The following is a 60948-nucleotide window of genomic DNA, read 5'->3' as shown; positions in this document are numbered from 1 at the left end:
CACCAGCAATGTTTGTATCTGGTCAAGGCTGTCATGGAGACAGAGCCCTGTGGGGATGTGGGGTAGAAATAATCAGTAACTACTTCACAACTCTGATTGCCTTCTTTAGCAGCAAGGTAATTATATCCCAGCTGGGTTCCTCCTCTGGACTACAGTAGTGTCTCTGAAATGTCACATCTTAAAGAGTGAGGAAGTGATCACACACCAGACTGAAGGTAGTGGCTCACTCTCTAGCTAGCTCCTGGAACTGTGAGCATGGCTGGTAGCAAGAGAACGCGTTCTCAACAGCAAAGCCTCATGGGGCCGTGCCATCTTACCAGCCCAGACAAATGGCTGCTGCTGCTGCATGACCTCACAGTCACAGAGTGAATGGACAACACCAGTTTTCTCTTTTGGTAGCATGATGAATTTAATGCAACAGCCACAACAGGGACAAGGAAAGAGAAAGGCAGCCGGGGCTAGCCTGCATCGCTGAGCAAGGACTGCGGAGGCTTCTATGTGCAGAGTTAAGCGGGGGAGGCACTTAAAAGCTTTGGGATGAAAATCCATCCAGGAGAAGCCTGGGCCTACGTCTACTTTGATTATTACCGTCATTTCTATCAACAGTAACATACTTCTCATGAAGAAACATGCAGCAGAAACATTAGAGACAAAAAAGCCTAAGACTGTTCTGAAAATGAAATGACACAGAATGTCCAGAATGTCACATCTCAATTATAAAAGTCAATGTTTTTACACCGTCTCACTTCTTTAGCAGTAGTAGCTAGTGGAAAAGTTTTTAATTACAAAATTATTGGCAATGATATAAAGCCCTGGCTGGTACAGATATTACTGTACTGGCACCCATTTGGTAAGGAAAATATCACCATCCAGCTATCTTAAATATCCTTTATCATCCAAATATCTTAAACCAATGCTCTTATATTGTTATTCAAAGATACTTCTGTCTTTCCCCCATTACTCCATAATCAATATTCCTCTTAGAAATGATAACATTCACATATATAAAATAAAATATAACGCTTTAAAAATCTCAAAATGTAGTGTTAGTAGTTCTAGTTATCCGAACTCAGTTTTCATGGAGTGGCTTTGAATTTTTATTGCCTAGATGGCTTAAAAATAAAATCTTAACTGTCATGTGGCAGTGGTCCTAACACACCTGTAAACACAATGCCACTGAAAACATTTTTATTGGCAGGAAATACTACACTCAAGAATTGTGTGAAATCCTGAAACTTTAAAGCCTCTTAACATAATCATGTATATCTATGTACAGAACATACATAAATTTCACTTTATGTAAAACATATGAAAGAGGTAATCTCAAAATCACACTAAACATAATAAATATAGAACTTGCTTTGTTAAAAATCTACAGTATACATTCAAGTAAAGGCTAAACTTCCAATGCCAACCATATCTGGGACAAAAATTTAATGTTTACAATAATCAGTCCCCTAAAAGTGCTATTTTCAATACCTGGGAGGGAAATCCATTCTAGTGCTTCTATTTCATCCAAACATCATACATTCCTCTGTTCACAGAGCCAGCTGCTCCTGCTACTAACACACACCCAAAGCTTTTGTATCCTTTAAAATTGCTTAGCATTGCAGCTCTTTGGGGGAAGACCGGGAAGTCCAGACAAACAACCCAGACCATCTTAAATTAGATGACTGACTTTATGATACACCCTGTTTAACTCAGATTTTAGTGAGAACACTGTAGTCTATGCATCTAAGGTAAGTCGTCTCTTTCCACGTGAGAATTTGTGTAGGTCGAGGAGCATCCACTGTAGCAACCTTCCCGTGAGCCAGGTCTTGACACCACACTCCATTTCTGATTTGTACATTCTCGTCCAACCTCACTTGCTTTAGTTTCTTCAGGAGTTATATTCAGCACATTGATTGAACTCCTGGAAAAAGTAAGGTAAATCTTAATAACTAACTGTCTGCTCCTTGATTACGGTTTAGAGCAGATGTTCCTGAACACATCGAGTCTGACTGCCCCGTGTCTGTGCTAACAATACATTTTGGGAAACCATTTAAGAAAGTAAGAGGGACACACAGAAGTGGTGCTATTTGAGACTTCCATTTACCACAGTAGGTACAGACTCTGAGCGGCAAGATCACTACAGTGCACATCAATGTCCTCTCCTATAATTAATCTGCTGGTTTTGTGTACTCCAAATAAACACGGGCTCTCATCTCAACCTCAACAGAGCCTTCTGACCGGCTCGCCCAGCTACAGTACTGACTCCATAATCTGCTCCCATAGAGAAGAGAGGAGTACTATTTTTTTTAAAGCTCCTGTTTTTCTTCCCCCTCCTCTTAATAGTTGCTCTGTAGCTCTTAGAAGATTACTGACCTAAAAATACAGACTAAATTATTTTATAAAATGACACATATGGGTTTCCTAAGGGTAGAGAATAAACTGCATTAATACTCTCACTTTGGCATGAATCTCCTTTATCACCCATGAGGAAATGGCTTTTCTTGGCTCTCTGCCTTTAATACCAGTGTGATGGTCATACCAAAGAAACTTAAACTATGAACTCTGAAAAACCAGCAAAATGGCATCCTTCAATGTAAATAAAGTATTGAGATTTTTGAGTGACTCCTGAAATGAGTCATCCCTGTCTCTCTTTTAAGGCAGGGTCTCACTATGCAGCCCCGACTGACTCCGAACCTTCCCTGTGTTGAACATTCACTACGTACACCAAGCTTGCCTCCGACTTGGAGAGACTCACTTGCCTCTGTCTCCTGAGTGCTGGCAGGGAAGCTGTGTACCATCATGGCTGGTCCATGAGTCTATACTTTAAATGTAAAATAAGCCACATCCTCCCTTGTTCGCCACTAGACTTCTATACTGAGCACAAAGCTTCACACACTGGGAATCTCTGTGTAACCAGAATCTAACTTCTCCCCAAAGCCTCTACTGTCACAAATGCTATATATAACAACTTCTCCTAAGCAATGCAATGTTAACCTCTTTAGAAGTATGTGAAAACGTCATTTCAAAACAAATACCTGTGTTCAGACACACCAGAGTGTGTCTGGCAAATGTCTGAAGTAGAAGGTGAAGCAGGCAGAGATTTAGTCAGTTTTGATGAGCAAGCTGGGGCCCCATTAGCCACACTGTGTGGCTTCTTTTGTCGTGGCCGGGAGTGCACTATAAGATTGTCTGGATCAGAACCTGTTTTTCAGAAGCAAGGGAAAGAGTGGGGCACATGGTAAAACATCAAACATAATGAAGACAGTCAACCAGGAGTAATCACTGCAATTTGGAGTGGGATTTGAGAAAGAACGTATTAACTGCCTTCTCTGTCACATACTCTGCAAATAGAAGGATCTAGCTTTAAAAAGGTCAATACCTAAAATAATTAATCTTCAAAAACATGGCATTATTATACACTCACAAAAACACTTTTTATATGCAAGGTTCTCCTCTGGGCTCTACTGTGACTTCAGTAAATAAACCAGTAAGTTGATTTTGGGCCGGGGGCACTGTTCCTTGTTGAGTTGGAGCCTATTATGGGTTGAGTTCTGGGGTTTGCTTGCCAGCACCTGAGCACACAGGTGAGCAGAGATCAAAAGCAGGAAATGCTTCACAAAGACGAAGTCTTAGCTCCATACACAGATCATCCTGTGCACTGTGAGGCTGCACGCTCGCTTCTGTGCTTGACGTGCGCGCATCAGAGGACACAGCCTGTGAGCACTTACTTCCTGAGAAGGCACTGAACAGTTTCACATTTTCTGAGCTCTGGTGGTCAAAGGTCGTCATGTTTAAGAACTGCTGCTTCAACCAGCTGGCTCTTTCTTCTTCAAATGCCTTCCTCTAGGGGAACAACAACCAAAGAGTTGGCAATTACTTCACTGTCATTTCCTGGAACTTCTCCAACTCTTTCCTCTCGGGGCCCTGTATAGATCTTGTATGAAATAGTTGCCTAGAAACTAAAAGATGCTCGAGAAAATTATATTTAAAAAAATGGGGGCTGAAAAGATGGGGCAATGGTTAAGAGCACTTGTTGCTCTTACAGAGGACCTGGATTCGATTCCAAGCACCCACATGGTGGCTCACAACCATCAGTAACACCAGTTCCAGGGAATGCGATACCCTCTTCTGGCCTCTAAAGACACCAGGCACACATGTTGCACAGACACATGCATTCAGGTAAAACACCCTCAGACATAAATAGTAACTTTCAAATAATTTAAATAATACTACATCAGAGATTTCACTTACTACTCCAACAATTGCCGGGGTTCCCATGAACAGAGTATTAGCAGAATTTTTGAACACAAAGAACACTCGACCATAAAACTGATATCAGAACAATATCCTGCTTCATGAGTCAGTCACCTGGGAACAGCCTTCTGACTCATCAGGCATTTCTTCTGTCCTCTAGCCATCTGCCATGGTCACTGCTACTGAGCCACAAGAGGGCAGGCACAGGTTACACCAAGCACCTCCTCATCAGCAGAGGATGCCTAAACTACACCTTCCCTCATCTCCGTCTGATCGGTCACTCTCACCTGTGTCTACAACGGACATGTTCTCAGACAGCTGGAAAGACACATGACCAGCTGCGGCTTAAAGGAAGGATTTTACAATTGTGGAGGGAATTGGTGTTAGCCCTTAAATGACCGGCACCGAATCTGTCACTCATAAATGGGAGTATGAAACCAAGTGTCACCAGACAGCAAGAAAACCAACCACAGAAGTGGAAAAAAGGCCAAGACAATAAACTGACCGCAGATTACAATGTTTCAAGAGTTCTGAAAATACTGTCACACATATTACAAGATTCATAAATGCATGCAAAACAATAATAGTGTACAAAGAAAAGGGAAATTACAAATTCTGAAGTAAATAATAAAGCCAATCCTGAAGACAGTTTGGTGACCCAAAGACTAAAACAAGAGAATATGCAGAACGTAGAGCCCATCGTCAGCCACAGACACACTTAACAACATGGACAAGTCAAACACAGGGAAACAGGCAGAAGAAAAAGTCATTAGCCTCTTCCAGATGAAGAACCTAGGAACTACGAAAACCCCGTAACCCTCCATAGGAGGTATGTGGGCGGGTGCCCCACAAAATTACCACAAAGTAACATAGACTATGTTGTCATCCAGCCCCCAACTACAACACAAATGAAAATAAATGAATAGTTCTTCTAATTTTGAGGTGAAAGCTACAAGTTCAAATTAAACAGCCAGCTGATGCAATCTAACATCATTTTAGAATTTCCAGTACTCAGAACGGTTGTCACCATGCCATGTTTCTTTTTAAAAGGTGACAAGACGGTGACACAGATTAGAAAAGGACTAACAGTGGCAGGAACAGTCGCAGTCTGACTCGACAGATCACAACATAAACACTAGAGGGCGATACAGCCTCCCTGGCAGGCAGAGTCTGACTGTATTTTAGGGCCGAGACTAGCTCGGAGGCAGGAGGATTGCCTTGCATGTATGAGGCCCTGGATGGACCCCCATCATTTACATGTTCAAATGTATGATTTGTTTATAGAATGAATAATGTCACATAATCATATTATCAACATCATTTTCTGGCTTTCCATTTCTAGGCCCCAACTTCAGACAAATCACCGTATTTATAGACATTTTATAGTAGAGGGCAGAAGGTCTATGTGGTAGCACCTGGACAATGAAAACAATCTCGTAAGACTGCAAAGTGGAGGGGCAAGCAAGGGAGGTAGGGAACAGCTAACACAAGGATTTCTACTTGACACGGTGGCACATGCCTTTAATTCCCACACTCAGGAGGCAGATCTCTGTGAGTTCAAGGCCAGTCCTGGACAGCAAGTTCTAGACCAGCGTACACAGAGACTTCCAAAATAATAAAAATAAAACAAAAATGTCTACTGGTTATTTTCTGAGAATTTTAACTTTTATAGTATTTAAACCGTTTTTAAAGATTGGATTTTTATTTTATGTGTATGGATGCCTGAATGTACGTGCACCACATCTGCCTGGTGCCCATGGAGGTCAAAGAAGGCCTCCTCCCCTGGAATTGGAGTTACAGATGGTTGTGAGTGCTGGGAACCCAGTCAGGGCCCTCTGTAAAAGCAGCAAGTACCCTCTCCAGCTCTGAAGGGATTAAAAGTTTGTGCCGCCACACTCGGCTTCAAATAGACATTTTTCTAAGTCAGTGGTTATTTCTAGGGGATGAAATTGGAGATTAAGAGGACACTGTCTCACTCCACAATATTTTGTATAGGTTGAGTTTTAAAACCATATCGAAACACCGTGTCTTTAATTTTTGAAAGGGCACTATGGAGGCAATGTATTGCTGATAGACTGCAACCTGTGGACATACATGATGAAAAGTCCAAACTGCTAACTTGTGTACATTCCTCTATGAGGACTGGGAAACAATCTTTTCCTGTGCTTTCTTTTCTAGTCAACAAGGATGCTGCTGGACTGACTACCTTCTGCATCACATGTATTGACAGTACATAAGTGGCAGATGCCCAAAAGGAACTGAAGATCTAACAGAAGACATCCATATGCTCAGCCCCTTCAATTTCCAGTTACCTGTAATGGAACAGGCCCCAGGCCTTAGCACAGCTGACTCCATGATGGAAGAGCCACTCAGACCATGAAACTCAGCAGGTAGACAGCACCACTAGCCAAAACTGAAGGAAAGACCCAATCCATCAAGGTCCACAGTTCTTGGAAAGTCTCTAAATGTACTAACCTTGCTTTCTGGCTTCTGTAGTTCTGCTTCTGGCTAACTGTTCTTGTTAACTGAAGTATGTCAACTCAAGATTTGGTTTTTGTGCTTAAAGGCTCAGCCTGAGGAAGGCTGGGATCCCAAACACACAATGTAGTCACTGGCCGGATAATAAAGACTTTCCATTGGCTTAAACCTGTGTCTGAGCAGTATTCTTGGGTAGAGACCACACAACAGTGAGATGGTCAGGTGACACTTCAGGTCAAATGGACAGCAGAGACAGGTGGGATCCGGAAGTGTTCCCCCACACACCCGTGCCCAATGCAGCAGCCCTGCACAGCTCACCTCCAGCCCCAAGCGGATTGCGGCTTCTGTAAAGCTTCGTCTTTCTCTCTCAAAATTCTTTTTTTGCTCTTTAAAGAGGGACCACTCTTCTTTGAGGCGTTCCTTTTCTTCCAGCAAGTAACAGTCTCGCAACAGTGAGGTGGTGTCATCGTCACACGCAGTGGCCAGCTGCTGCTATTAAATTTTAAAACACGCTAAGTCAGAAAGCCCATCCAGCTCACGCACAGTCAAGTGAAAGTCAGGAAGATGGGTCAAAGCTTGGCTGAGGACATACACTATGAAGAATCAGCAAGCCAATGAGAACCTGCTTCCCTCAGCAAAGCAGGACCATGTGAAGAGGGGATGCAGCTTATTAACTGCTGGTGCAGACCTCAACTGTGGTGGGAAACGTCACCTCTACCGACCCGGGGACAGAGGAGCAAAGGTCTAGCAGGTTCAGTAGCATCCTGCGCCACTCCCGTCTACCTGCAAGAGCTGCTGCTGGGCTCGGATCATCTCTTTACACTGCTGGATCTCCAACTCCAGCTTCTCGGTCTCCTGTTCGTGGTCTTGTCGGGAGATGACGTCCTCATCACTGAGGCCTTCTAAGTGGACCTTTGAAACTGACAGAACCCCAGTGTGCTGGTTAGGTTGTTGTCACCTTGACACAAGCTAGGGCCATCTCAGGAGAGGGCACCTCAACTGAGAAGTGCTCCATCAGACTGCTCTGTGAGCAAGCCTGTGAGGCATCTTCTTCACTAATGAGTATTTGTTTTTGGAGACAGGGTTTCTCTGTGTAGCCCTGGCTGTCCTGGAACTGGCTCTGTAGACCAGGCTGGCCTTGTGGGAAGGTTCAGCTCATATGGTGGGGCCGCCACTGTGAAGGTGGTCTTGGGCTGTATAAGAAAGCAGGTTAAGGAAGCCAGAGGAGCAAGCCAGTAAGCAGCACTCCTCTGTGGCCTCTGCTTCCGTTCCTGCCCTGACTTCCCTTCACGATGGTCTGTGAGCTATAAGGTAAAATAAACCCTTTCCTCCCAAGCTGCTTCTAGTCATGGTGTTTATTCAAACAACAGAAACCCTGACTAGAACAGCCAGAACTAGGCACAGGTTTTAAAGCCATCGTCCGCTCACGTTGCTCTTGAACAGACATTTAAAAATAAAAGACTCTCAACTTTTCCCTTTCTGGGCTTCTCACAGGTTTTGTAAAAGGAAGTTATTTTCTTTAACATTTTATATTTTCCTAAGTTATAACAAAATTAAATTTTTTTTTTTTTTTTTTTTGGTTTTTTGAGTTCTGTGTAGCTTTGCGCCTTTCCTGGAACTCACTTTGTAGACCAGGCTGGCCTCGAACTCACAGAGATCCACCTGGCTCTGCCTCCCGAGTGCTGGGATTAAAGGCGTGTACCACCACCGCCCGGCTCAAAATTAAATGTTTTAAAGCGAAACAAATCTAAGTTCTAACTATACAGTTATATTACTTTAGGGCTAAACAGATTTACAAATAAGCATTGTTGCCAACATTTAACTTATAAACCACATTTATTCAAGACTATCATGAGAAGACTAATAATACACCTCACTGTGCCTCTGGTTCTTGATAGCTAGCTAAGTCTTCAGGAGGAACTGGCTCAGCCACAGAAGAATGCTAACAAACCCACAAATGTACGAACTGTTTCTGATGGTGACTGACAGAGTGGTACAGTACTACCACCTGTGTACTCTCACCTTAAATCCTACAAAACTGGCGTCCAGGCATGCTTCTTAATGAGCAGCAATGATGAAGTGAGTTCAGTTCATGCAAATTAATGGAGAACTACAAGAACTGTGCGTTTGCCTTTTACAACTTACAGCATTAGTACTAAAACTGATAATTTCAATAAATTTTAAGTAGACTTCATTTACTAACTAGAGATTTTCGTGTCGAAGAAAGGCTGAGGTTAAAAGTGTACTCTGCTCCTGTAGAGGTCCCAGGTTCGGTTTCCAGCACCCATGCAGGGGGCTTACAACTGCACGGGACTTCAGCTCTAGGGAAGCCAACACCTCTGGCCTCCACAGGAACCTCCGTTCATGGGATGTACCCATTTGCAGACACACAAACACAATTAAAATGATCAAAATAAATCTTAAAAATACAATATTTAACTTTCCTGACTTGAAAGCATGCAGACTTCAATACATATAAAAGGGCTCACCTTCATACTCTTGAGTTACACGTTACTGAGTTCATTACTGAGCTGCATGGGGACACAGCATCAGAACCTGAGGGGCACTGCTCTCTAAGGTTGGTTCTGAAGCCAGGTGCATCTCTCTCAGTGAATGCATAGCCAGGGGCAAACCAGACGGAACTGGACACTCAAGAGCAGCAGGCTGAGCTGTGGGCAGCAACTCTGAGGCCATAGTACTGATGTCTGAGCAAGTGGGCAGCAGCAGTTTACACCACAGCCTACTCTGCATGCACTGGAGCAGTAGTTACCTTGGTTATCAAGTTTTTCTACATGGCTTTTCAAAATCCTCCACTGTTTTCTGATGCTGTTTGTAAGCTGCTCTCTCACGGTATCACAAGAAAGGCCCCACACACTCTCTCTGCTCAGCTCCCCAGCATCATCTTCAATATCAGAGATAACCTATAGCACAGGGAAAACAAAAGGAAAGACCAGCATCTTACAGGGGTTTACACCCAGGCGGCCACACCAGACTGAGACAGTCTCTCTGATATTACCCAGTATCTTGTAACAACGTAATTAACACTGAAGACAGAGACTCCCCAAATCAGATCTCTTTCCGTTTGACTCTGACAGAGCTGTCTGAGGAGAGGCAGCTGCTGTCTGTGAATGCTGTGTGGGATGCTGCCCCACATTTCCTCCTCAAACTGTAAAAAGTAAACTCAGGCTTAGAGGCAGCCTTGGTGCCAAAGCCAACAGACAGGCAGGACTGAGATGGTCAGCTTGTCTCTAAGTAAGATTGCTGCAACAAATAACCCTTTTGAAATTATCTACAGAGTCACATAATCAACCCTAATTCTCCTATCATTTTATGGTTGACATGTTTTTCTTTTTTTGTACCAAGACATGAAATTATAAGAAAATGTATCAGTTAAGTTACTACAGAGAAACAATACTAAATGTGCAAACCAAACATGCATCCACATAAAATAGTCCTTATTTGTTATTAACTTCAGAAAGGTCGAAATACATGACTATGAAAAATACCCCTCAGGAGAAAGACGGCAAAAGATTTAAAAAAAAAAAAAAAAAAAAAAAGAGTCATTAGACCCTCAATCATAGGCAAATGCAGCAGGAATGAAGAGCTGGCTAGATGCTCTGACATCAGCACTGGAGTAACAGGGATCTGCTCTAAGCAGAGCGGTGACTCAGGCTGGGCAGATGGCTCAGTGACAGCTCTTGCCATCATCGGTCTCCAGGAGCTGTGACCCATTTCAAAGCCTCTTAAGCTACAGACAAAGCATCCCTCACCAGAGGGGCCTGAGCACTTGGGAGTTAAAACACTCTGGGATTTTACAGTATCTCTCGCCTCTGTCTGTCTGTCTCCGTGTGTGTGTGTGTGTGTGTGTGTGTGTGTGTGTGTCTGTCTGTCTGTCAGGGACATGATGCCTAAACACCAACTCTATTTAAAATGTACCTTGTATGCACAATTTGAAAGTAACTTTATGTTATATTTTTGTGTGGCTCGAGTCTTATCACTGAGCTGTCTTGGGAGATCAAATTTGCAATTTTCCAACTGCAGCATCATGTTACACTCGAAGCTGCAGCTTGTGGAGCAGGATGGATTTCTATTTTTCAGATCATGGTGCTACACCCTGATTATAAACCTGCTGTTAACTCTTACCAGGCCCGTGAGATGGCTCAGCAGGTAAGGGCACCTGCCACCAAACTGGGCGACCTGAATTCGATACCTGGGACCCAGATGGTGCATTGGTGGAAAAAGAGAAATGACTCACACAAGTTGTCCTCTGATCTCCATACTGCCCCCAATAAAGTAAATTTGAAAAATTCCAAATAGGTAGGTTTGATTGCACACGCCTGAAATCCCAGCACTAGGAGGGTGAAAGCAGAGAGATTTTTAAGTTCTGGGCTAGCCGAGACTATGTAGCAAGATCCAGTCTCAAAACAACAAACCAACAAAACCAAAATTACTACTTGTTTCCCAGATTGGGTAAAAATCTACAATCACAAGATTTATAAAAACAAAAAACAAGCCGGAGAATAGAGGCACACGCCTTTAATTCCAGCATTTGGGAGGCAGAGGCAGGTGCATCTCTGAATTCAAGGCTAGCCTGGTCTACAGAGTGAGTTCCAGGATAGCCAGGCCGACACAGAGAAACTCCATCTTGAAAAACCAAACCCACCTAACTTTAATTTGGGCTTCATATTTTGGCTACTGTGCAGGCTAAACATAAGTGAAATCCAAAAGGTACCTAGCACCCAAGGGTCTAATTATTCTTGCTCTTCTGTCCTAAAACCTTCACTGAAGAGAATGGTAAAATTACGTAAGTTTTAAGAGAAAAGGAAGTAGAGAAAGAACTCTTTAATAGGAAAACCACCTCTGCCTTCCTTTAGCTCTGAATTGTGAGGAACCACTGGGGACATCACCACTGCCTGACGACGGGGAAGGCACTCCTGATTTCCTCCCCACTTCTACTGACTATTATTAAAGTACCAGCCAACCCTGAACACACCTCATAAGGGATGTGACCTATGTTGGTCAAGTTCACAACCAGCTGAAAGTGACAGACTCAAAACCTAAGTTTAAAGCAGGTATTAAGTCAGAAGTTGTAAAAGAACACAGTGGCACCCTTGTTCTAAAGTCGCATTTCGAGGAGGAAGAGCATACGTTAACATCCATCACCATATATTATTATAATGTTAGTTACTGACATTAATCTTATTGTCCCAGGTTTAGAGATCAGATGTTCTCATAGGTATATACAGGGAAATCAGGACACATAAGGGTTTGTTTTGGTACTATCTATAGTTCCAGGCATCCACTTTGGGACACACACAAAAGGATTGTGTCCCGTGCATTAATATTAAAAAAAAAAAAAAAAAAAAAAAAAGGCAAGGAGGTGAGATGGGCTTCTCAGCTGGCCAATTTAAGAGCCCACAAAATAAAGACTCCTTGAAGATGGCTTACAAAATGTACTTCGGTGGCTTGGCTAGCAGACAGACCTGATATCAAACTGTTATCCTCAGATTTTAACCACTGTGACCTTCAGTTCAAGGCCAGAACTTGGGTTCTCATGGCAGATGCTTGAGTCAAGCAGGCTTTCCACCTTGAGAGCATCTACTTGTTTTGGAAGAAAACACTCCACAGTTGCTCTCTTTGTGATGTCTTCTTTGACTGAGCAGCGATGTGGTAACTGTTTCTCTACATGTCTATCCCTTCCCAAAGAGCTTCTTGAAGGAATTGTCAAAACCTTAGCTCTGTCTTTTCGGGACTTAGAACACAGTGAGCTTCTATAATGGTGTGGACTGAATGTTTCTTTAGCTCCAAAGAGACAACGTGGTATTTGTTGTATGATATTTGTGTGTGCTCTAACAAACAAAGCTTGCCTGGAGATCAGAGGACAGAGCTAGCCACTAGTTAGCCATAGAGGCCAGGCAGTGGTGGCACACACCTTTAATCCCAGCACTTGGGAGAAGGAAGCAGGAAGATTAGTTCAAGACCACCCTGGGCTACACGAGATTGAACCAGTCTAAAAGAGAAACAGAGCCAGGTGGTGATGGCTCTGCCTGTGATCCCAGCACATGGGAGGTGGAGACAGGATCACCACATTCAGTCTGAATTCTCTAGTGGCTGCTGCTCTGCTTCTGTGATCTTTCAGCCTCTATATCTGACTCCAGGTTTTTATTATTAAGACTAATTACGATCACGCTTCAGGTACTGAAGACCGTCACACATAGCACTGAGGGTGAAGGCAGATGCAAATCAATCTTACTTCTGCTCTGCATGCTGTGCTAGTAACTACTGTGCCTCAGTTTGCTCACATCTAAGATGGGTATAATTAAAGTCTAGTCAAATTATTATAACATTTTAAGAATTATAATGCTGGAAATCATTTCCAGGAGAAATATTACTGAGATGATACTCATGAAGTACCAGATAACCATCTCCAGATGATTTCTGGGATGTGCTTGGAAACACCCAGGGGCAATTTTCAGTTGTCACAGTGACTACAAGGGGCAGAGCACTGACTGTACTGTGCAAAATCCTCCTGGTGCCCTCACTGCGCTACCTAGCTGGGGTGTGAACTGTGTGGGTTAGCAGCCTAGGCTGGTGTCAGAGGCACTTACAACAGTGCCTGTGGTGTCATCCGCCCTTTCCCTGGGTTTCTTCTTCTGGGGAGAGAGAAGAGAAATCATCTCCTTCTTCATCTGCTGGAGGACCTTCTTCAGCTCCGCATTCTCCATTAGGATCTGCTTCTGGCGGTACTCATAATCATTCAGCAGAATTCTGTACATTTCGTCTTCATTCCTGGGGACAAACCACGGTGTGAGAACACACAGTGACAGCAATCCCTGCTCACACTGTCAGGTGACACGGCTGTACCTGGCCTCTGTTTTATCAGTCCTCCACGAGCCTCGTTTTCCATCAGCTCGACCCACATAATTTAAGACGTCCATGGCTACAAATGTAAGCACAAAACATAATCAATCTCTACCATGTGCTTAAAACCCTACCACACTGGAGACATACGAGGGACTGAAGCTGACCTAGGACATAGGCCAGGACCCTTCAAATACCCTGGGGCTCGGCAAATTCTTCAAATGCTAAGGAGAGAAACACCCTCCGGTTCCTAAGGATAAGGGATATACTCAATGGAGGGGGCACAGTGTCTGGCACACGATGTTACTCTTCACTGTTAACTCCATTATCAGGGGATGACAACGCACAGACTGCAGGTCCACTGCCTACTCCTGACCACCAAGCTTCCGAGAACTCAGCCACAGCCTCCTGTTTACACACTGCAACGGCAGAGGAAGCACTCACGCTGAACTCACTCACTGCTTGGGCTTTACAGAGGCGGCCTGTCCTGCCCTATTAACCACATCACTGTTGTCATCTTCAGAGGAGAAGAAGCTCTTGACAGTACTAATGCTCCGTCTTCCCCAGAAGCAGTCAGACTCATTTCACATAAGAAAACAGTTATTCTAATTTCGAATAAGAAGAAATCTATCATTTATTTCTGATTGGGTTTGAGACAAGAAACAGCTACCTATCCCAGGCTGCTGCTGCTGCCACTTACAAAGCTAACTCCAAAATCGCCCTTCTTTTGACGTTCAGAAGCCACTGTGATGCTTCCTACCTCCAGTTCTTTCTATGGAATCACTGTCCTCTGGCTTTACTTTTCAACTCCACACCCAACATGTTAAACAAACACTTGTGTGGTAGTTTGGATGAGAATGGCCTCCAGGGATCGTATGTTTGAATACTTGGTCCCCAGTTAGTGGAACTGTTTGGGAAGGCTTAGGAGGTGTGGCCTTGTGGGAAGAGGTATGTCACTAGGGGTGGGCTTTGGCTCTTCCTGCCTCATAGTTGTCTCAAGATGTAAGCTCTCAGCAATGTTCAGCACCATGCCTGTCTGCCCACCACCATGCTCCCTGCCAGGACAGTCACTGACTGCCATCTAAACTGTAAGCCCAATAAACTCTCCTACAAGTTGCCTTGGTTACTCTGTCTTATAGCAATAGGAAAGTAATTAAGACAACATGTAACTCGTGATGCAAACAACCCACTTTTGTTTCCCCCCGCCAAACAGTGTCTGAGTTTACAGTTTACATGGAAATACCTAACGTCTACAGCCATGCTTACAACTTCACTCTTTCCCGCGATGGGCACATCACAGCAGTTACTCTATTCACTCTATCCATCAGCGTCATACCTATTTTTTTATCCTTCTTGTTCATAACAAGCTGATGCAGACGCTCCTTTAGTTTATTGTATTCACGCTCTTTTCTCTTCATATCATGATTATACTGAGTAGCCCGACTGGCTATGATATTTTGTAATTTTTGTACCTGAAAGAAAAAACACTTTCTTTCAAACAAGTATTGCTAAACCCAGTAAAATCCAAAAATTCAAAAGGTAAAACAGGTCCTAGTGCCCATCTTCCCACAGTGTGTTTCCACGTCTACAGTGGAAAGCCCCTTAAGAAACACACAGTGAATGACAACAATACACAGTGGCACCCAGCTGCCAGCAAGCTGTCTTCTCTCTGAGCAGCAACCACTGGGAGCCTCGATCAGATCCTGCTCTTCTGAGTCTGCCCTGTGCATGCTAGGCTAGTGCCTACTGCTGAGCCACACTCCCAGACTGCTTTTTACTTCAAGGCACGGTCTCACAAAGCTGTCCATGCTGGACTTGATTCTCAATTTTCCTGCCCACCTCCTTAGCAGCTGGGATTACAGGCCTGTGCTAGCAGCTCAGCTCAGGCAGCTCTTGATAGGAAGTATAAGTTGTTCTTTAAAAGCCATTCTCCACCCCAGCCATAGGGTGGTGTTTTAGCTTACTCCATACCAAAGACAAACTATAGTCAAACTAAATGTAATCAAGACATCATATCGACATTTCCTATGCAGTAACTTTGGTTAGATATTCATTGTCCACTATTAAATACTAATTAAATAGAGTAAAAATAAACCTATCTGTTCATGGGATTTTTTAAGAAATAGACTCCTGGGGTTGAAGAGATGGCTCAATGGTTAAGAGACTTGCTGCTCTCGCTGAAGACCTGGGTTCAATTCTCAGCAACCACATGATGGCTCACAACCACCTGTAACTCTCATTCCTGGGGATCTAATCTTCTGGCCTCCGAAGGCACCAGCAATGCACGTGGTACACAGACATGGAGACAAAATACCCATACACATACAAAATAAAATAAAAGAGATAAAATGGAAATAAACTCTCTTCTAAGCCTCTTAGTTAAATACTAAAACACTAAAAATACTGTATTTTTATAGCTATTATATGGACAGGGGTCACAACACAGAACACGGAAGATCTAATGGCTAGTTCTCAGATGTATTATAAATAACGCCTTTAGATGCACTAATGCTATAGTTCCACATCATCACAGTGCTCTTGGCACTAAGCTAAAAATAAGGGGTCTCCGTACCTACTAAGCAAAGATTAGAATTAGGATATTTGGAGTTAAAAGTGAAATATATGAATTGCCACAGCTTTGTGCATCCAAGGCAAGTATTCGGCACTGTGGCCATTAATAGGTTAATTCTTTGTGAGATGAAAAATGGTACATTTAAGATCACATAAGAGAGGAAAGGGGGACAGTTTAGTGGCAGAGCACTTGCCTAGCTTGTGTGGGGCCCTGGTCAAGTGAGAGCCAGAGAGAGGCCTTCATTGTAGAGGGAGACTTTGCTGACATGAGGTGTTGGTGCAAAGGGGTGTGGTGTGGAGCTGTGCATCTGTGATGGTATGGAGGAGACAGACGAAGGACGCACACTCTGAGCTCTCTTGTGCTTGAGAAAAAGCGGGTGAGTATGGGAAGGATGGTATAGGGGGTACTGCCTGCTGCCAGCTACGGGCTGATGTTCCTGGAGCAGGGGCAGAACAAGCACAGGAGTGCCCACCCACCACGACAGTGCGACACAGGATAAACAGACAGTTCCTTTTTAAAACTGAAGTGGCCATTATGTCACACCTCAAATTCCAAAACCCAACAGTTCACCTCATACATGGTAACAGAAAACTCACCTCATCTTTTTCATTTTTCAGTAGCTGATGCAAATTCCTATTTTTGCACTGTAACTGTCTGTCTCTCTCCTGAAGCCCAATCCTCTCTCGTCTGGAGGTTTCCAGCTGTTCCTGGAACATGAAATACGCCATCTGAGTGAAACCAACAGGAGTCACAAAGTCCTCAGAAGAGCGGGACAGAAACCACACATCAACCTGGAAGTGTAGTCCAACCTCAGCGGCACACTGAATGTGTACTTAAAGCAAGTACTACCAAGTTCAATGTGTAAAATCACATGCCTTATTTAAATTCATTTTATTCTGTTTATGTACAAGAACTACAAGGCTCTTCCTCTCCGATGCTGTTACTGAAGTTTTCAGAATTCTCTGTAAGACTTTCACACTCTAAGAGCATACTTCAGAAGACCTGTTATCTGAAGTGATACCTACATCCTTTGGGGGATGCTTGGCTTTAGGGAACAATAAATGCCACTGAGTGTGAAGAGATTGGGGACATTATCCTTCACACTGCACAAGTTCAAGTCTCAACTTTGAGAAATTATTTAAAAAATCCTAAAATTCATAGAGAAGCACAAAGGCCCAAACAGCAAAAGCAATCATACACAGAAAGAATACATCAACCATATGCAGAAAGACTACAGCTGAAGGTGCCACAAAACCTGATTCCAAATTATACAGCACAGCCACAGTAACAACGACAGCAGCATAGGACTGCCGTGGAAACAGACGTAAGACCACTGGAATACAACACAGGACCCAGAAAGAAACCCACACAGCCACAGTAACAACAAGACAGCAGCATACGACTGCCGTGGAAACAGACGTAAGACCACTGGAATACAACACAGGACCCAGAAAGAAACCCACACAGCCACAGCCACCTCATTTTTGACCATAGTATAAAAAAATAGACATTGGAGAAAGGACAACCTCTTCAATAAGCTGTTCCGGGAAAGCAGAATAGATCCCTCATCCATCCTATGCAAAACATTCATTCGAAATGGTCCTACAGAGCAAGGTCCAGGAAAGGCGCAAAGCTACACAGAGAAACCCTGTCTCGGAAAACCAAAAAAAATAAAAAAATATAAAGAAACCGAAATGGACCCAAGACCTTAGTAAAAGACCACACACTCTGAGGCTGCCAGAGGAAAGAACAGAGAAAACATTTCAGATGGAGGGTTAGGCAGGGACTTGATGAAAAGGACTCCAATGACACATGACATCACGGAGTCAAAAGCTTACGCTATGCGCAGCAAAGGAAGCAGTCAGCAGAGGAAAACGATGGGAGAAAAATCTTGGCCAACTAGAGCTCTGGTGGGGAAATAATGTTTACAGTCTACAAAAAGAACTCAAAATATTTAATACAAAAGCCCCAAGTCACTCAGTAAAGGGACAAACACACTGACTAGGCAGTTCTCAAAAGAACTACAAATGGCCAGTAAGTATATAAAGAGTGTTCAACATCTCTAGCCCTACGGGAAACACAACTTGAAAACTACAGTGGGATTCCACATCACCCTGGTCAGAACGGCTACTACCATCAAGGGAATAGCAACTCCAAATGCTGTCGAGATGCGAGGAAAGAGACAAGCTGATGCCACTACGGAGGCCAGTACAGAGGTTCCTCAAGAAACTAAAAGCGGAAGTACTATACAATCCAGTATACCACTCTTGAGTCTAGTTTGCAGGATTCTACGTCAACATACCACAGAGACACTTGCACACCCACACTTACTGCAGCGCTGTTTACACCGCAGACACTTGCACACCCACACTTACTGCAGCGCTGTTCACACCGCAGACACTTGCACACCCACACTTACTGCAGCGCTGTTCACACCGCAGACACTTGCACACCCACACTTACTGCAGCGCTGTTCACACCGCACAGACACTTGCACACCCACACTTACTGCAGCGCTGTTCACACCGCAGACACTTGCACACCCACACTTACTGCAGCGCTGTTCACACCGCAGACACTTGCACACCCACACTTACTGCAGCGCTGTTGACAGCAGCCAAGCAATAGAACCAGCCTAGATATAAAGAGATGAATGTATAAAGGAAATGTGACGTGGTGTGCGTGTGTGTGTGTGTGTGTGTGTGTGTGCATGTGTGTGTGTGTGTGTGTGTGTGTGTGCATTGAAATAATTGTAACTATGGACTCATGTATTAGACTCCATTAGTCGGGAAACACATGAGCAGGAACTATTTTTCCCCCAGTACCTAGTGAATTAATCACATTAGATCTAGAAACCTTAATTTCTGTCCTCAGCTAGGCCAAATAACAGATTCTGACCCAGGTCAAATCTAAGTTAGATGACATCATCGTAGGTAGAACAATCTGCTCTGGGTAGTTCTAGTTCATTCCTTAAAGGGAAGACCTAACTCGCTCCAACTTAACCTGCATCATTATACAGCACAGCTGGGCACTAACGACTCGACTCACATGGCACTTGGCCAATGGTATGCAGATAGACAGCACTGTCTTCCAGGTTTTTAGATCTGCAGCATCCAGGCCCCGAGAAGAGGACCTGAATCAATGTGGCATGCACAGCTCACAGCCCTAGAAACAGTCACTACGTTCCTTCTCCAGCCCTGCAGGGTCCCTAGCTAGCCAAGACACACAGTGAGTGGGGTACTCTGCCTGTCCTTTAGGCCAACAGGATGTACACTAAGCTAAAAGCACTGTTAGAGAGAGCCAGCGTCACTGCACCTGGTCTGAGGACGGACAAGACACATCGGGCAGTGGTGGGCTAAAAGGAGCATGTGCCACGGAGGATCTGGCACACTTCTCTAGAGCATCCCCAAATGTGCTCGGCACTCATGAGCAGGGCAGTGCACATCATATACACTCATAGCATATGCTAGTACCCTATAAATATTACACAGAAACTACCGTTCTATGGAGCCCAACGTCAAGGTTCTTTGGCTTTTCTTACCTGTTTTAGAAGGGGTGGGGTAGCAAGAAGACATACAGAAGAAAGAGGGCCAAGAACCAATACATGGAAAACCACAAGGAAGCCAGTTGGCCAAGAGTATACACATGCATGCAAAGGCTTTGTTCTCATAAGCAGGGGAGGAAAAATGGTTTCTATGGTCTATATTCTTAATGCACAACTATAATGCAAGTCTTTCCTATACCATGATTCAAATGTGTGTTCCTCTTTTTGAAGGGGAAATTATATTTCTTATTAAAAAAAAAAAAGATAGAAAAGCTTCTTATAGAGAAGAAAGCAGCCAGAAATCAGCAACAGCATTCTGTATGTTAAGGTGGCCGGTCAATGGCCCTGTAAAGTACAGAGAAGGGTTACAAGGGAGGGACACAGGAACCTCCAGTCTCCCCTGCAGCGTGGGGACTCCTTGCTGTCAGCTGCTGTCTGGCCTGCTCTATTCCTGAGCTCTGCTCTTTGGTATACAAACCTTGGGAATATTTTTCTTGGAATCAACATGTTATGAAGCATGTACTTTATCAAGCAAGATTGGATGAGGTGAGAGAACCCTGATTTCCCCAGAACTTAAGTATTTCCTAACTTTGTACAGCTTCAGTAAGCCACTAAAAAGCAAAAGCAAGGCCTTCAACATAGACAGCAAGAAGCAGAACCACCAACTTGTGCACATTACTTGAAATCATTCCTACCGACAACTAAAAGAATGTCAGATTTTAAACACAGCTCTGAATCCGTCTGAAGCCCACGGCCACTGTGACACTATGCCCTGTGGCCCAGCGCTGAGGCACACTGTGACACTGTGCCCTGTGGCCCAGCGCTGAGGCACACTGTGGCAGTGTGCCCTGTGGCCCAGTGCTGAGGCACACTGTAGCACTGTGCCCTGTGGCCCAGCGCTGAGGCACACTGTGACACTGTGCCCTGTGGCCCAGCGCTGAGGCACGCCGTGACACTGTGCCCTGTGGCCCAGCGCTGAGGCAGGCGGATGAACGAGTACCTTAAGTTTGCTGTAGCAGCTCTGCAGATGGTCCATGTCACTGCCCAGCTTCAGATTCTGTGTTTCCACACTCTCCTGGGCCAGGAGGTTCTTCCGCTGAAGCACAAGGAGCTCGTTCATACAGTTTAAAACAGCGACTATATTTAACTCTCTCTTTGTCTCTGTACTTTTGGGTTCTTCGTATAAGGAAGGAAAACCGAAGGTAGTCAGTTCCTGAGAGGAGAAAATGTTTGCTTAGCGGCGGTTATCTCTGGGAAGACGCTGGTCTGAGGGCAGGATGTTTCAGTTCGGCAAGAGGGAGCATTGCACCACACGGTGATAAGCTAGTAACAATGTCTTGAGTCTCGAAAACTAGAGTAGACCGAGGTCACCCTGACACACACCACCCTCACTACGTGCACGTCAGAGCCTCTCCACATGTACACTTATTTAAAACGTTATACAGTACGTAATATTTTTAACTTGTCGACTGAAACTTTCAATATGTAAGTTAATTGTTTTTCAGTGGATTCAAAGACAACCTAGTGAAAAGGAAAGAGAAAAACAGAAAACCATTCCTAGATCATTAATATTAAATATTCAGAGAACGAACACTTAAACAACTTTAAATTCTTTACTGAACAATCACCCATGGCCTGGCCTAAGTTATCCAGGTTTTTTATCAATGAAATGTGGGTTGGACTCCCAGCACAGGAGCCTGGCACAGAAGGCGTCTGGCTGCTGCACACCCGGCAGGTAACCTCGTGTCAGACAGAAGCTCACCATGGTCTCTGCATGTCTCAGTCCTGGCCACTGTGTAAGGACACACTCAGGCTTGGCAAATGCTTTTCTTGTAGCTTTGACATTTTCCGGTATATAAGATGACTTATGCTCTTAGTTCTTACAAAAAAACACATTACCTGATCAAGATATGAAATACTTTGTTCAATGTTCTCTTCTGTGCAGAAGGCACTGAAAACACTGTGCACATTTTTTGATAAAGGTATCGAAGAGCACAGCACTTGCTGGGAGTATAAACTTGATGGAGACATCTTTGTTTCTGAGGTATATTGAGAGAGATTTTTGCTTTCTGAAAATAAAAAGCATTCAGGCAATTATAAAACTAACATAATCTCCATTACCAAAGATTCTGAATTACATATAAAGTATTTTAAAGTTAGGGCAAAGACACTTTAGTGTAAAATGAGAAAATGACATGATTACATTAATAATCTTTCTTGGTAGGTATGTTAAATAGATTCACACCTTAACTTCCACTACTGGGTTTATAAAAATAGAAAAAACATACTTGTCTGTGCCACTTAGTTTATGTGATTAAAGGAATTAGAGGCTGAAGGAGCCAATAAATATATTTCAAATACATAAAATTTCCCTTAAAATGATAATCTATTGCCTACCCAAAGCCCAGCTTGGCTTTTTAATAACTTTACTGAAAATGAAAACTGGATATGTGATAACCACTGATGGTATCTAGTTTATATTTTTCTCAATAATTCCTCTTGGATGGTGTCTGCTGTTTGGACTCAGTTACCTGCACACAGACTTGGATCTGTAACAGTCATCCAATCTCCCATAGCAATTTCCAGAGCCAGGGTACCTGAGGAGGTGGTTCAGTGCTGAAACACAGACAACAGCTTCTGCCACTCTACGTGAGCATCTCCTTAGAAAGAAAGGGACAGAGGCATCTAATTTAAAAGATGGAAGCAAAAAATAGTTTGCATGTTCCTCAAATATATGCATGTTCCTTGCATATAAGTGTTTTGCCTGAATGTATGTATGTGCACCATGTGCATGCCTGGTGCTCATACAGGTCAGAAGAGGGCATCAGGTCCTCTGGAACTGGAGCTACAAATGGTTGTGAGCCGCCATGTGGTTGCTGGGAACTGAACCCATGTCCCCTGCAACAGCAAGCAAGTGCTCTTAACCACTGAGCCATCTCTGCAGTTCATTTACATGTCCTTTACAACAGAAAGGTTCTACAATATTTGTTCCTATATACACAGAGAAAATATTAGGTGCACAGTGTGCTGGTTCGTTTTAACTGTCAACTGACACAGCCTAGAATCACCTGGGGAGGGAATCTCAAAGAGGAATTACCTAGATCAGGTTGTCTATGAGCATGCCTGTGGGGGCATTTTCATTATTAGCAGAGGCAGAAAGACCCACCCTGAATGTGGGCAGCACCATCTTGTGGGCTGGGTCCCAAACTGTGTAAGAGTGAAGCTGAACCAAAACAGCAAGTAAGCAGAATCTACATGTTTACTCCTCACTGCTCTAACAACGGATATAGTGTGCCCAGCTGTCTCAGGCTCCTACCTCTGTGACTCACCACATGATAGACCATAACCTGGAAATATAAATCAGATAGACCCTTTCTCCCTTATGTTGGTTGATCAGGATGTTAATTACATCAACAAAAATGAAACTAGAACACAGAGACACTGTGTGGTGGTGGTGGTGGTGGTGGTGGTGGTGTGTGTAGGGTTTCCCAAGATACATGGTACCTGATATAACTCTAAGGTGCAGCACTCTAATAGGGAATATTTCTGCATCATATCCAAGAACAACTCTTATTTATGTAGATGAGAAGATGAAACCTTCTTGGCCATTATCCCCATGTTGTGTTTGTCCTAATAATATTAGCCCATCTTTTACATTCTAAGCCCAGTCTGGCACAGAGTAGGGAAGAAACATTCCTATGTGTGGCCCTTTAGGCAACATCATCTCACACTCCAGGAGCAAAGCTGGCAAGATGGATCTGGAAAGGCCACTCCCAAGTTTATCCCAAGAAGATAATGTACATAAAGATTCATCTACAGAGTGTTCTTTATAATACAGACAATCAAATAGAAACATGTTCCACGGAAAACTGGCTCATGCAAGAGAACACTGTACAGAGTTAAAACAAAACTGTAGAATTGAAAGTGGGTAAGAAATACCAGTCTAGAAATACAATGAGTAAAATAGACTAAATGAAGATGTAACTTTTGTTTACTATTCATGCTTCCACATTTTAACAGATGAGACATATTTCTACCACAAGAAAAACAATTCAAATGAAATTATAACTGACAACTAGCACCAGATTTCCAGAAGGCAGAAGGTGAGGAGTGTGGGCAAATGGGAAGACATGTGTGACACTTTGGACAGCTGCTTCTCAGCCACAAGAAACTGCAGTCAAGAGGCGGTAGGCCCTAGGCTGAAGAGTCTTTCAAGTTTTTTTAATTTTTAGGCTCTTTCAGTTTTTGGAATTCTGCACTTTTATATGAAATCTTCCAATTTTTAAATGTTAAAAGCTAATTAAAGGAAACATTATGTGGTTTATCTCGTGGGAAGAGGAAGTGAATAAGGTATAGTTTAGCCTTCTGAGGTTCTAGAAACATCTTGATCTGAGGCTCAATTATGTGGGTACACAGACAATTCACTAAGTTGTATGTGTACAGCCTATGTTCTTGACTATAAGATATAACAACGTCTAACAAGTCAAATCAAGTTTATCATAGCATATCACAGTTTATCATACCATGTCATAGTATACCATGGGATATAGACCCATGATCATTAACACAATCTAAGGATGGACCAAAGTACATACCATGAGACCTGGGAGAAGTTACTCTACCAGCTGTTTTCAAGAAAGAAAAACAATGTACATCAGAAAACCAAGAGGTTAGTTCACACAAAACGCTGTACTATAGCTCAATCTAAGATTTCATTTTTATGATTTTAAAATAGGACAAGGCTAATTTCAAAGAAAAAAAAAACAGTAACAGCAGCATCTCCACGTAGCACAAGCCTCACACTACCACAAATCACCGCAATGAGGAAGCACTGAAAGCAAGCCTGGGCTCTGCCATGAAAGCTGGGATGACAGATTCACGACAACACAGCAAGCAGCTGTCCGAGACTGCAACAACCCATGGCAGAACACACCGTATCAGGCTTGGCTACATTCGCAGTATTACTAACACTCCAAAAGAGGGAAAAAGTTAACAAGAGCAATTCGGGTCAAGTAATCTGGCATTCTCTAACTTCTTTCTCACTGTGTGCACGCATCACTAGCTTGGAGAGTCGTACAGACTCCAAGATCGGTCAGGTCCACGTGCACATTTTATGACTGAGATGTCAAGAACTGAAATGACATTCAAAGTCTATTTCATTCATCTAAAATTTAGAGGGAATAAAATCTACAAAATAACCCATGAGAATATCAGCAGTCTCACGCTGGGGAGTAGTTCAGTCAAAGAGCATTTGCCTAGAATGGGAGGCCCTGGGTTTCATCCCCAGAACTGTTTAAAACAAAAATCTTTCTCTTTTTCACACCAGAGAGACACCATTTTATTCACTATTTCCAGGTAGCATGTACACAGCCATCTAATGAACTCACCTGTGGGAGGTATTTTCAACACGTATTCTGAAAAATGGTCTCCATAAGAGAAAATTATAGTAACTTCAGAAAACAGCAATAACTTCAGTAAAAAGGTTACATTCCCACTTTTGAGGTAGTTGGTTCTGGGCACCAATGTTGTGCCCTTCATACATAAACACAGCAAGGGCTGTCTAGCCTTCTGGGAGAAGTAATTACACTAAGGATCTAGTAGCAATTTCTAGGGTAGAATCCAGACAGGAAACCAGAAAGCAGAGAGACATTTGCACTAACGTTATTCTGTCTTTGTAGCCCAGTCTCGGTGTAGCGCAGGGCTTAGCACATCTCTACACAGGGACCTGAGGATGCGTACTGGCTTCTGCACCTCCTCTGTGGCGTCTTCAGCCATCCCATAAGGAATGCTTCTTTAGAAAGAAAGACTTTCCAGACTCATCATTCTTTATGCCAGATTCAGTTTATGCTTACTCTTTCTGTGTCAAATGCTGGAAACTGGGAGCAGAGACATCAACAGGATGCCTAGAGCTACACTTGTTTTCAAAACTCTGGGCTCCCTTCATTCCAGCACCACCTTTCAACAGAAAACCAAGAGGTTAGTTCATACAAACGCTGTACTGTAGCTCAATCTAAGTGAAGATTTCATTTTTATGAAAATAGGACAAGATGCTTGGGAACCATCTACAACTGCTGAAAAGTCAGAAAGATGTGCACCTCATGTCTTTAAAAGATGGAGTACTTCTTATCTACTTGAAGTAACTTCACGTAGAGCACACCATTCCTACAGAACTTAGATCAAATCCAGGCAAGCCTGTGAATTGTCTCTGCATGTCAAAACTAGGACATTTCACACAAACATTTTGAGTTCTGATTAATTATACCCATCCTTTCCACCAGAGAAGTTTGTTATCCTTTCTAAAGACTCATGTTCTTAACACATCAACAACCTGTAGAGCTTTAGTGTAGACAGTCTCTAAGAGTTCCCTAGCCCTAGTCTTGCTGGGATAGCCTTGGGTCATTCTGCTCCTAGGTAAGGGCTAGATCTAGTACGCGGCTTCTAACAGTATAGGTAACATGATACGATTTCACTTTGAAAATGAGGTTATGAATGTGTGTAGTGGTATTTGCTCCACACATGACCTTGGGCTATAGGGCCCAAATGAGGCAGTGCTTCTTCTTGTTGTATGTGACCTCTTAAAAGGAAGGGGAGAGGGGTCATGAGGTCCCTTCTCCCTGCTTCCTAGTGTGATCAAACTGCCAGGTGGATTTGCTCCCAGTCAGATCAGAGGACAACTTTAGCTGTCTACTGAGTACTGTATTTGTGAGTCTATTTCCTCAATTTATATCCTAATACATTCCCTAATCCTCTTTAAGTAGACTCCCATGGATTTCTTGCGTTGTCTGGTGCCCAACATGGGGCACAAGATATAGATAGAAGTTTTCCTGTCCTGCCCGGCCCTACAGTCCGGACAAATCGCTTCCACCCACAATCTTGCAGCTGCTATAAAATAATCACTCAGAGGCTTAATATTCATTACAAACTATATGGCCTATGGTTCAAGCTTCTTGCTAGCTAGCTCTTTCGTCTTAAATTAACCCATTTCTATAAATCTATATATTGCCACATGGCCGTGGCATTACCAGTCTGCTGACATCTTGTTGCTCCTTCAGTGGCAGGCTCGTGTCTCCTTGGACTCCATCCTTCTTCTCTCTGTATCTCTGCTTGGATTTCCTGTCTGGCTGTAAGCTTCCTTGCCATAGGGCAAAACAGCTTTATTTATTATCCAATGGGAGCCACACATATTCACAGCATACAGAAAGACATCCCACAGCACTTCCCCTTTTCATTGGCTCCATGTGAGTTTTTTCTTCACTATCTGTCAGGTTATTTCTGGACCAAGCAAGCCACCCTGCTGTGAGTATCCCTGAGAGCCAATGTGACAAGGAACTGACATCTGTGCCCAAAAGGACACGAGGCCACCAAGAGCCAGGAGCAAGCTGGAAGTGGATTTTGCCTGAGCCCTGGCTAATACCTGGATGATGGCCCCTGAAGAGAGCCTGAGCCAGAGGCATTCAGCTAAGCTGTCCCAGACTCCTGCTCTATGGAAGCTGTGAGGTAATCCATGCTTGCTGTGTTAAGCTGGTAAACTTTGGAATAATTTGTTAACAGATAATGTAAGTTTTTTTTAAAAGATACATTTCCGAGCCCTCTCTAAAACTAATTTAAATACATCCTGATGAAATGGAACTAAAAATGATACCAAGAACTACAAATGCAAATGACTAGATTTATGATGATTAGGATCTACTAGTCTATTTAATCTTTCTGTATATTACGTTGGATGGTTCCCTACTAGTTTATGGGCTTCTGGAGAGGTAGGAAATGTCCCGTCTTTGTAGCCAAGGCCCTGACATGCAGCAGGACTCCACATATCTCCACTCAAGGACCTGAGGCCCACACAGGTCTGCTATTCCAGCCACCAACTCTCTTCTTTGATCACTCATATTCTTACTCATTTCATCTTTTCAGCTATACTCTTAGTTAAATAACCTATAAATGATCAACAGTAATCAATGAAAACTCCAATGACCACTCATGACAAGTCAGTGTGTCCACACTGGCAAACGTATATGAAAGGAAGCGGCAATGGGAAGATGCACATACTGAGCTAATGCTTGAAGAAGTGCTATCTAATGCCACTTCTCCTGTCCTGGTCACCCTACATCTGCCCTATATCTACAAAGGGAAAAGGAATGCAGCAGAAACCTCACCTTCATGGCAAGGGCCTCTTTACAAAGTGCATTCTCTAAAATCTTCTTTCCAAGTTGACTTGCAATTCAAGCTTGAGGAGGCACAATGCCTACCTAATGAGAATTTTGCAACAAACGCCCATCAAGTGTCAGAAATAACAGCTTTCCATTACACAGGAACAGAGTAACATGGTGCCAGCTGGCCTTCTAAATACTGCACACGATTTTTAGAAAGTTCACTAACATTTCTGCTAAAATATCACCAGGTTGAGTTATCAGATAGTTGGAATACGAAAATAAAATTGTTAAAACTAAATCCTTATGGGCGGAGGTAGCGCATGCCTTTAATCCCAGCACTCGGGAGGCAGAGCCAGGTGGATCTCTGTGAGTTCGAGGCCAGCCTGGTCTACACAGTGAGTTCCAGGAAAGGCACAAAACTACACAGAGAAACCCTGTCTCGAAAAAAAAAAAAAAAAAAAAAAAAACCTAAATTCTTAAACATTAGTAATCTTCTAAATTCAGTCATAGAAGTTGAAGATTCAGTTATCAGCATGCTTTATTTATATCACTAACCTCAAAAATGAAATTTGATTATTTAAAATATAAGTAACACCTTTATAATTTCATTCTAAAGGAGACTATAGCTTTGATTCCATTACAAGCACCTCTGCTAACTACAAGTACAGAAACACTAAATTCAACCTCTTAGTTTTACAGATTTAAACTCTAAATTGTTTCACCTGTATGAAATAGTACTATAGGCATTTTCCACAGATGTGAACTCTCCAGAAGAGCTCCAGTGATATGACCAGTGAGCATGCAGTACTTATACAAGCATGAATTCTTCATGAAGAAAACAGTACCATACCAGAGCTAAAATTAAAAAAACAGCTATTATTCTTATTGATTTGCCTCCATGTTGAGTTTATGGCTATCAGGAGTTTTGCAGCTAGGAAATTCAGTGTAAACCATACTGGCCTCCTAGGCCTGGCCATAGGTCTGGGATCCTACTCGAAGTCACTTCCCACAAACCATCTCTCCAAGCTGGTCTCCTAGCCTGTATGATAAGGGCCACAATATCTATTTCTGAGGTCTGCTGCAGGAACTTAATTAGCCAACAGGTGCAGAACTACAACCAGAACACAGGACACTGGTCTAAACACTTCACATATATTTCCAAGTCCACCCCACTACATTGCTGTATGCCGTACTAACTCCTTTCCATGCATGAGATGATTAAAGCAGACAGGTTAGGTAATGCATCCAGGGTCGCAGGGCTAATGAGGAGCAGAGAGCTGCGCCAGGATTCCAGCCCTGTTCTACACAGCCACTCTCTTGGCCATCTGGCCCTGCAGTGTGTGACAGCAATCTCTTCCTCTATGAACCCTGCCAAAGACAGGATTCTAATCCTATCTCCCTGTGGGTAAAGGCTGAATAAAATAGTGTGGACATGCAAATTACGATAACAGATTTCACGTGAGGCCACAATTTTAGTGATTCATGCTACTAACCCAAAGTGGCCATCAGAAACTAGTCTCTTTCTAGCATAGGTAGCAGGGCCCTGCACACTGTAGTCACTGTCCTCACACTGCACTCTAGTGTAGTCACAGTCCTCACACTGCACTCTAGTGTAGTCACAGTCCTCACACTGCACTCTAGTGTAGTCACAGTCCTCACACTGCACTCTAGTGTAGTCACAGTCCTCACACTGTACTCTAGTGTAGTCACAGTCCTCACACTGCACTCTAGTGTAGTCACAGTCCTCACACTGCACTCTAGTGTAGTCACAGTCCTCACACTGCACTCTAGTGTAGTCACAGTCCTCACACTGCACTCTGTAGTCACAGTCCTCACACTGCACTCCGTAGTCACAGTCCTCACACTGCACTCTAGTGTAGTCACAGTCCTCACACTGCACTCTAGTGTAGTCACAGTCCTCACACTGCACTCTAGTGTAGTCACAGTCCTCACACTGCACTCTAGTGTAGTCACAGTCCTCACACTGCACTCTAGTGTAGTCACAGTCCTCACACTGCACTCTAGTGTAGTCACAGTCCTCACACTGCACTCTGTAGTCACAGTCCTCACACTGTACTCTAGTGTAGTCACAGTCCTCACACTGCACTCTGTAGTCAGTCCTCACACTGCACTCTAGTGTAGTCACAGTCCTCACACTGCACTCTGTAGTCACAGTCCTCACACTGCACTCTAGTGTAGTCACAGTCCTCACACTGCACTCTAGTGTAGTCACAGTCCTCACACTGCACTCTGTAGTCAGTCCTCACACTGCACTCTAGTGTAGTCACTGCCCTCACACTGCACTCTAGTGTAGTCACAGTCCTCACACTGCACTCTAGTGTAGTCACAGTCCTCACACTGCACTCTGTAGTCAGTCCTCACACTGCACTCTGTAGTCACAGTCCTCACACTGCACTCTAGTGTAGTCACAGTCCTCACACTGCACTCTGTAGTCAGTCCTCACACTGCACTCTAGTGTAGTCACAGTCCTCACACTGCACTCTAGTGTAGTCACTACCCTCACACTGCACTCTAGTGTAGTCACAGTCCTCACACTGCACTCTAGTGTAGTCACAGTCCTCACACTGCACTCTAGTGTAGTCACAGTCCTCACACTGCACTCTGTAGCTACAGTCCTCGCACACCCTTGATTATTGCTGCACTATGAAGACTATGCAGCACACATGTATTCCAGGAGAAAGGGTCTGTGAGAAGCATGGTGTGTCACACAGCTCAGGGTATGACCCCACTATGACTCAAGCACTCATTTTCCAATGGCATAAGGGAAAAGTGGGACCAACTCCCAAGATAGGCTGTTATACAGCCATTGAAAACCTAGTGACACACAACAGATGAATTATAAAGCACACACCACAGAAAGATCGTTCCAAGAGACAGAGTATGTAACACCTGGCTTTTAATTATATACATGTGGAAACAAATGTGATAAATCTGTATTTTACAAGACACAATGATGCAGGACTCAGTGATCATTGCCTTATAAAAAGGGGACAGAGGGGTCTACATTTAGTTATATAGAGGTTACTGTCAATGTTCCCTTTTGTATTCAATGGTGCTTTATTATTAAAATAAATAAAACAAATTGACAAAAGAATATGTGATGAGAGTTTGTCTCATGAGCCTGAGCACCTGAGTGTGGATTCCAGGAACCCATGCCAAAGCCAGGTGCAGGAAGATGGTAGGTAAAGACAGGCAAATTCATGGGTGGTCACATAAGTACCCCATAGTTAGCCATGTTACTTTATAATGCTGAGACAGGCTCAGAGAATTCCCATCATTCACTCAGGATACTTTGAGTTAAGAGTGGGCCAGGATGTGTAAGGATTTTAGAATGCTGTAGTAGTATTGCTTCCTCCAGGTTTACAGCTATAGATAAATATCTAGATGAAGTATGTAATCTCTCTCTTTAGTTCTTTCCATCAGTATGTGGCAACGTCTCAGGCCAGTAACAGACCCTGTCTCAAACAAAAGGTGGAAAGCACCCAAAGACCCATATCTGAGATTGCCCTCTGACTTTCCACACATGCATGCTAAGTATGCATTCACCCATGCCATGTGACCCACCTGCACATAAACACACATGCACAATGTGTGGTGAACCAAGGAATACAAACTAGTTAATTCTTTGTAGTTGAAGTCCTTTATAAACTTTTAAAATGCACACTGTTCATCACATTAAAAAAAATTTGAAATTTTCCAGTCTTCCTGGACATGGGGCACAATGAGCCAAGAGTTCTGGGATTCAACTGTTTTATGTCTTCCCTGTAAAGTGTAAAGCCCAGGAGCTCTAGCTACAGTTTCAGAGATCTGTGAAGCTATCCAGAGACTGGCAAGAAATTGTGTAGTGAGAATAAAGAACGCACGTGCCATCTGTTTATGTAACGCTAGCTAACGGAGCAGATGACAACTCCAGCGTCCACCACGTGCCACATGTGGCTCACTGGCTAAGTCCCTTACTCCTTAGATGGTCATAGGAAAGGAGTGAGTGGATACAGCCCTACTCTATTGATGAAAGAAACCGATACTTTATCTACAGCTACAAGCCTGGAAGGGAGAAAACAAACTAGGTAGTTTCTAGAACATCAGGACCCTGGCCCACTCTTCACTCAGCAAGCATCCTGGGGAGCGGTGCCAATTCCCTGAGCCTGTCTCTTCCCCATCCTGGGGAGCGGTGCCAATTCCCTGAGCCTGTCTCTTGCCCACAGAATAACATGGCTACTTGCTGACGATCGATCTCTTAGCTGTTGTCTCCCCTTTTTATTCTAGATCCCACATGGAGGGACAGTCTATAAAGTAGAACACTGAAGATGCTGTCTTCTGGCTGGGGACAACCAAACCCAAGGCCCAGCGCACACTGTACTCTGTTAACAGCTGGTACCCTCAGGAGTCGAGTATCTGCCAACCATGTGAATATCACAGGACTGCAATTCTTTTAGAGAAACATTTTGCAGATTTCCTCCAAACTTAATATTTCTAAGTAAGTTCTATTTTTAGCAACCTGGCACAAAAATACTTTTTAGTGCTCACTGTATTCCAGGAACTAAAACAAGAAAATTTTAAAGTACTTTTTTCTTTGTTTTTGCTTTTTATTCCATTTTTTTTCTTTTTTCAGTTTGTTTGAAACAGAGTTTCTCTATATAGCCCTGGCTATCTTGGAGCTCACTATGTAGACCAGGCTAGCCTCATACTCACAGAGACCCACCTGCCTATGTCTCCTGAGCAATGGGATTAAAGGCATGTATCACTATGCCTAGATCCAATTTTCATTATACAAGCACACATACTTTTATAAAATAAAATAAAAATATTCTCAAGAAGGACACAGCATATGAGGTAGTTTATGGTCATGATGAGCTGGACAGAGAAGGGCAGGAAATAAATATTCCAGAAGTTGGGCAGAAAGAACATATGTTCTCTCTAGTAAAAGCCTGTCTTTGGTACTAGACAAAGTATCACTTAAAACAGAGGAATAAGAGTAATGAAATTGGATTCGAGTAGATGTGTATAGAGAAGATCAGGGCAGAACCTACAGAGATGCCTGCAGAAGAATTCAATGGAGATTAAAGTCAAGGACAGACACATCCAACCTTTGAAACTGTGAAATGACATTATCATCTACAAAGTTCACCCATGAGAACTACACAATTGAGTTACAAAAAAAAAAAAAAAAGGTCAAAAAACCTCACCCAAATTTCATACTTTAAGTAAACTTAGGGTTTGTGTTGAGTCACATTTAGATTTTTGCTTCAGTTTTTTTGAGACTGGGATTACCTAGTAGCCCAGGGTGGCCTTGAACTTGGAATCCTTCTTCCTCAGCCACCAGCATGCAAGGACTTTTACATGTGCCACCAGGCCTGGCTAATTACAAACATTTATCACATAGAAAGCATTCCAAAGGCACATTATTTTTGTAGGTATTACCAGGACACACTTATGTAATCAGCACAACCCCATGGACTAGGTCACAGTATTATCATCCCTTCTCCTCGATGACAAGCAGACCAGCAGGGTAGTGATGGAACATCTGACTGGGGAGAAACTATGAACAGAGGAGAGGCATGCACAGCAGTTCAGAACTGTAATCAGACAATTCTCTTTAATTTCCATTAAGAACTTGTTATCGATTCACATCTCATCTCTGAATCACACACTGCTTCGCCTGACCTTTTTGGTCCTCCCATCCCTCAGGTTCTGCTCTGCACTGGGACTGTTGTCCACTGGTGGGCTGCATCTTCATCACCATGGGAGATCAACCACCCAGTCCTAGCAACACAAGACAATTCAACAAAGACCTCTATGCAGAATATTTGTACACTGTGTGAAGACGGGTTGCTGTGATTGGTGTAATAAAGAACCGAATGGCCAATAGTAGGCAGGAGAGGATAGGTGGAGCTTAAGGCAGAAAAAGAGGAAGTCATAGCGGGGAATCTAGGCGCATGAGAGACACCAGTGAGATGCATAATGAGTGGGACATACAGAATGGGATAGAGGTAAAAGCCACGCGGTAGTATGTAGATTAATAAAAGTACAAATTAATTTAAGTTTTAAGAGCTAGTTGAGACAAGCCTAAGCTAAATCCCAAACTTTCACAATAATAGTTTCATGTTATTGTTTGTGAACTGGTAGCCAATGAAAAAGTTTGCTACAGACCTGCTTGCAAGGAACCACCGCTGCCTTTTTAAGGTTTCTGTGGACTCCAATTAAGTGCTTGGTGAAAAGTGGCTACTTTCAGGTCACACCTGAACCATCGAAGTCTACAGCCCCATGGACTATGCAAATTATTGACTTGGGTGGACATACTCTTATGTCAGAAGCAACACAGTCCCGCAATAAAACGGTTAGATATTCCTTATTGCCCTCTGGTCAAGGTTTACAGCACTGCTCGTGACTCTTCACGAATGCAGCTCCAGCAGCCACCTGCAGTCCCTCAGTCACCTGTGCAGAATGCACCAGTTGCTTGGTGAGTGACTATCAGGACACAGCTGAAATGCCTTCTTTTCTAAAGCCCTCCCATGTCTGCATTTCCCCCTTCTCCACACATAAAACTCCCTAAGTACAAAATACTCAGGGCAACACATCTTTTTTAGCCTTAGGCCTGGCAAGGGGCAGCTGAGTGCCTGATAATAAATGTTGATTAAAAAATATATTTTTTAACATATAATAAATCCGCTCCTACACTATACAAAATACCGGACCAGCATCAAAGGTGTGAGTCTAGGTTTTTCCATTACCAAGAAGGAAGCAGATGACGTATTTCTCTACTGTCTCATAAGCCCACGATGTTAAGGTAAAGACATACCAGCTAGCCATAATCATCCAAGACTCAAACTCGACTCATACAGTTATGAACAAATGGCTATACCAACAAGCTGTTTTTATGGCTATATGTAAAGGATATAGGAGCTATTACTAAAAATTGCTTTTGAAGCTGGGCCTAGTAGCCCAGGGCTATAATCACAGCTACCCAGGAGGCTGTGTGGCCAAGCAACACAGCTTCATAAAGGAGCATTTGGCTTCATGGCTCAACGACAGAACACATGTGCATGGCCCTGGGTCTGGTTCCCTAAGGAATGGGTGTGAGCATTTAGAAGGAAGAGGTGTTTTGTTTTGTTTTTTAAATGGAATCAGCATGTTGCCTCACTTTATCTGGATCTCATAAACTCAAGCTATCCTCTTGCCTCAGTTCCTACATAGCTGAGATAAAAGGCATGAGCAGCCACACTCGGCTTACTGTTCCAATTTAAACAAGAAATGAATTCAAATCACTGTGGAAAGGTGTTTTCTAGACTCTGTCTCTCTGTCTCTCTCAATGCTAAATGAGGACACTTTCACAAAATCCGTATCCTTGACAGTTTGGGCCAGAGCTGGTTTGTCCGGTTTTAAGAGAGCCTGGGTCTATAATTTGACTGGGCTGGATCTGAGGCCTCTGGAACTAAAACAAAACAAAAACAAAAACAAAGAAGAGTTAACTTGCCTGTTCCGTATATACCTGCCTCAGCAAGTCCAGGATGTTACACACTTAAACAAGTCTCATCACAAGGCTCAGTGTGCTATGGAGAGAGCTTCACATTTCATCCTAGAATAACCGAGTCTCTGCACTCATCTTCAAGCTGCTTCACCCGGTTACTTAATCCTTGGACTTACTATCTCCACTGTACAGATGGGGAACGAGAAGGGAAGGAAGGGTGTAAAATGACTAAGCCCAAGGGGCCCCACCAGGCACCAAAAAGCCCTGGTCTGAATTCTATCCATTCCTAATCCTCCTCTCAGAGAACCATTTTGTGTGAGAACTTTCATGCTCACCAGGCAGGACCGAGTGTCAAATGGGATCACAGCTTCTCATACTTGTTTAGTTTGAATGAACACTGTAAGCTCCCTGGGCCCAGGAGCTGTCGAGGATTAAGGAGACTGGATGGGTTAAGTTTGGCTGGATCCAAGTTTACAAATCTGCCTCTCTTCTACATTTCAAGACAATATGTTTCTAATCCAGATCTTTTCAGACTTTATCCAGCCTCGTAAATGTGTCGCATCATATACAGACCTTTCCAGTTCAAGATCAAATCATGAGCTAGAAGGATTTTCTTCCAGAACCTCGAGGGCTCCATGATAGCACTGTTCTCATCTAACTCCAGGCTTGGACTCTAACCTGAATGGAGACAAGCCCCAAATCCAGGAAGCTCTCATCCCCCGGGCTTGGAAACCCTCCGCCTTCCATACAGTCTAGATTCCAGACTCTAGAAGGAAATTCCAGTTCTTACAACTGCATCAGCGTTCCCAGCAATCAGTCTGACACTCAGGACTGAACTGCGGGTGTTAATGCTAAGATTCCTCTACTGGTGCTGATGAGGAATTATTTGGCAAGTTTTATTTCCTGGGCCCAGGTGACTTGCATAACCCGGCTATCTGCACTAGGAGAAACACATGCTGACCGGGGTTCGCCGTTCACCCTACTGCACCGGGAAATCCGAGGCCAAACCCTTTCTCAAGCAAGCCTACCGGGGCGATGATGTAAGTTCTTCCCTTAAACGTGGGGCTGGACCACTAGGAAGCACCTTCCCCTGCAGCAGCCGCGGAGGACCGCTCGCTAAGTCCTGTGGCAGCCTCTGAGAAATCGCCGAGCCCGCGCGCCGAGTGGACCCCGCCCGTGCCCGCGTCACATCCCGCAAGGGCGCGGGGCCCCCACTACCTACCTCGCACCTCCCGCTGCAGGCGGCGGGCGGCAACGCTCTCCAACCGCCGCAACGGCCGCGCCGAGCACGCCGACAGCCGGCCCCGGTGCCCGAGCCCACGTCCAGCCCGCTGCCCGCCCCGCCTGCGCGTCACAATCCCGCCGCTCACCGTCACGGCACCGGGAGCGGCTCGCGCCTCCCGCAGCCCGCGGGCCCGCACCCGCGGCGGCACGCAGCGGCTCCCCGCCCGCCCCGCAGCTCCGCGCAGCCTCCAGCCGCTCCGGCCCGCCTCTCGCCGCCTCCCGCGGCGGACGCCCATCCCACCCCACCCCGCGCTGGCGCCGCCCATTGGCTCCGCCGGTTGCCAGGCGACGAACAACCGCGACCCCAATTGGTCCGGAGAGGCCCGGGCTCCGAAAACCCCCGAGCAGACGCCGAGCCGCGCTCCCCGGCGCAGCTGCGGCCGCCGCACCTGTTACGCCCGGGTTCACCCGGCCGCCGCTCCCCGCCCCCAGCTCTCCGCCGGGGCAGGGGGAGGGTCCCAGCCGGCCTCCGAGGCCCCCGGGACCCCAACGCGCCTCAAGGAGCCAAAGTGGGGCTCCCAGGAGAGTCGGGTGTGCTGGCCAGAATGGAGAGACACCGAAGGGCACCCAAAATTAGGTCAGGCCCTGGAGAAGGGAGGTAGTGGCAGCCTCGGGAACCCTGAGTGCAGAACACGCCCATGGTACAAAAATCCGTGTAAAACTAGAACCAGGGTTCTAGTCCCCAGGACCGCACACAGCGCGCGCGTGAGGGTGCGTGTCCGTGATCCAGCAGAACTGAAGTTCAAGGTCATCTCCGACTACATTGGGAGCTCGAGTCTAGCCTAAGTGAGATGAGTAAAACAGAGTCAATAAAATTAGACTGAGGGAATGGGCCTAAGGAGGAGACAGCTGCAAGGGGAAAACTAAGAAATGGCACCTGTGAACTATAAGTTGATGAAAAAACTCGCTAGGCCCACGCGGTGAGTGCAAAGAAAAGGTATAAACAGCATGGGGGGGGGGTCAAATCAGCCTGCCCCTCCCTACCATGTCTGCCTAAAATTCCCCAAGGAAAGAGGAGTTAGATGGAAAATCACAGTAAAGTGCGAAGTGGTGGGGTTCTGGTCAGGGGTTTTTACTCCGGAGGAGAAAAACAGGTTTTGGGTTTTTAAATGGCTCCTGAGAGCAGTTTGAGACCAAAACAGCATAAAAAGAAAACAGGAAATATGCAAGCCACTGCTACCAAAGAACAAGAGAGAGAAATGAGGACTACACATACCCTCAGTTCTACGTGGAAGAAATGAGGGCTGGATGTAAGAGGAGGAAGAAGGACTAGATGTTGAGTACAGATGAATGACCGTCAGAAACATGGCAAGGACCCATCGTTAAAAAGATACTTTGCGATGCAGGGCTGAAGCTAGGAAGAAACTACTGCCACTGATTATCTTGCACCCTAAATCAGACCATTAATGGGCTGTGGTTGCTCCCTCTGCACTCAAGGGGTGTAAGTTCTCTTGTTCACTCTCCAAAATGTCACTCTTTTTCCTGTCTCAAGAAAACATCTTAATATGAATTTGTCCTTTGAAACAGTAATTAAGGCTTGATCTTTACCATTTCATTCTGGCAATGAAACTGAGCACTCACTCCTGAGTTATCGAAGTCAGTCAGTTCAACCTGTCTCAGGTGTTCAGCCTTTGTGTCTCAGGACCTGCTTCACACAGTAACGAGGCTATGGGGGTCCAGCCCCTCGAGAGTCCCCTCCTAGGGTCTGGGAAGAATCTACAACCAGCTGGTAATTAATTTTTGATGATATTAAATGAATCTACATACACGAAACTCCTTAGTCCATACACTTTATTATTCTGAGTCAGTTCTCTCTCTACACAGCTTCTGTTCTGCTCTCATGCCTCTCTCCTTTCTTGCCTGATTTGTCTCTACATTTATCTGCTGTCCCCTCTAAGTTCTAACTTAATTCTCTCATCTTAGTTCTGCCCCATCTAGGTTCTCATCCATCTAGTTCCTTCCCATCTTAGCTCCTCTCCCATCTCTCTCATCTTATTCTTCCTCATCTTATCCTTCCCCATCTGGCCCTTCCTCATCTTCCATCTTATTCCTCTAGTATTCTCTTCTAGCCCTTCAATCTAGTTCTTCCCCATCTAGTTCATTCCTCTCCAGTTCATACCCATATAGTTCTTCTGTTCTGTTTTCTCGGTCTCTCCCTCAAGTTCTCTAGTCAAAAATCCTCCTTCTCTCTCTCAGTTCTCCATCCTCAAGTTCCCTAGGGCATTCAGTTATAAACCCAAGCAATAACAATCCTCTGGCCAGGCAAGGTCACCAGGCTTGAATTCTTACAGAGTCATAAAGGCAGACAAGAATTTTCCTCAGGGAGTGACCATCAGGTTTTCTTTTACAACCCAAAAAGGGAGTGGTAAAAAAGGAGGTCAACTGAGAGCTAATGACTGGTTAGTATATCAAGAAAAGGGGATTTATGTGCTCAAAAGGTTAGGTAAGAAGTTAGGAGTCTATAATGTTAGTAAGGCTGTATAAGAAAGGAGGGTCTCAGCTAAAACTGCACAAGAAAGCAAGCTAGGACCACGCAACCTAGGAAACAGGCGTTTTCCACAAGGGTGTTCCACAAGGGTGTTACCTTACTTAGTTCAGGAGATTGTTTGGCCTTGGATACTTGATAGTTATTTCAGATAAATGCACTGTTAAGAGTTCTTGGAACCACACAAAGCATACAAAAAAATGATTGTAGGAACCAGCTAATATATATACAAAAGCTAAAATATCACCAAGACTTCTTAAACCATGGCTTGACCTTCGAAAAAGTCCTTGACCTTTCCAAGTAGTAGCTTTAGTGATAGTAGTTGGATTCCATTACATTTTCCTGCGGCTTGCAGCACCACAGTAAAGTACCAAGGTCTCCCCAAAGCTTTCCTTTGTACAGGTCATGATGGGAGAATTCCCACTGAGTTAACACCTGGTCTGGCTCCAGAGTGCTAGCACTTAGCCTTTACCCACCTTTTGTTTCTCTGTGAATCTTGTCTAAGAGTTTCCCAAGGGTACAAAGTGTATGCAAACTTGGGAAAAATCTGACAAACTGTGATATTCCTTAATCTGGAATTTCATTTGGTCATTGTCCCTTTGGAAGTTTCCTCAGGAGGTTTTGGGAATATGGAAATCAACTTGCTGGAAGTATATATTTGGAGAACAATAAAAATGCCCTTGGCTAAGGGAAGGTGTCTCAGTCCTGGGAGAGGTTGATTCCCTCTACAGCTGAAAAGGCTAAAAAGACATCCTGAAAGTGTACTGTGTCTTCTTCCCACACCCATTCAACAACAAGGTCACATCTGTGGATAAATACCATATTCAATGTCAACATAAATAACATTTTAATGAAAATCCGTATTGCTTTAAAATTTAATGGTATTTAAAAATTTGCATGTATCTTTACATGCAAAGACAGTAGAAGGCATACAGATTTTCAAGTTTCCACATTCTGTGATGCTATTTCTAGTAGCATCTGGAGCACCCCATTGTATACTCAGACAAAGTGAAAAAGGCAAATGTCTTAGTTTTATAACAAAAGTAGCTTTGACCTCATAGACTACCTTTGGAGGATTTTTAGGGAGACTCTCCCAAGGGTGCCACAGATCATCCTTTGAGATGCACTGATCTAAACTTCTGTGCTGTGTTCCTCTTTCACAGGTGCTGATTGAAGGGCTAAGCACAGGACCTAATTCTGGTCAATACATAATAGAAAGAGAGAGTGGGGCACTTCAGGGGAAGCTTTCCTTCCTGCCAGCCTGCTGTGGTTTACTCATTGTTAATAATATTGGCTGATAGCCGAGCAGGAAGAGATTGAGCTCAAGAGCCAGATTAGGAGAACTCTGGGAAGAGGAAGGGCAGAGTCAGGAGTCGACAGCCAGATGCAGAGGAAGCAAGAGGAGAATACCATACTGAGAAAAGGTACCAAGCCACATGGCTAAACATAGATAAGAATTATGGGTTAATTTAAGTGTAAGAGCTAGTTAGTAATAAGCCTGAGCTACTGGCTGAGCATTTATAAGTAATATTGAGCCTCTGAGTCAATTATTTGGGAAGTGGCTGCTGGGTATTTGGGAGTTGCTGGCAGAACAGAAATTTCTGCCTACACAGCCTGTAAGAAGTCTTTTTTCTTCCTCCTTCTTGCCTTGGCATCCTCCAGTTTAATACATATTTAGAACTGTGGTGGCATATCTTACAGTCAGGAGACAGACCCACAAAGAAGAGTACCCTGAAACCCAGATGTCACTGAATGGCTAAATCAGCCTGTGCTGACCCTGGGTAACAGCTCTAGACCACTCCTCACATGACATAGGCTCATTGCTTAAGGCTTTTGGGGTCAGGTGTTCAGTTACTTAGACCAAGAAGATCCGGACTGGCACACAGGACAAGATAAATAGTTGAGGCAGCTGTCTGAAAGAAGGCCTAGGGATACCTGCAGCCCAGGGCTGAAAGAGACTGGGCTTGAGAGAAGGTAATTTGTTATGGTGAGGTAAAGTAGGCTAGGCCAGCGTTGGTTGGTTGGTTTCTTTCCAGATTTACTTCTGCTGATTTCCTCCCCAGCAGAATTAGAGGAAGTGATATGTAATGATGTTTTTGTTTTCCAAGACATGAAAATGTTCACCCTTGTTCCCCTGTAGTCTGTTCACCACCATTTAGGAAAATTTGTATAAAACACCATCTCTCTACTTTGACTTTATACTCATCATCAAAGCCAAAATGTTTCCTAGCTACAAGGTTCTAGTGACATGCCCCTCTCCATACACATCTTTCTAGCACTCTAACCTTGTTATCCTACAGGCCTGTCCACTAACAACTAACTCCTATCTCCCTCATTGTTCCTCAACCTTACTAGACACACTACTGCCTCAGGACCATTGCCCTGGCCATCCCTGTGATCAACTGCTTCCTCTTAGCATTGTATTACTTACCTCTCCCCCTTCAAGTTTACACAAACACCATCTTTGTGAGGCCTAACTAGACACCCTCCAGTTCTAAATATCCATTTCCTTGCTCACATTTAACCACCAACCATACTTTATCATTTCTTCTGACTGCTTGTTTGGTCTACTAGAATAAAGCCTCAGCAAGCAAGGGCCATTTTGTCTGCTCACTGTGTTCTCAGTGCCTGAGACTTTTGAGTGGTTTTCAGTACCTGATGACTGTTCAGGTGAATCTTTTCTACTTCAAAGTAAACACTTTTATCAGTGAAAACTATACATCCTCCAAAGATGCAGCTCGCATCTGTATCCTCAGGATGTATATGACTGATACTTTCCTTGAGAATAAGCCTGATTCCCAGCATCTAAACTCTGGTTTAGGACATTACTTCTCAGTGTACTAATATGGACCAAGCCTCCCACTCTATCACATTTGGCTTAAGCGGAACTTACCTTTCTGGAACCTCTTATTTAGCACAGAAAGTTGTTACAGACTTGTTTAATTATGCAAAGATATGTTGCATTTGTTTAACTATGTAAAGATGTGTTGCATTTGTTTATGTTGTGGAATATTTGTCTAAATATGTAAAGATGTGTTGCATTTGGTTAATTATGTAAAGACATATGACTTGTCTGCCTAAGGCACCTGATTGGTCTAATAAAAAGCTGAAGAGCTAATAGTGAGGGAGGAGGTATAGACAGGACTTCCAGTCAGGGAGAGTAAGTAGGAGGAGGAATTTAGGCTCTTGGAAGAAAGAAAAAGAGATGTCAGGGAGACACCAGGAGCCAGACAGACAGGAGGAAAGCGGGAAAGTAGGACACACAGAATGAAAGAAAGGTAAAAAGCCCCAAGGCAAAACATAGATGAATAGAAACAGGTTAAATTAAGTTAAAAGAGCTAGTGGGACAAGCCTAAGCTAAGGCTGAGCATTCATAATAATAAGTCTCCTTGTCTTTATTTGGGAGCTAGTTGGTGGCCTAAAGAAAATTCCAACTACAGAAAGTGGCAGCCAAGAGGCCCTGTGTAAATTCCCTGGTCTCTTGCACCTACCCCTCAGTCATATCTCAGCTTTCTGTCCCTGTGACCAAGTACCTGAGATAACGTGAAAAGGAAGCAAGGCATTCCGAGGTTCACAGTTCCGGCTTGCAGCCCACTGCTGGCTGGCCTTCTTCTTTGGGGCGGGTCAAGATTGAACAGCATGGTGGGCAGCAGCCGTGGAGCAGAGCTGCTCACTCTGAGGTAGCCAGAACAAAAAGCAGGCTGGAGAGTGGGGAGGGTGGAGGGAGGAAGGGGCCAGTGTTCAATCTCCTTCAAGGACACATCCCTGATAACCAACCTTCTACTATCTCCCCCCACCCTCCCGCCTCGACAGAAGTTCCTCGACTGCCCCATATCGCCAATGTCTGGGGACAAAGCATTATCTTGTGGTGTTTGGGAGACATTTCAAATCAAACTGTAACAATATTTCTGGAGATTTCTTCCCACAAAGGCTCAACACTGCTTCCCTTTCCTCACTCAGATCCCACCTGAACACGGAGCAGCCTTCTCAATTTGTTCCCTTGCTGGGGTCCATCTCCTCCCACTAGAGTATAACAGGAGACAGAGCTCACCATGTTCATTTCTGTAGCCTCAGCTCCTCATGGCTGGACTAAGCCTCCACTACCGAACTGCTGTGAGTAGGCAAGAGGCAGATGGGGGAAAGAAACACTTGCATTTCAGCTTACTAATTTCTGCTATGCAAGAATTTTTAGAGGTAGGTATTATTGTGATCTTTAAAATACCTTAATTCTGCTGAAATAGCGTCTGAACCACCCCCAGTTCAATTCATCTGTCTTTCTCAGAGACAAGTATTTCAAAAACCCGGGCATGCACTCAGACACAGGTTCTTCTGGCATGCAGATTCAGAGCTGGGTAGTAACAGGCCAACGCCTAAACGCTTTCTACTGCAGTGCATACCATCTGGGCTGTTCAATAAGCAATGATTTCTGGATCCACTGAAGTGCATTTCTTGTCCGGGCCTGCGTGTGTGCTGGAACAGACAAGACTGGGCTGAGTCACTTCTGTTAATGGTCCTGCTTCCATTAGTTCTGGGTTCTGGCCAGGACTACCTTTTTGAGGACAGCAGAGTGGGTAAACTTAAGTCTTGCTGAATACTGAGTGGGCTGCTCCTGTGCTCATGGTCGTTGTATTTATGAGAACAGTTTGACACAGTATGGCCAGAGTTCAAGGGCCAAGAGAATTCAGAGTCTTCTCTGCCAGGAAATAGTCCACAAAGGACTGACAAATGAGTATAGACCTTTAGGACAATCTTAAGTCTGCCAACTGAGTAATTCTAAGAGAAGGAAGGGAGGGAGGGAGGGAAAAAAGAGAAAGAAAGAAAAAAGAGAAAGAAAAAAGGAAAACCAGTCCAAGACCTGGGAATGTGGTTGAGAGGTAGAACACTTGCCCTAGTATATGCAAGACTGTGGGTTCAACAGCCTGCCCCCAAACCCCCCAGCACCACACAAACAAAACAAAAGTCTTAAGACTCAGCTGTAAACTTAATGGGACCCAGTTCCTACCTGTCCCCATGGATGGGTGACATCATGCTGTATTTACAAAAATGTCTTTCTGACCAGTCCCTCTGTTTGGGCTATTAGTAGCATAATTGAAATGACTGTGAACACTGCTTTAAAAGAACTGTGTTTGGAAGAAAAACAGAGAATACCTACTCCTCCTGTTGGTCCAGGTAAAAAGCCCCAGGCAAACAAACTATCCATGACTAAAGACTCCACCCTGCCACATAGGTGGATGCCTGGGCATTCCCTTCTCAGCACTTTAGGCTTTGGTCTGGTCAAAGTGCTTTACTCTGTGGCTTCTTATGAAATGAGTCTGAGAATACCTGATGGGTTTTAGCAGACACTAACACAGTGCTTCCCAAGTTACCATGTGTCTCAAGATTGAGTTAACTTTAAAATGTCATGCAAAATTTGATCATACATAGATCATCCAAGCGATTGAGAAAATATATCATAGAAAGGTGGTTAGGTATCAACCAGAGAGTTTCTAGAGTGTATTATGTGTGTGTGTGTTCATGTGTGTACACCTATGTGTGGACATTCACATGTACATACGTATATGTGTATGTACATGTAAAGGCCTTAGTTGACATCAAGTGTTTTCCTTAGTAACTCTCATCTGATATTTTGAGACAGTGTCACCCATTTAACCTGAAACTCATTTATTTGGTTAGAATGGCTGGTCAGCAAACTCCAAGGACCCCTCTGTGTCTATCTCGCCAGCACTGGGGTTACTGGAGTATGCCTTTGTATTACGTAGGTATGAGGGATCAAACTCAGGTCTTTGTTTTACTGACTGAACCGTCTTCCCCAGCCCCTAAGACTGCATTTCTAACAGACAAGTGCACTGCCTTCAGAAAGAGTGGGCACACACATGACACACACATGAATGGTGAGCACACTAAGGAGGACTAGCTGCTCTGAATTCCCATCTCACACTTCATCTCAAGTTCCTGACGGAAACTCATCTTTATCAGTCATTCATATGAAGAGGAGCACAACTTCCTTTTTTAATCAAGTCCCTCTATGTTGTCCAGGCTGATCTTGAACTTTTAAGCTCAACTGATCCCCCTGCTTCAGGCTCCCAAGTAGCTGGAACCACAAATGTGCACCCTCATGCCCAGTTTATAATGTGACTTACTGAAAGCTTGTGAGGTCTCAAGTCTAATTAAAAAAAAATCACCATTTACAAAACCGTTGTTAATCCCTACTAGACAAGAACAAAACCACTACCACAGTTTTTGAGCTAACATTTGAAGCAAGCTTTATTGAATTCAGGCCAGGACAATGTACCCTGGCCAGGTCCATACCCAGGATTCCCAGAGAATGACCATGAGAATCTGATGGTGCTTACAAAGGCAAAACCCACCAGGCTGTGTACTTCCCACCTTCATCCAGTCGGGGGCAAGTGTACTTCCTGACGTGTGTCCTGCCTACGTACCTCCCACCTAAGGGTGAGCCAAACACATCCCGTGCAGTGGGGCACCAACCTTGTTTACAAAAGTAGCTTGTTATCTTAAGTGAACAACAGCCTCCAACTTTCCAGGAAGTTATCTGTCCTTGGGCAAGTTGGGCTTACAGGTTAGTGTTTTTTTTTTCTTTCTTTTTTTAGATCTCTTAAATACAGTAATTTAAACTTAAAACATAACTTTAGCCCTCATATCAGCCCCAAACACACCTCCTCTCAATCCTTCTTCAGATACATGGCTTTTGCTCAGTCTGTCCTTTCTTTCCAGTATTCAAGTGTGCACACTTGTGACACACACACACACACACACACACACACACACACACACACACACACCACAAAGCTACCTTACCAAACAGCAGATTCCCGTGCCTTTTTAAAAACAGAGTAATTTAATTTGCTTCATTCTCTTAGACTTGAAATTTTAAATATAGAGCCTTGCTCAGTTAACAAAAGACCTTCAAAAGAACTCAAAGATTATGCATAATCCCAAAATGTCTTCAGCTATACAGAAATCTGTTTAAAAGCACAATCCAGCATAACTTGAGTAATTCAAACATTTGGTTCTGTACATAGCGCTCCAGTTTCACCACGTCCTAGGCCGACCTCATGGCTTAGTAGATATTTACTAAATGGTGACTGTGTGCCAAGCAATGTAAGAAAAGTTTTCTGTCCACGACAGGAACTCCAGTGTCCGAGGAAGGGAAAATAATGACAATGTTAAACTCTGAGCTACACTACCTGGGTCCATGGTGATGTCACTGAGCTCCCAAACTTGCAGGGTCCACCTTTCTCTGTTTACTTAGTAAACCACGAAGGTTCCAAGCCACTGTTAGGCTGCTGTTCTTCCAACCAAGAGTACTACCTAGTAATAACAGGCAAACGAGACTCTCAAGAAATGATCTGAGGCTGTGATGTTTTGTTTATGACTATAAATGTGATCAGCTGTAACAACAGTCAATAGAAGACTTGTTTACAAAATAAAGATTGAATGGAATAATTAAGAAGGAAAAATGCGGGGCTTGTATTAGCTTTCCATTGCTGTGACAAAGTACATGGGATGATAAATTTTTTAAAATGTTTCAGTACATGAGGGGTTGGCTCCACTGTTTGGGGGAATGTTAACTCATCTACTCATCTCATGGTGGCTGAAAAGTAGAGAAAGGAGGCGGAGGGTCCCAGTATCCCCTGCAAGGGCACCTTCCCAGGGACCTAACTTTCTCCAAGTAGGTCCCATCTCTTTTTGAAAATGTGTGTGTGGCACATATGTGCCAGTGTGTACACAAAGACCAGAGGTGGATGTCGGGTGTCCTGCTCTGTTACTCTGTCTCTACCTCATTCCTCTGAGATGGGATGTCTTCCTGAACTGGAACTAGGGTTGCAGAGAGCAAGTCCCACTGTGTTCCTCCTGTCTCCACTCCCCTCCAGTATGCCCACAGTGTTGAGATTACAGGTCTGCACACTACCAAATCCAGTTCTTCTACATCTTAACGTTCCTCTGTCTCTCAATAGTGCCCTCAGCTAAGAAGTGAGCCTTCAACACATGATGTCCCCCTTGGGAACATTTAAGATCCAAATCATCAAAGGGCAAATCTAAGACTTGTGTTAGAATTATACATTGATGGTAAAAAAAAAAAAAAAAGCTTTTCAGAATCGTGTTTACTTGCTTTGTTGTTTTGGTTGTGTATGTGTGCGTGTGTTTGGGGGCACACAAGTGTGTGCATGTGTGTGGGGGGGCACACAAGTGTGTGCATGTGTGTGCTCACTCTCGAGCTCTGTCTGCCTTGGTTTTGGGAGAACGGGTCTTGGGGTTCATGGATTAGTCCAGACTGACTCTCCAGTGAGCCCTGGGATCTGGCTGTCTCTGTCTCCGGCATGGGATTACAAATCGCACCGTTACCCTGCCCAGCTTTCTGACATGGGTGCTAGTGATGAAGATGAAGCTCAGGCCTTCATCCTTGCGTGGTACGTCTATTCCCATCAGTCTCCCCACATTACGTAAACTATAAAAGAAATACTAAAAGAATTTTGATAAATGCAACTTCTACAAAATGGTTTATTGTTGTTTAACTTTTAGGTCACAGGACCATGTCTTCTTGCTTGCTCGTGGCTTATGTAATGGATACCTGCCAGGAAAAATGATATGTAAATAAAACCTTTACAGATCCAATTGTATTCTAAATGCACTGTTGAAGTCAAATATTTACCGGGAAACTTGATACATCCATTTACACGATGAGCATGCCGGGGTAGAACAAAATAAACATCTAGCCTACATTCATGCTAGGGACCTTTCTCCATATTCTGGTTTCCCTCGAAAGAGTTCTCTCTGCCATCAGCTACAACTGGGTTTTTGGTTTTTGTTTTGTTTTGTTTTGTTTGAGATGATTCTCATTAGAATGAGAATCTTGCAGGATGGATCAGACTACAGAAGGCTAAGTTGTTGGAATCAAGCAAACACTTTGACCTTTAAATTCTTCAATTGGCAATTCAATTTTATTTTATTGGTGAAATTGTATTTGCCTTTATGATTTATATTTCGTTAGGCAGTTTCTGGTTTTCAATTATTTTATTTTATTTTTAATTATGTGGGGGTTGGGTGGGAGGATATGTGTACCTAGAGGCACCCTGAGCTGAAGAGGTCAGAGGCATTGGGCCCTCTTGGACTAGAGTTACAGGTGGTTGTAAGCTGCTTGCTGTGGGCCCTGGGGAGTGAACACCAGTCCTCTGAAGAGCACTGGGCCATCTCTCTGGCATTTGCAGTTTCTTTTCACATGCTCAGTGACCGTTAGCAAATAACTGCTCCAGTTAGATTACTGTGGAATAGGATCCTCTCTATAATCAAAATCAAAACAAACACATAAAATCTCAGATGTGAACATTTTGGCACCAAGTAAAATACTGTACTTCAGATGATGCCATTTAATCCTGCCTGTCCCTTTAAGAAGAGAAACAATTGAGTTCAGTTGCTGGGTTGTCTTGGTTTTATTTTATCTTAACAGCTGTGCCTGAAGTCAGCATTATTCAGATGGGGATTTTCAAGCTTTGTTGTGTTTTTCAACTTGACTACGCTATCAAAAATAAACCCCAAATTTAGACGCAAATGCGGGGGTGGATACAATTGGAAGTTTTAGGGAAAGAAAACAATATGAGAAAAAAATTTTCTAAGTTTCATTTAGCAAAAATAAAAGTTAAAACACAATCTTCCTGAAGCCCCAGCAACAGCAGAGAGCCAAAGCCCTCCTGAATGTCTAAGGGCAAAAAGCTGAATGACGTATATATATCTATCTCCATAAGCGTGTGGGTGGGGAGAAGCATCATAAATGGAAATGATGGGCATTTCTGTGGCTATAAAAGATGAGGGTAAAGCCCACGAATACTTCTCACCACTGTGGAAATAAGGACATTGCAAATTGTGTCTAATGTGCCACCATTTGATCTAGGAGGAATAATCTCCAAGCTTGCTCATCTCCAATTTCATTTATTTTTGTATCATTTGTCTTTCAAGGGGCACAACACAGTCCTTAAAGTGAAAACTCCAGCAAGAATTGTGGTTCTGACATATAACTACCATTAAAAGGGAAGAGAGGTGAAAAAGAAAAAAGAATCATGTTTTTTGTCTCGTGTGTGAATAAAACAAGTTTCTTTAGTAACAGTAAATCATGTATAAAACCTTAACTTATCTGGAGCTATTGTGTCAAGTGTCATCGTTTCCCAGGATTGTTTGTTCAGGGAGTGGCTGCAGCCTCAAGCACAGGTCAATGCTTCCTGTACAGACTCACTTAATCCCTCTAACCCTGTCACTAAGGCCTCCACTTCCAGATGAGGATTACCCGGGAGAGGGTAACAATCCTACTTAGTGCATTTCAGAGCTGGGATTGGCCCAGCTCTCCTCCTAACCATCTGCCAGTGCCAATCTGCTCCTTCATCGCTGTTGATTCCTGTAATTTTTATCTGAAAGACTCCTGACTAATTAATGGAAACCTTCAAACTGGGCTAAGAGGCCCCTCACCGCCCCCACCCCCACCCCAGCACTCCCTGTCCCGGCCTGGAGTCTCTTAGAGTGGTACCGAGTATGGAGCTCATTGGCCAGCCAATCCAGCCTCTGCCAAAAACTTTAGATGAAAAATTATAGGTGACAACATAAAGACGTGGGATACAAGGATGAAGGTGAGTGGCGAAACTGAAGACGAGGGAAGATTTCTCCAAGGTGCTTAGAATCTGGTGAGGTCATCGTGAACACAACATTGTACATAGAACAACACAGCTCTTGCGTAAAATGAAATAAATTGCTTGCTGCTCTTCATGGCTGGGACACTCATCAAACAGCTGAGAACTGAGTTTGTCTTTACCCAGAGACTAGGTTATCCTAACTACTTGAAAATATGTTTAAATTTGTTTTTATGTGCATGAGTGTTTTGCCTGCATGTATGCCTGTCATCACATGCATGTTTGATGCCCACGGAAGCCAGAGAAGGGCATCGGATTCCTTGAGACTGGAGTTATAGACATATGGGCTGCCGTGTGGGTGCTGGGAATCAAACCTTAGTCCCTGGAAGAGCAGTCAATGCTCCTAACTGCTGAGGCCCCCAGTCACTTTTTACTGAGATATGTTAAACAGCTAAGATCTGTTTCCTGGTTAGTTTTAATTGGCGCAGGAAGGCCAGCCTTCCAAAGCTTGATGTGATTTCAGTCTTAGCTTTGCCCATTTTGCCTGTGGTTTAATTAATTCTGTAAACACTGTTTTTCTTTTTTTCCAAGCTTGTCTTGGTGATTCACTTGGTCAATATAAAAGATGTTTTAAAAAATAAACATCATTCTTCTCCTCTATGTAGCAAGAGCAGGAATGATCTTATTTAGCAGAAGTCCTGAGCAGGAAGCCATTTTATTAACTGTAGTGCTGTGATTTGCAGCACCTGGAAAGCCATGCATGGGTATAGAGCAATGGAGGCACCTACTGAAATTAATAATCTACAAAGACACCCTGGAGACATGGGGAGAACCATGTCAAAGATGGACAAACCATGTGAGAGACCAGGAAATGGTTGTAATCGCCTAGGAAAGCACTGAGGACCCCAGGGAAGACAGACTCAGCGTAGACCTAAGGGAAAGGGTAGCTGGAGTCAGTGAGAAAGAAGAGTGGATCCTGACTCAGCCGGATTCTAAAACATTTAGTTCCTGCTTGTTCCTTATCTCAGATTTGTCTGACTCAAGTTCCAAGAGTAATCTGAACCAATACTCCCTGCTTTAAGCAATCACCACATGATCCTGTAAATATTTATTTAAGTGACCAAAGAATGTCCAGATTTCTCTGGTCAAATCTCCCACTCTCATTCCCATCTCCCTGACATCAGAAAAACGTCTCCTCTCACCACATGTTATCTGAGTAGTTTCTCATCTTTTAACCCTAAAGGACTCTGTCTTTTTGTCAAAGCCACAGAATTCTCTGTGGTCCTTGTGAGTGGTGACCAATTTTTCTCCCACGTGTCATGTTCCACGGGGCCGTCGGGTGATGCACACGGCATTCTTGTTCCTTGCTGTGACCTCCAGACCACTGTGTCCTCCTCACTCTTCCTCAGCAGCTGCTTCAGGATCCTCTCGCCAACTGTCTCTGTCTGAGTCAGCTTCCCGTTAGTGTAACGCATATCGGAGACAATCTGATCCAGGGCTGTTTTGGATCACACCTGCGAAGTTTCAGTCCATAATCTGTGGGCCCTGTTGCTTTGGGGCCTGTGGATAAGCAGCCTAGCAATTGACAGAGCACCGTCCACATAATGATCAGGAAGTAAAAGAGGAGGAGGACAGGGCTGGCATCTCCCACTCCCTTTGAGGACATGCCTCCAGGGATTTAGAGATACCAGGCTCCAACTCTAAAGGTCCTGCAGCCTCCCAATAGAGCCATACCAGAATGTAAACCTCTACCACGGGGTCCTTTAGCGGGTGCATTTATGGCCTAAACCATAGCGACTTCCCTCCAGACATCCCTACTGTGGTCTTGTCGTTTTCTCTAGATGACTTTCATGTTTCCTTGAAGACTTCAGCACAGTTTAGTGGCATGCTCCCTTAATTACCTTGCCACGATTCCTGGTAAGGTTAATACTACATGCACAGCCCATTCACTCCCACGACCTCTCCAACCATGAGCCTCTTTATCCCCAGTGAGCTTGTCTTCCGTCATTGAACTTTACCCACTGCTCTCCACATTCTCCTCTCTTGTCACTTAAAATATCTGCACCTGCCAATCTTCATTTTAGACTTCCTACATTTTCAGCCCTTGTCCCCTCATGCCCCAGATCTAAAAATTCCACTTTGCCAGGCAGTGCGTTCTTTTGACTTACTGCTTTTCACCGTATCTCTCCCAAGACCCCCATTCCTCTCTTGCCTGCCCCAATTCCATTATCCTTCATCATAATCACTCCTTCAAATACGTTCTTACTTTTCTTGACTGTCTAATACTTCCAATGCATTATCCCCATCTGTCTTAGTTACTGTTCTACCACCATTACAAAACACCAGAGCAATTTATAAAAGGAAGAGTTTAATTAGGGGCTCTGGGTTCTAGAGGGTTAATGTCCATCACCATCATAAAGGAGAGCATGGCAGCAGGCAGGGATGGTGCTGGAGCAGTAGCTAAGAGCCCACATCTGATCTACAATAATGAAGCAAAGAGCTAACTGGGAATGGTATGAGCTTAGGAAACCCCAAAGCCTGTCTCCAGGGACAAACCTCCTCCAACAAGACCAAGGATTCTTCCCAAACCGTCCCACCAACTGGGGACCAAGCATTCAAATATATCAGCCAATGGGGGTTATCATTCAAACCACTTCCCAAATCCATCCTCAAATCTAGAACTAGCCCCACCTGGTCATCTTCTTGTCTCCTGTCCTTTAGAATCTGAATGTGTCTCAATAAAACCATGGTTTTGCTATCCCTAGATATTAAGCTATCCCCCAGTGCTGCCAATCAATTTTTATGCATGTTCTTAGTCAATGTCTTTGATCCACCTAGTCTGTTCTTAAAACCCCAGTGCCCTCTTCCTGCTTCACTGGCCACGACTCATATCCCTTAAGGAAAACCACAAGCAACACAATCAAACGCACCTCACTGCAGCTCTCCCCATGTATTCCTCTTGTTCATCTGTGGTCATAGAGAAGCTGGCTCGCCTTTCTGCTGGACACACCACCTTCTCTGTACCTTGGGTTCTTCTCCCATAACTACCCACAAGATGCTTTCTTACACCTTATGTTCAAATTTTTCTCTCACCATTGAATTGCTCCCATTAGCAAACAAAGGTCATTTCAAAAACTCCTCCTGTTCATATTATTTTCTCCAAGTATCACCATGTTTTCCTGCTTCTCTTTACAGAAAGATGCTAGTCTTTGCTTTAACGTTTTGTCTTTGTAGGTAGTACCACCCTTTACCAATTACGTTTATTTTCCACTGTGGACGGCTCTGTTCCTAGGTCACGTGGTCACTTCTAAACCAGACCACTGTGTCCTAATAAACATGGCAGCCACTAGCCTAGCTTTGGTCATGATACAATTCTCTGCCAGAGGCAGCATTGCTGTGATTGGTGGTCCCGTCAGAAACACGGGAGTAAAGGAGAGGCCACAGGGGGATAATGCTGTCACCAAAGAAAGGGGATGGAGGACATAGGAAAACGACACATGCCCACTGAGGTTCCTGAAGAGAAAGAGGAGCCTGGAAACCTGGGTAGCAAACGAGTCCAAGGAGATATGACTAAGCTGTGTTTAGATCACAGTCATTCCACACTCAAGAGAGTTGTACCAATGCACTGACAATGTCTTACCCACTCATTCATAAATTTTATAAAACACTAAGCAAAAATCATAAGAAATGAAGCTTAGAGAAAGGTAAAAGGAGTCTAATTGTTATGTTCTAAGTTGGCAACACACGTCAGAAAGATCTGAGTAATACCTTCAGTTACCAGTTTCATAAAAAAACAAAACAAAACACTTTTAGTTCTTGCTTTGGCAACACATTAAAGATTAGAACATACAGAGAAGATTAGGATGGCCCCTGCACAAGGATGACATGCAAATTTGTAAAGTGTTCCATATTTAAAAAACAAAAAACCCCTTCAGGTTCCATTGTGGGTAAAGGTGCTTGCTACCAAGGCAGACAACCTGATTTATATCCTGAGACCCACAGGGTAGAAAGAGAGAATTGTCTCCCACAAACTGTCCTCTGGCCTCTGTGCACAGTGATGCACAGGTTTACACACACACACACACACACACACACACACACACACACAGAATTTTAAACTTTTAAATGAATTTTCACATTTTCCTATAGACCTAGCATAGGAAGTCAACCACACAAATACATTCTAAAATATTCAAAAATTCATTGCCTTAAAAAAAATAAAATGGGCCGGGCGGTGGTGGCGCACACCTTTAATCCCAGCACTCGGGAGGCAGAGCCAGGCAGATCTCTGTGAGTTCGAGGCCAGCCTGGGCTACCAAGTGAGTTCTAGGAAAAGGCGCAAAGCTACACAGAGAAACCCTGTCTCGAAAAATAAAATAAAATAAAATAAAATAAAATGGGTATTCAAAGTTTATCTGTAAAGAAGGTTTTGCTATATCATTTTTTTAGTAGAAGTTTAATTGTTGACAATCAAATATTTTCTTTTTTCAACTATGTTGTGCAACAAAGCAAAATGAATGAAACAGGAAGGGCCACCAGCTCTGCTGGAGGTCTGGAGAGGCCGACATCCTCAGAGCTGCCGCCTGCATTTCTAAAGCACGATGGGCCTTTTTAATCCGGGCATTTTAAGGCTCTGGCTTGTTTGAAGGCTGCTAGCTGACTTCACAAGCAAAGGGACTGAAGCTAGAACTGCCAGCAGCGTGGGTACAGCAGACAAATCCAGACCAGATGGCTCTCACTGCACGTGGGGCAGGCTGGCAAGGAGGCGGCGTTATCTAGGGATCTCCCCTCCCCGAAATCTTCAAAATTATACTCCTGATTTAAAGTCTTGAGGCCTGAAACTCCACCTTGAGCCACAGGAGTGGGCAGAAGACATGATTTCTTGGGACTACCCAGTACCTATTTCCCCACACTGGTGACAGCATTGATTGTCTTTAAGGGGTATCTCTACAATTGTCCTTGAAGCAACTTTAGGATAGATTGATTCTAACCCTAAATTTGAAGGTAGTTATGACTCAGTCTCGGCCAATGAGAATGCTGCACTCCTGGGTCTCAGCAGTTGGTTAGTGGATAGAGAGACACAAAAACCAAAGGGACACGAACATAGGATTATGGAAGGAGAACTCCAAAAGAGACAGCACTCCGTCCCTTGACATGAGCCCGATTGTTGGAGGCAGTTTATCTCTCACTTAGGCTAACCACCCGTGGACTGGGGTTGTAAAAAGCCTTTTTGTCACCTCCAGAGGCAGCCAACACCTCTCTGGACATTTTCTAGCTCCCTCAATGCTCTACAAGGATTCATTGAACTCTACAAATTTCATGTTTCTATAGAAACTCCAGAAGACATGTTTCAGGAGACTCACGTTGCCCTAAGCCTATGCGTGGCACCATCATACTGGCACTCACGCAGGCGGAGGAAAGAGCTATCTATTTGCAAAGCTCACCGGAGCTTTCTTTTTATTTGGCCTCCTGGGAAGAGGGTGAATGGATGTTTGAGTTTTCCCGTTGCATCAAGGCTGTAAGTATTGAACTCGCTGCATAAACAGAAAAGAAGTCCTGTGCCCTGTAAAGATGTTACAGGTGCTATTGTCAACAAAGATCTTTGAAAGGAATCCACTTCCATTCTTGGATGTTTACTGTGGCAACCGACAACATGCCGAAATGGGAAGGAAAGGATATGTTTTTTCTCTGAATATAATCCCCCGTTTCCAAATATGGCAAGGTTCCATAAGCAATGGCCTACAGAGGGGGAAGTGCTTAGTAATAGGATCTATCTAGCAAGCGTTTAGGAGAAGACTGACCTCTGTCTAGGCTGTGTGCTTTGTTCCTTCTGATCTTATATTCTGCAAAATTTTTAACGAGCATGACCATGAGTGACAGGTAGGGGTCACCTCAGGAACAGCAGTCACATGAAAAATCTGGGGAGGGCTTCTCCAGCAAAGAGAACAGTAAATACAGGGGTCTTGATCCAGCAAGAGTGGTGGCACATGCCTTTGATTCCAGCACTCAGGAGGCAGAGGCAGGTGGATCTTTGTGAGTTCCAGGCCAGCCTGGGCTACAGAGTGAGTTCCAGGAAAGGTGCAAAGCTACACAGAGAAATCTTGTCTCGAAAAACAAAACAAAACAAAACAAAACAAAACAAAACAAAACAGAGTGAAATTCATATGTCTGAGACCTGGAAGGTCTGTGCGTGAGGATTAGCTTCAAATGCTGCAGTAACAGATTAACAAATTATCAGAGACTTAGTGGCATACTAAGATACACAGTGACAGCTTGTGGTTTGGAAGGCAGAAATCCAAAATGGATTCATTGGACCAAACTCAAGATGACAAGGCCACCCTCCCTCCATAGAGACCCTAGAGAGAACATGTTTCCTCATTTTCACTAGCTTCCAGAGGATTCCAGACTTCTTAGCTTCAATCTGGTCTCCATTGTCCAAACCGCCAGGATGGTGTGTTCAGATTTCTGTGACCCACCCTCTTCTTCTTCTTCTTCTTCTTCTTCTTCTTCTTCTTCTTTTTTTTTTTTTTTTGGTTTTTCGAGACAGGGTTTCTCTGTGTAGCTTTGTGCCTTTCCTGGAACTCACTTGGTAGCCCAGGCTGGCCTCGAACTCACAGAGATCCGCCTGGCTCTGCCTCCCAAGTGCTGGGATTAAAGGCGTGCGACACCACCGCCCAGCTTACCCTCTTCTTATTCTTCTAAGAATCTCTGTGACTACGTTGTCACCCCCCCCCCCATACACACACACACCACCACACTCACACAATGCAGGGTATTTTTCCTACACAGGCTTCTTAATCAGATCTGCAAACAGTCTCTTTTGCAACACACACAGGTTCTAGGTTTTTCAGAACATGAGTAATTTGAGCAAGCAGAATGTGAAGAAAAAAGCAATGGAGAGTCTGAATTTTAGTCAGTTAGGTGGAAGGGAATGTCCTCAGGGCAAGACTCGATCTGATAGAAATGTTTAACAAGGTCGCTCCAAAGGTTGTTTGGACAACGGAGATGGTGGTGACAAATTGGGAACAAGAAGACCAATTAGGAAGTTATTGCTGTGATATAGGGGGAGAGGATGGACAATCTGGGCTGCAGGAAAGCTGTTGGGTGTCTCTGTGTTTTAGAAGTGTCCCTGTAGAAGAAGTCTAACATTTCAGGGCAGTACAGAGCTGCCAAGGATGTATATGAGTGATTCAGTGTAGTGCTCAACTTGACAGTGCTCAAGATGTGGTAGCTACGATTTCACTCTACTATTGGAGTTATGTTTTCTAAAATTATTAGAGTATTAAGAAGTAAAAGGAACCTTAGAAATGGAAAAAATGGAGCCCAGCCAGGAAGGAGAAGCAGTTTGCCCAAGGATAAGCTGTAGACATTGGACAGCTACCATGCAAACTACATTCAAGAGAAGAACAGAGACAGAGCCATGTATGCCCTTACAGCTCCAGAAAAGGCAGCTCAGAGCTCAGTGGAAGCGCACATTGAGGCCCACACTGTGAGACAGGCTGACAAAGGAGAGGGGGGGGGGATGGGGGAGGGGGGATGAGACAGGCTTGCAGATGGCACCCAAACACCTCCTCACCATTACAGTGCTTACTGGCTGTTTGATTTGCAGCAAGACTCCTAATCTCTCTCCACCTCATTTGTTTCTGCTGAGAATGATGGTAACATGACGCCACACAAGCCTGTTGTGCAGTTGGATGAGAAACTCATTTTGTAAACTGCCAAGCCCGTGACGATAAGCGGGATGGTGCCTCTCCTGCGGACTAACCTGTTTTCCACTCCCCTCATCTCACCGACCCAAAGGCACGAGAACACGGTGTTTTCTTGTTAGCAAATCTCATCTTTCCCAGGGTTCTGACCGAGTGACAACTCCCTAATGTCCCTGAGGATAATGCATCCCACCTTGTTCATCAATTTCTGCTTCTGAGTCTGTCAATACTCCCCTTCACAAATTGACATTTCAAGACAGAATGTACTTTCTCCGATCATGTAATTCAGAGTTTTCATTTCTCAAAGCCCTTTTCTGATTGCAAATTCATTTGTTATAAACTGAAACTCAATGCAATAAAAATAACTGTACTCCTTAAAAAGACAGGATAGATTTGAAGTTCTATGCAACTGAGAAATACAAGCAACTGAGAAATTTTTATAGCAAAGTCATTCTAAGAACGTAGCTAGTGCCGGGCGGTGGTGGCGCACGCCTTTAATCCCAGCACTTGGGAGGCAGAGCCAGGTGGATCTCTGTGAGTTCGAGGCCAGCCTGGACTACCAAGTGAGTTCCAGGAAAGGCGCAAAACTACACAGAGAAACCCTGTCTCAAAAAACAAAAAACAAAACAAAACAAAAAAAAAGAATGTAGCTAGGTAGTGCGCGCGCGTGCGCGCGCACACACACACGTCCATATGTACTCCTTACATAACAGGGTGTGGAAAGGTATTAAAAGTATTAGAAATGACAGGATTGTGAGGTCAGGCAGGAGAACATTAACCAGTGCTGCCATCACCCAAAGGCTAAGCTAAAATGATGGCGGTATCTTCCAGCATTTACACAGCCAGGGACAGCGAGGCCAGCTCCAGGTGGCTTCTCTGATTTTTAAACTGTGACACCCTGCTCTGAATACGACCTGATACCCTCTTTCCCATGGGCTTTGCTTTCAGCATGAGTTCCCAACTTCGAGCATATCAAATGCTGCCCAGGATTAGGCCCACCTCCACCCAGGGGAAAGCCCACTAGTCTGTCTGGAAAGAAGTCAGCCATTCAGTATGTCTAATCAGACAGAAGTTATTCTCTGAGGAAAAAGGTTAGTGCCGCAGTGAATAGGAACAGACCGGCTCTATCAGCAATCCCAGGGCACTAGGCATTGTCTGGCAAACAAAAAGAAATTAGAGACACTGCGGTGGCATAATGGGATATAGGACGCAAAAGGCAAGACAAACGAACGTTTTGTGTGTGTTCGTGTTTGCTGGTGCTCCAAGAAAGATTTTTTGGGAAACAGTGAATCATCTGTGAGTAAGTGGTTGGTTAGACCTCAGAGAGGAGGGGAGAGCACACTCGTCCAGTAAAGCACGCAGGAGCTGGCCCTCACAGGTGAACGTTTACCCTCACGGAGAACAAAGACAACTCCCCCTCCCAGCAAACCTTTCTTCATGCTGGCTTGGTTCTTGGATGGGGCTCCTGGAACATTATAGACCTGTGGATAGCTGAAAGACCAGAGAAAGATCTAAAAGTGAGACTAAATATAACAGGAAGTTCACAAATTGGTAGCAGGCCAAGGAAAGTCTTAAACCGTGTGATAAAGATCAACAATACTAGAATGTACAAAAGCCTGCAGGGCACATGATCTGGACCTTCCAATAACTAAAATATAAGGAAAGAAAAGTGAAGAGGGAAGAGGAATGTACGAAATAAAAAGAGACACAAATGTATTAAACATGCAATACAATGCACGCACCTTATTTGGATGTTAACTTGAACAAGTATTTAAAAAAGTCCACCCATGGGTGTAGCTTCCCTGTCCCAGACAGAGAACTTCAGGTAGCTAATGACTGCAGGGTAGGGCAAGTTGGCCTTTCCCAGGCATGAGCTCCCGAACTTGCTATCTAATACCAAATGACTAGCCGTGAAATCATTACATATATGTGTATGTCTATATACGTATATAGGTAGATAAGCATAAGAATATGTAACAATAATAAAGAAAAAGAGGCTATGAATTTGAGAGGAGGCTTAGGAGGAGTTACAGGGAGGAAAGGGAATGGGAAAAAATGATATAATTGCATTTTAATTAAAATTTTAAAACTACCAAAAAGAGAGAGAGAAAAAAAGTCCACAAGACAACTGAAAATAGATTTAAGACTGAAAAAACATGTCTTAACTGTAAAACTTTTATAAAAAAGTACAGAGGATGCTAAGGCAAGAGGATCAAGATTCCAAAGCCAGTCTGGACTGTAAGCAAGACCCTCCAACTTCAGATTAATTATTGCTGTTATTTTCTTAAATACAGTGAGAATTTGTGTGTGTTTGCAGCCCTGGCAGTCTAACCTAGGACGCTGCTTGTGATAGGCAAGTGCTCTACCCCTGAGTTCTGCCCCCAAACCCTCAGTATGAGGTTAGATCTTAGGGTCCAAACTCAAAGTGTTCAAGAGATGGAGGGCTGTTTTTTCTGCACCTGAGCATAATCTCCTTTTCATCCCCACCATCTCCTGAGTGGTAGGGGAAACTCCTCAGTTCTAGGCTCCTCTCATGATTTGGCTTGCAAATGCATTTTAATTAGAGAGAGATTTTTGTGGATTCAACGGTAAATACGATCTCCTGAAAGGAAGCTGTGTCTGCAGAGCCTGGTTGCCTGATTAGAAGTTCAGCACTGTAGAGAGATCAGAACATTGCAAGTCCAGAGTCCAATTTCCTTATCTTGGGCTTGTTTTAGCCCCCTAAAGTAGTCATTCCTTGCTCACTTCTGTGTCAAAACTAATATCCTGTAACTAATAAACAGCCTTTGAAATCTGTTATTTAGCAAACTACTAGCTTCTACCAACTCAAAAGCTAAGAATGTCAGCAGACAGCATCTCCAGCCTGTGGAAAAGCTTCCCCCATCTCGCTGAAACCACCTTTCTGACGTGCCCCCTAATGCATTTTAAACTTGCTTAATGTGTGACTTTCCTTGTTCTGTAAAGCTATAAACATGAAACTGCTTCCATGTTGGAACATAGAATTTGAGTTAACCTCTAGGCCATTGTCACTCAGAATGACTCCAGAATAAACTCTCTACATTTCCCCCACTCTTTGGGAATCCTTCTGGAAAACAACAGGCTGGTTTCTGCTTCTGTTGAACCTCAAAATCTGGGTGAGATTTAATTGCTCTCCAGACTATCCCAATCCCAAAGAGCATCCTTTCTTCAACCGGCTACTCATTATCGTTTTCCCAATCCTGCCTCCTCTTCCAACCAAGAAAATTCTACCTCCAATTCAGCTATGGTGAACATTTTTTTGCTCCTTTGAGACTCAAATGAAGCCAGGCAGTGGTGGTGGAGAGGGTCTTGGAATGGGGAGAGGAGCCTTTTTCTCTGCTTCCTCCTGTCTTGTTACTGGACCAACAGTTATGGAAAGTGTAGCAGGTTAAATAGAGATAGGAAATGCTAGGGGAACCTATTTGTACATTTTTCAATTATGTTTTTTTCCGTCGCAACAGCGCTCCAATGGAAAAAAA

General features: G+C 43.9%; 1 protein-coding gene and 1 pseudogene across 7 annotated transcripts; one reads left to right on the top strand and one right to left on the bottom strand.

Moving 5' to 3' along the window:
• Window positions 1-1660: 1660 nt before the first annotated feature.
• On the bottom strand, window positions 1661-36793 carry Ssx2ip (SSX family member 2 interacting protein). Of its 7 annotated transcripts, none has more exons than XM_059266400.1 (15): window positions 36562-36681; window positions 35361-35523; window positions 22232-22360; window positions 21600-21769; window positions 20701-20913; window positions 16753-16863; window positions 14921-15056; window positions 13588-13663; window positions 13332-13512; window positions 9494-9644; window positions 7507-7643; window positions 7042-7215; window positions 3720-3834; window positions 3027-3192; window positions 1661-1912 (listed from the first exon to the last, which is right to left on the bottom strand). In XM_059266400.1, the coding sequence occupies exons 3-15, from the start codon at window positions 22272-22274 to the stop codon at window positions 1735-1737; spliced, it is 1851 nt and encodes a 616-aa protein (XP_059122383.1). In that variant the 5' UTR covers window positions 22275-22360; window positions 35361-35523; window positions 36562-36681; the 3' UTR covers window positions 1661-1734. The 7 variants fall into 7 exon arrangements, with proteins under 7 accessions (XP_059122383.1, XP_059122382.1, XP_059122385.1 ...); XM_059266399.1 differs by lacking the exon at window positions 36562-36681 and adding an exon at window positions 36368-36499; XM_059266402.1 differs by lacking the exons at window positions 35361-35523; window positions 36562-36681 and adding an exon at window positions 36710-36793.
• A 16767-nt stretch (window positions 36794-53560) lies between these two features.
• Window positions 53561-53660, top strand: LOC131913896 (U6 spliceosomal RNA; annotated as a pseudogene).
• The last annotated feature ends 7288 nt before the right edge of the window (window positions 53661-60948 follow it).

The sequence above is a fragment of the Peromyscus eremicus genome, chromosome 6 (genome assembly GCF_949786415.1).
Source record: "Peromyscus eremicus chromosome 6, PerEre_H2_v1, whole genome shotgun sequence".
Classification (NCBI taxonomy): Eukaryota; Metazoa; Chordata; class Mammalia; order Rodentia; family Cricetidae; genus Peromyscus; species Peromyscus eremicus.
This window is presented reverse-complemented; position numbering and strand designations above follow the sequence as displayed.

Coding starts and splice junctions, on each gene's coding strand:
- Ssx2ip (XM_059266402.1), bottom strand. CDS start 22,274: ATGGGAGATTGGATGACTGTTACAGATCCAAGTCTGTGTGCAG. Junction 13,664..14,920: donor CAAGAAGGATAAAAAAATAG/GTATGACGCTGA, acceptor TTACATTTGTAG/CCATGGACGTCTTAAATTAT. Junction 7,216..7,506: donor CCCAGCAGCAGCTCTTGCAG/GTAGACGGGAGT, acceptor AAAATTTAATAG/CAGCAGCTGGCCACTGCGTG.